This window comes from Cricetulus griseus (assembly GCF_003668045.3).
Source record: "Cricetulus griseus strain 17A/GY chromosome 1 unlocalized genomic scaffold, alternate assembly CriGri-PICRH-1.0 chr1_0, whole genome shotgun sequence".
Taxonomy (NCBI): domain Eukaryota; kingdom Metazoa; phylum Chordata; class Mammalia; order Rodentia; family Cricetidae; genus Cricetulus; species Cricetulus griseus.
The window spans coordinates 128,318,305-128,390,393 of record NW_023276806.1 but is presented as its reverse complement, the minus strand read 5'-3'; the positions used below and the strand labels follow the sequence as shown (position 1 = coordinate 128,390,393).

The 72,089-nt window shown below is 37.2% G+C and overlaps 6 protein-coding genes across 6 annotated transcripts; 1 reads left to right on the top strand and 5 right to left on the bottom strand.

Annotated features, from left to right (window-relative positions):
• Nucleotides 1-10,714: 10,714 nt before the first annotated feature.
• On the bottom strand, nucleotides 10,715-11,662 carry LOC100754058 (olfactory receptor 6C74). The gene has a single exon (XM_027391838.1). The coding sequence runs from the start codon at nucleotides 11,651-11,653 to the stop codon at nucleotides 10,715-10,717; it is 939 nt and encodes a 312-aa protein (XP_027247639.1). The 5' UTR covers nucleotides 11,654-11,662.
• Nucleotides 11,663-22,047: 10,385 nt separating this feature from the next.
• Nucleotides 22,048-22,440, top strand: LOC100753761 (eukaryotic translation initiation factor 1). Its single transcript, XM_027391837.1, is given in 3 exon segments — nucleotides 22,048-22,075; nucleotides 22,078-22,217; nucleotides 22,220-22,440. Coding segments are annotated over 3 exon segments (339 nt in total). The 3' UTR covers nucleotides 22,391-22,440.
• Nucleotides 22,441-23,791: 1,351 nt separating this feature from the next.
• On the bottom strand, nucleotides 23,792-24,793 carry LOC100753459 (olfactory receptor 6C6-like). The gene is given in 1 exon segment (XM_027391836.1): nucleotides 23,792-24,793. A coding segment is annotated over 1 exon segment (1,002 nt).
• A 12,680-nt stretch (nucleotides 24,794-37,473) lies between these two features.
• LOC100756098 (olfactory receptor 6C74) lies at nucleotides 37,474-38,421 on the bottom strand. The gene has a single exon (XM_027391835.1). It carries the CDS (start codon nucleotides 38,410-38,412, stop codon nucleotides 37,474-37,476), a length of 939 nt encoding a protein of 312 aa, XP_027247636.1. The 5' UTR covers nucleotides 38,413-38,421.
• A 12,784-nt stretch (nucleotides 38,422-51,205) lies between these two features.
• Nucleotides 51,206-52,188, bottom strand: LOC100755803 (olfactory receptor 6C74). The gene is given in 2 exon segments (XM_027391890.1): nucleotides 51,206-51,261; nucleotides 51,264-52,188. Coding segments are annotated over 2 exon segments (981 nt in total).
• A 12,087-nt stretch (nucleotides 52,189-64,275) lies between these two features.
• Nucleotides 64,276-65,214, bottom strand: LOC100753162 (olfactory receptor 2AP1-like). Its single transcript, XM_027391834.1, has one exon. It carries the CDS (start codon nucleotides 65,212-65,214, stop codon nucleotides 64,276-64,278), a length of 939 nt encoding a protein of 312 aa, XP_027247635.1.
• Between the last annotated feature and the right edge of the window lie 6,875 nt (nucleotides 65,215-72,089).

Here is a 72,089-nt window from a genome sequence, read left to right as displayed (position 1 = left end):
TTATTAATCAGGATTGTTTTAGCTATGCTATTTTTGTGTTTCTATGATATATATATATATATATATATATATATATATATATATATATAAGACTTAAGTTGCTGGTTTGAATTAAAAAAATACTGGGTCCAGAGTGACGGTTTGGGGAGTATAAAATGTTGGCCACACAATCTGCTGACCCTGAGTGTGAGCAAGGGAACTAATGGTAGATGAGGAAACCTGACTCTAACCATGTACATGGGTCAGGGCATTTGTGCTCCTACACTTACACTCCTGTCAGGCACACACAGTAATAATAATAACAAATTTTTGAAGAGATAAAGGAGTGAACTATAAGGTTACTAAGAAAGTAAATATAATTAAAACTAAGTTGTTTAAAATGTGTTTCCTAACTTCAATAAATTGGAATCAAAGGACATATTAATCATAATATAAAGTGTTTTCTAAGAATAAATAACTTTCCATTTAAAACTACGTATCAGGGATCTCTGGGCCTGGAGACTGTAGGCAGGTCTACTCACTCCCAGAGGACCAAGCAACCCAGAGTCTGCTGGCATCACTGTGCTAGTCCTGCTCCCATACACTGGAAGAGGGAGTGCATCAGACCTGACTGCACCCACCATGCACTCACCACCATCAGAGTATTGGACCTGCTTGCACCCCCCAGAATAGAACCTTGTATTCGTACCCACCAGGAGAGGAAGAGTCCCCACCTGCATCCACTGGAAGAAGGGATGGGAAGATGACAATATGAGAACACATTCAACAACAAAAAAACCAATATGATGCCACCAGAGTCTAGGGACTCTACACTAGCAAGATGAAGCAGAAGTGAACAACCTTAAAAAATTTCATAGAGATGATAGAGACCCTAAGAGGAAATGAGAATATCCTTTAAAGAAATGGAAGAAAAGACAAACCAAAAATTGCAAGAAACAATTCAAACAGTACAAGGTTTGAAAGCTGAAATAGAGACAACAAAAATCCCAAACCACAGTCTTAGGGAATGATGGAATATGAAAAGATGGGTAAATGATCAGGGACTACAGATGCAAGCATAACACACAGAATACAAGATATGGAAGAGAGAATCTTAGATGCTGAAGATACACAAGGATAAATAGATTCACTGACCAAAGAAAATCTTAAGTGAAACAAATCCCTAACACAAAATATCCAGAAAATATGGGACACCGTGAAAAGACCAAACTAAGAATAATAGGTATAGAAGAAGGTGAAGAAACCCAACTCAAAGGTGCAGAAAACATATTCAACAAAATCATAGAAGAAAACTTTCACAACCTAAAAAAGGACATGCCAATGAAAGTACAAGAAGCCTACAGAACACCAAATAGGGTGGGCCACAAAAAAGTCCCCTTGCCAAATAATAATCAAAACTCCAAACAGAGAATACAGAAAGAATATCAAGAGCAACAAAGAAAAAAGGCCAAGTAACATACAAAGGCAAACATATTGGAATTACACCTGAATTCTCCATGGAAACTCTGAAAGCTAGAAGGTCCTGGATAGATATTCTACAAATACTAAGAGACCAAAGATGGCAGCACAGACTACTATACCCAGCAAAGCTTTCAATCACTATAGATGGAGAAAACAAGATAGTCCATGACAAAACCAGAGTTTAACAATACATAGTTTTTTAAACAACACATATTCACTAATCCAGCACTACAGAAAGTACTGGAAGGAAAACTCCAACATAAAGAAGTTAACTACACTAACAAAAACATAGGTAATAGATAATCCCACTTTACCAAAAGACAAAAGAAAAAGTGGAGTAAATCCACACACAATACCACCACCACCACCACCACCACCACCACCAAACCCAAACAAACAAGAATTAAAATTCAGTCCTCCTTAATTTCCCTCAATATTAACGGTCTTAACTTACCTATAAAAACAAACAGGCTAGCAGAATGAATACAAAGACAGAATCCATCCTTCTGCTAGATACAAGAAACACACCTCAACTTTAAAGACAGACATTATCTCATAGTAAAGGGTTGGGATAAGATCTTCCAATCAAATGGACCCAAGAAACAAGCTGGAGTAGCTATCCTAATATCTAACAAATGAGACTTCAAACTAAAATCAATAAAAAGAGATGAAGAAAGTCATTTCAAGTTCATCACAGGAAAAATTCATCAGGAAGAAGTCTCAATTCTGAACATTAATACTCCAAATACAGAGGCACCCACATTCATAAAAGAAACATTACTAAAGTTCAAATCACACATACAACCTCACACACTTGTAGTGGGAGACTTTAACACCCCACTTACCACTAGACAGGACCACCAGACAGAAACTTAACAAAGAAACGAAGGAACTAACAAAAGTTATAACCAGATTGGGTTTAACAGATATCTATAGATCATTCCATACAAACACAACAGAATATACCTTCTTCTCAGCACTACAAGAACCTTTTCTAAAATCAACCACATACTTGGCAACATAGAAAACCTCAACAGGTACAAAAATTGGAATAATCCCCTGTATCTTATCAGACCACCATGCTTTAAAGTTAGAATTCAACAACAATACAAATTGCAGAAACCCTACAAACTCATTGAAATTGAACAACATACAATTCCACCATTCCTGGCTCAAGGAAGAAATAAAGAAATTAAAGACTTCTTAGAATTCAATGAAAATGAATACAACATAACCAAAATTATGGGACACTTTGCAAGCAGCATGAAGGGGAATGTTTATAGCACTAAGTGCCCACAAGAAGAAACTGGAGAATAGTCACACTAGGAAACTAACAGCACAAATGAAATCTCTAGAACAAAAAAAAGCAAGTTCACCACAGAGGAGTAGACTCCAGGAAGCAATCAAACTGAAGGCAGAAATCAATAAAGTAGAAACAAAGAAAACAATACAAAGAATCAATGTAACAAAGAGTTGGTTCTTCAAGAAAATCAACAAAATAGAAAAACGTTTATCCAAACTCACCAAAAGGCAGAGAGGGAATATGGTAATTAACAAAATCAGAAATGAAAAGGGGAACATAGAAATGGACACTGAGGAAATCCAAGGGATCTTAACTTCATAGTTTGAAAACCTGTATTCTACAAAATTTGAAAATTTAAAGGAAATGGACAATTTTCTGGATAGATATAATTTACCAAAATTAAAGCAATAACAGATAAGCAATTTAAACAGACCTATAACCTCTAATGAAATAGAAGCAGTCATCAAAAATCTCCCAACCAAAAAAAGCCAGGACTAGATGGCTTCAGTGTGGAATTCTACCAGAAATTCAAAGAAGAATTAATACCAATACTTCTCAAATTGTTCCACACAACAGAAGCAGAATGTTCATTGCCAAACTCTTTTTACAAGCCTACTATTACCTTGGCACCCATGCCACACAAAGACACAACTAAGAAAGAGAACTACAGACTGATATCCCTCATGAACACTGATGCAAAAATACTCAATAAAATAGTGGCAAATCCAATCCAAGAACACATCAGGAAATTCATCCACCATGATTAAGTAGGCTTCATCTTAGGGATGCAGGGAATCCAACAATGTAATCCACCATATAAACAAACTGCAGAAAGAAATCCACATGATCATCTCACTAGATGCTGAAAAAGCCTTTGACAGCTCCAACACCCCTTCATGATAAAGGTCTCGGAGAGATCAGGGATAACAGGAACATACCTCAACATAATAAAAGCAGTATACAGTAAACCAACAGCCAACATCAATCTAAATGGAGAGAAACTCAACATTATTCGTCTAAAATCAGTGCTGTCCACTGTCTCCATATGTCTTCAATATTGTACTTCAAGTTCTAGCTAGAGAAATAAGACAACAAAACAAGATCAAGGTGATACAAATTGAAAGGGAAGAAGTCAAACTTTCACTATTTGAAGATGATATGATATTTTACATAAGTGACCAGAAAAACACTACCAGGAAAGTCCTACAGCTGATAAACACCTTCAGCAAAGTGGCAGGATATAAGATTAACTAAAAAAAAAGTCAGTATCTCTACTACATACAGACAATAAATGGGCTGAGAAAGAAATCAGAGAAATATTATCCTTTACAATAGCCACATGTAACATAAAATATCTTAGGGTAATGCTAACTAAACAAGTGAAAGAAATGTATAGCAAGAACTTTGAGTCTTTAAAGAAAGAAATTAAAGAATATAACAGAAAATCAAACACCTCCCATGTTCTTGGATAGGTAGGATCAACATAGTAAAAATGGCAATCTTGCCGAAAGCAATCTACAGATTCTATGCAATCCCCATCAAAATACTGGCACATTCTTCACAAACCTTGAAACAACAATAATCAACTTTATATGGAAAAAATAAAAGACCAAGGATAGCCAAAAGAACACTGAATAATAAAGGAACTTCTGGAGGCATCACAGTCCCGGACTTCAAGCTCTATTATAGAGCTATATTCCTGAAAATAGCTTGGTAAACATATACAAGACAACAAAATGAACAATGTAACAGGTATATGTATTTACTTATATACAAATAACCACATTGTGAACAACAGGTAAATCCTTCAGGGACTTTTCATTGTTTATGTATAATATACTTAAAAGTGTAAAAATGGGAGTGAATGTGTAAGTAAAATACAAATGGATATAAATAGAAAAATAGATAAGTATACCAATGAATCTAATTGAAAACCCTGACTTTAACCCACACACCTATGAACAGATGATTTTTTACAAAATACTAAAATGATACAATGGAATAAAGAAAGCATCTTCAACATATGGTGCTGGCATAACTGGATGCTGCTAAGTAGAAGACTGAAGCTAGATCCATATCTAGCATAAAACTTAAGTCCAAATGGATCAAAGACCTCAACATAAATCCAGCCACACTGAATCTCTTAGAAGAGAAAGTGGGAAGTACCCTTGAATGCATTGGTACAGGAGACTGCTCCTGAACATAACATGGTAGCACAGACATTGAGATCAACAATTAACAAATGGAACCTCCTGAAACTGAGAAGCTTCTGTAAGGCGAAGGACACAGTTAACAAGAAAAAATGGCAGCCCACAGAAAGGAAAAATATATTCACCAACCCCACATATGACAGAGGGCTAATCTCCAAAATTTACAAAGAACTCCAGAAGCTAGTCTCTAAAACACCAAACAATCCAATTAAAAAGTAGGGTACAGAACTAAATAAAGAATTATCAATAGATGATTCTAAAATGGCTGATAAACACTTAAGAAAGTGCTCAACACCCTTATACAGCAGGGAAATGCAAACCAAAACAACTCTGAGATACCATCTTACTCCTGTCAGTGTTGGGAGCCAAAGATCTCAGGTCTTGGCATGAGATCCTAGGCCATGCTTGACTGGGCACATAGTTATATATTAACCATTACATACCAGTTCCTTAGAACCTCAGCTCAAGGAAAGAAACAACTTGACCCAGTCCTCCACCCACAGGCTCAGTCACCTAGGCAACCCTTCCTGGACCTCTTACTCATGAACTCTTTACCCTGCCAAACATCCTCTCTTTGTGGTTTCCTAATATTCTGCCTGCACTAACACCTGACTCACAAACAACCCATTCTACCCCTCTCCATATCCTGCTCTGCTGACTATATAAGCTAGCCCGAGAAAAATAAAGTTTGCCAGTTGATCAGAATCCTGTCTTGTGGTCATTCTTTCTGCGTCTCTTGTCCCCATTCCCTATTCCTGACTCTCTTGCCCCAGGTTGATGCCCTGCAGGTCGGGACACCAAATAATCCAATTAAAAAGTAGGATACAGAACTAAATAGACAATTCTCAATAGAGGAATCTAAAATGGCTGAAAAACATAAGAAAGTGTTCAACATCTTTAGCCATCAGAGAAATGCAAATCAAAACAACTCTGAGAGACTATCTTATTCCTGTCAGAATGGCTAAAATAAAAAACACCAATGACAACTTATTTATGCTGGAGAGGATGTGGAGAAAGGGGAACACTCCTCCACTGCTGGTGGGAGTGCCATGTTGTACAGCCACTTTGGAAATCAGTATGGCGATTCCTCAGGAAAATGGGAATCAGTCTACCACAAGATCCAGCAATTCTATTGTTAGGCATATACCTAAAAGATGCACATTCATACAACAAGGTCATCTGTTCAACTTTGTTCATAGCAGCATTATTTGTAATAGCCAGAAACTGAAAGCAACCTAGATGCCCCTCAACTGAAGAATGGATAGAGAAAATGTGGTACATTTACATAATGAAGTACTACTCAGCAGAAAAAAAAATGGAATTTTGAAATTCGCACGCAAATTGATGGAAATAGAAGAAACTATCCTGAGCAAGGTAACTCAGCCACAAAAAGACAGAAATGGTATGTACTCACTCATATATGGATTTTAGACATAGAACAAAAGATTACCAGTCTACAATCCACACCACCAGATGTCATGGCCTGTCATGTCTCAGTCCCAAACCACAGAAGCAATGAGGACCGACCTGAGTGAGGGAGTGTGGATTTGGAAATTCCTAGCAACCCAATGCCAATAAAGACCAGACACAAGCATCTTGTCATCTTTAGAGAGCTCTCGGTTCCATGCTGCAAAAGTGGAGTCTCTCCTTTATTTCAGCATCTTCCTGGCTGCTTTCTAACCATTCTTCCCTGACCCTGAGACCATTTCTCTCCCATCTCCTTAGACCCTATTAGCAGATCTCTCTCAACAGTCTCTACTCCTTTAGACCTAGTCCTCTGCCCTGGTGCAGGCCTATTCAAATGCTTAGTTCTGTAGAGATGCAAAACTAGGAAGCATTCTCCACTGATGCTATGCCATTAAACAGAAAATCAGCTAGCATCTGCAATACAATGCAGACCAGAGCTCCTGTATACTGGAACCAGAGATTTGGACCCTGAGAAATTCTCTAATGGAATTGTTCTTGGCTCCCAACAGCCAGAGAAGCTAGGAAACAAAGAGGACCCTAAAAGAGACATTCATGGTCCCCCAGAGAAGGGGAAAGAGACAAGATCTCCTGAGCAAATTGGAAGCATGGGGATAGGGGAGAGGGAGCTAGGAGAAAGAGAAGGGGAGAAGAGGGTATTAAGGAGCAGGGGGGTTGTGTCAGGGGAAGAATAGAGCTCAGCAAGAAAAGAGATAGCATAATAGATGGAGCCAATATAGGTTTAAAGAGAAATCTGGCACTGGGGAATTGTTCAGAGATCCACAAGGATGAAACCAACTAACAATCTAAGTAATAGTGGAGAGCTACCTTAAATGCCCTCCCCTGATAATGAGATTGATGACTGACTTATATGCCATCCTAGAGTCTTCATCCAGTAGCTGATGGAAGAAGTAGTAGACACCCACCAATAAACACTGAACTGAACTCCTGGAATCCTGTTTCAGAGAGGGAGGAGTGATGAGCAAAGGGGTCAAGACTAGGCTTGTGAAAACCACAGAAACAGGTGACCTGAACAAGGGGGAGCTCATGGACCCAGACTCACAGCTGGGAAACCAGCATAGGACTGATCCAGACCCCCCTGAACGTGGGTGTCTGTGAGGAGGACTCGGCAATCTATGGGGTATCTGGTAGTAGATCAGTATTTATCCCTAGCATACAAATGGACTTTGGGAGACCATGCCACAAAGAAGGATACTGTTACAGCCTAAACACACGTGGGAGGGCCTAGGCCATGCTCCAAATGATATGACAGATTTTTTTTCAGATTCCCCCCATGGAAGACCTCATTGTCCCCGGGGAACCGAAAGGGGATAAGATAGGGGGCTAGTGGGGGAAAGGCGAGGAGGGGATACAGAGGGTACTGTGACTTTCATGTAAAAGAAGTTTGTTTCTATTTTAAATAAAAAATAGATAAAAATAAAACTATCTCAGATAATTATTTGATAGACAAAAATCTATTACTTTTTGCAGATTTGGTTTGGCTTTTAGAAAGTGCTTTATGTATAAGAGGAAACAATTATAACAGGACAGTTCAGAAGCCTGAACTTATACCTTAATAGAAAATATTTTCTGAATTAATACTGCAAAATTATCAGTTTCAGAAAAAAAAACCATGAATATTATGTACAGGTTAAATGACCTTAAGTACAAGATAAAATACAATCACAATATTCAATGCTAAGCCATTTTTAAAATAGTTTTAAAAGCAGTTTCATTATTTCGGTAATAAAGTTTAATGTAAGAACATCAATAAATACATAATTAATGAAAAATATCCAACAGTGTTTCAGGTGCAGAATTCCAAAGGACTTTGCATAAATTGTATCTTTCCTAAATGTCTGAAAATTTCATTTGCCTATGATACCCACAAATGTCTACAAAAATGATAAAACTTAAAAATGAAATTCCTCACAGTGGAATTGAATCTATACTTTATGTTATTAGTTTAAGTCCAGTCAACCTTAGAAGTATTTCACCTAAGAAAATGATCAAATAAATCTTGTTTTATTGTCCTCATATATTTTTTATTGTAGTTCTCATATTTTCATACTAAAAAGAAACTACTGTGAGTTTGCTGACTGATTTATTTAGTCATTCAGCTAAAAATAAGGTCTATATCATTTTTCTTCTATCCCAGTCAAATATTTAAGTTATTAATTTGTATAATTACTAAATTATTTCCAAGTAAGCTTGAACATAATCTAAATAAGGGAAATTAAGATATAATACTTTAACTTTTTTGAAATTAAAATATTTAGTTATATTACTGATCTTTTATTATGTTTTAAAGGATACTAATTTTACTATTTCACTTACCATTAAAGAACATGTTGGCATCATCTTTTCCTGAGTATATGAACAACCATTCTTAAGGGCAAATGTACTCATTAAAAACTATTTTTAATCTGTTGATAGGAATATTAACATAAAAAATCTTTCAGGTTAATTAAAAGCAGACTATTAAGATGTGAATTTTTAAATCAAAGTGGCATTTATTTGCAATCACATCTCTAAGCATCATATCTCATGCTTTGGATAACAAAGATTTCTTTTAAAACATTTTTGAAATACCAGAAAAATCATAAGATAATATATCCAACTAATCCAATCTCTCACAACTTCATAAAAATTATGATAGCTGAATTATCAGCTGGAAGCTAACTAATACCAGTCTCCAGTTATTTAAACAGTACAAAGATCTCTCTAAAGAAAATCTTAGGGGATATTGTCCCCAAGGATAAGAAAGAATAATTTAAAAACATGCAAAGCAACTTAAAAACACTAATACACTTTTCACATTTATTACTGAATTAAAACAAGTTTATTAGGTGGAGGTTGTGACCTACTTGAAAGCATTAGAGTTAGAAAGACCACAAGTTCAATTCAGATTGTTTACATAGTGGAACCTTATCTTAAAAGTAAAAGCTCTACTTAAGGTGCTGAGGCAGGAAGATTGAAAAGACTATCAGGCAGACCTAGTTTATACAGTGATTACTAGACAATCAAGGACTATCATAGCATTATTTCCCTCCAAAAATTACATTTCTTACAATTGTAATGATATAAAGTACCATAATGTTGATTACATTAAAATAATCACTTTGGGGACTGGGGTTGGCACGGAGAGTAAAGTGCTTGCTCTAAAAGCATCACAATGGAAGTTTGGATCCCAAAACCCATAGCTGAATTATCAGCTGGAAGCTAACTAATACCAGTCTCCAGTTATTTAAACAGTACAAAGATCTCTCTAAAGGAAATCTTTAGATTTCTTTTAAAGGCTGGATAGAATGTATCTGTCACCCAGGGAACTGTTACAGAAGAGAGGGTGAAAAGATCCTAAGAACCAGAGCAATAGGGAGTTTGCTGTGAGATTGGGTCTTCTAGAAATATAAGCTGCACCCATGATGAACCAATGGCTGCCTAATCACTGCTTGTATTTAGTAATTATTCACAAATACTTCCCAGCTAATTCAAAGAATATCTTACATCAAACAAAGAGAATTTAGAAGGTTTCAATATACAAACTATATATTTTATTTCATTGCTGTTTCAAGTTAAACAAATACAATCAACATAGTTCATCTTAAAATTGTAAGACATAAATGCAACTTCAACTATAAAGAAAATAAGTGATAATTTTCTGTAGAAAGTTTTAAAACTTCTGAATCCTTTTGTCTATGCCCTGAATATAAAAAATGATGGATAAAACCTGGTATAATTTTCTTTAAATTCTCTAAGTCAAAATACACACTAAAACGGTAACATACAAATTAATATCATTTACCTTTTTTGAAATTGCTCACAAATATGGAATAGTGTAATAACTTTTACACTATATACTGCATCAAATATAATTTTAAATGAAACCACTTTTTAAAATTGTTAGCTGGTATTTAAAACTGAATTTTGGTTGTTTATTTTTTGTTGCTGTTAAGGGATCAGACTTAAATTTTCTGCATGCTGTGAAGGCATTCTGGTATCAAGTCATATTCCAGCTTATAACCTGAATTCTAAAAGACTAAAGAGACATTGAAAATATGTATAATACTCCTACATATCCAAGTAGTTTAAAAGATTTCTGTTGGAAAATATGAAATTAGCTGTTCTATTTCATCAAAGATTTTCACTGAAAAAAATAGCATGAAATGATGGAAGGTGAAGAGATAACAAAAAGCAAAATAAAAAAATATCTTCAAAATGTTGCTGTATGATCTGAATCTCTCTGTCGTTTCCTTCATAAAATGAAACGGAATAGTCACTTCTTTGACAAAGATGCAATCCTGTGTATTGTATTGATGAAGGCTCTTTTCACTTGCTGATTCCTCAAGGTGTAGATAAAAGGATTCAGAAGTGGGGCCACTGAGGTATTGAGCACAGAAATTCCCTTGGAAATAGATACTCTCTGCTTGACCGATGGTTTCACATACATGAAGATGCAGCTGCCATACGAGAGGGATATCACAACTATGTGAGAGGAGCATGTGGAGAAAGCCTTCTTCCTCTGGCTGGTTGAAGGGATTTTTAGAATCGTCAGGGCAATGTAGGTGTAGGATGTTATCACCATTAGCAATGTGAGCAAGAGTGTCACCAGAGCTGAGACAAACCCCATCGTCTCCAGGAGCTGTGTGTCTGTGCAGGAAAGCTGCAGGAGTGGAGTGGTGTCACAGTAGAAATGATCAACGATGTTGGAAGCACAGAAGTCAAGATTCAAGCCTAACAGGAGTGGTGGGAAAATGACAAAAAAGCCAGCAAGCCAACAACTGAGGACTAACTGCACACAGATTTTATTGTTCATGATGGTCATGTAGTGCAGGGGCTTGCAGATGGCCACATATCGGTCATAGGACATGGCTGCCAGCAGGTAAAATTCTGATGCTCCAAATAGGAAAGCAAAGAACACCTGAGTCAAACAATTACCATAAGAAATGGTTTTGTCACCACTTGCCATAGTAGCAAGAAATTTGGGAATGCATGTAGTAGTGTAGGACATCTCTAAGAATGAGAAGTTTCGAAGGAAAAAATACATAGGGGTCTTCAGGTGAGTATCCACCAGGGTGAGTGTGATGATGATCAGATTGCCAGTGATGCTGAGCAGATAGGTAAGAAGCAGGAAGATGAACAATGCAACTTTCCACTGTGGGTCCTCAGTCAAACCTGCTAGGATGAAAACTGTCACCTTTGTGTGGTTCTTCATTGTACTCCTCTGGCTGTTGGCTGGTCTACGTGGATGACAGAGATGGATGGAGGGATGTTATCACTACAGAATTATACTAGTGATGAGTGGTGACGAAGTACCATGGACATTGCAAAGGCAATGTTTCAGACAGCAACACAATATTCATCCATGATCTAAAGAGCTTATGGTTTCACGGTATCTGGACAGAAAACAAAGACACTAATTTATAATTCTACTTGTGAATAACTTATATAATGGTATTATTTGTTAACCTCTCTTATATGAATGTATAAGGGGAATTTAGATTATCTGAAAATGTTTTTTCTTTCCTGCTTATACCTTAAAACTGCAATGATATTTCCTCTCTCTCCCTTAAAGGGGTTTGCTTGAATAAAACCTTAAAAGTTTGCACACAAATACAAAGTCACCTGAAGCACAGGAGTGTGTATTTTTATCTCCCCCTCCCTCTCTGCCCTATCCCCATACACACAAAAGCACAGAACAAACACACAGGCACACACACGACATTTTCAGAGTCTCAGTAAAAGACTATCATCCATTACCTCAACTAATCAAGTTGAAGGATTTCAATCCCATCACTGCTTTCATGACTGTGTTCTTCTATCAGCAGTTTAAGTGAAGCCTAGGAAGTACTTTCCTATACAGATTTTGTTAATATTCCAATTGTTTTAGATTTGTTGTTATCCTATATTCTGTGAACTTCTATTCCAATACCAAGTCAGTGGGAACAGTCTGGGAAAGCCCATGTTAGTAGTAAACTATGGTGGTTGTCTTCTGTGGTGCATTATTGACAATTCAACAAGGAAAAAAAAATAGTGTCAGTGTAGAAAAACACCAGAAATGCAAACATAGAAACATTTTTTTAGAGTCAGTGGTATCAAAACATAGATATGTGGAAATCTAGTGAGATAATGATCTTTAGAGATGGATCATGAGCTTGAAAAAGAACATTATTGAATCTAAATTATTAAGTGAGAGGAACTGTACAGCATAAAAATTTCTCCCTCCTTTTATCCTCCCAATCCCTCTCTCTCCCCCTGTGTCCCCACCCATCCGCTTCTCCTCCTTTTCTGTTCTGGAAGGGCAGGTTTCCCATGGATATAAAAAAATTGGCATATCAAGTTGCAGTAAGACTAAGTACCTCCTCATGTAGTAAGGTTTGGACAAGGCAACCCAGTATGAGGAGCAGGGTCCCAAAAGCCAGTGAAAGAGTCAGAGACAGACACTGCTCCCACTGTTAGGAGTCCCCTAAGAGGACCAAGCTACACAACTGTAACATATGCAGAGGGCCTAGGTCAGTCCGATGCAGGCTCCCTGGTGGTCTATTCAGTCTCTGTGAGCCCCTATGAGCTCAGGTTTGTTGATTCTCTGAGTTTCCTAGGTGTTCTTGAACCCTCTGGCTCCTACTATGCTTTCTCCCCATCTTCAGCAGGGTTCCCCAAATACCACATAATATTTGGCAGTGAATCTGCATCTGTTTCCATCAGTTGCTGGGTGACACCACTCTGATGACAACTGAGCTAGGCACAGTAGATGGCCAGTTCAGTCTACATATCCGATATTACTAGAAGTCTTAGCTGGGGTCATCCTTGTGGTTTCCTGAGAGATTCCCTTGCTGCAGGTTTTTACTTGACCCCAAAACGCCCTTCCCTTTCTAGTTGTCTCTTTCAGTACTCATCCCCTCAGTCCTCTCCACCCCCATGTTCCCATTCCCACCCACCCTAAGTCCATTCAAGGTATCTCTTCTATTCCCTTTTCCAGGGAAATCCAAGCATCCCCCCCCAAGAACCCTCCTTGTTACCCAGTCTATCTGGTCTGTGAATTGTAGCATAGTTACCCTTTATTTTATAGCTAATATCCACTTAAAGAGTGAGTGCATGCTATGTTTCTCTTCCAAAGATTGAAAACCTCAGTGACTTTGAGATCTGTGTGGTCTACAAAGCAGGATGCGAGTTTCAAAAGCATATTATCTCATGAGTCCCTTAACACAAGCTTTAGGGAGCATGTTATTCTTTAAAATAAATAAAATCCCTGGCTGTCCTTCAGGTAAAAGAAGTAGGAATGGAGGACATGCTCAGTGTTGCAGTCCTTTGGAGCATGCATAAGGCTCTGGGTTTAACTGATCACGGGGAGAGTGTGCACGTACATCCAGAAAGGTTATTAATGATATTACTATGCATATTTTGACAGAGAATTAAGTAACAAACTTGTGACTCAGGCCAGGGGAAGCAGATCAATGCCTTGCACAGCCATCATCAGGGAAGCTTCTTCATGCAAGAGATGGGAATAAACACGGAAATTCACATCCAGACATTATGCAGTGAGATACCTTGGAACATCTCCATCAAATCACCCCTGACAGAGCTCACAGAACCTCAAGAAAGAGGAGACAGAAAGAGTGTAAATGCCAGGGTCATGGAGGACACCAGGGGAACAGGGTCCTCTAAGTCAAATGAGGAAACCTCATATTAACTCACAGAGATTCAAGCAGCTGGCACAGGGCTTGGTCTGCATATATATTCAGGCTTCCACTTTAGTGTTTTAATGGAATTCCTGAGTATTTGCACAAGTGGGTCTCTGTCTCTTGTGCCTTCTCTTGGCTCTTTTTTTCTGTTTGTTTGGCTCAATTCCAGTGAGTTAGGTTTTGTTTTTTATATCTTATTATAAAAAATAAAATTCAACTCCTTCCCAAAAGAAACAAAATTGCTTGGTTTTTGCACACCTAGCCTGCTGAAGAATCAAAAGTAGTGATATCTCTAGAATCAAAAGTAGTGATATCTCTTAGGAATCTTCATCATCAAACACATAAACAAGTTAAATCTTCATGATTGTCACCACATTATCTGACAATACTTTCTTAAGCTACCAAAATGATTGTTTTCCATATCCAAAATATGCATTAATGCTAACTAATAACATATTTTAATACAATATACATACTGAAAACACATATTCAAAAACAAATTGAACTATTTTTCCAGTAATATCAAGAGTTGTTTCAAAGAAAACAAATCTAGATTTTATGATAGTTGTAAGGTTAAGAAAATTTACTCCAAGATGAGGCAGTAGTGTTAACAGAAGCATCGTGAGAGGCTCACTCACAACATCCTTTGGAATAAGGAGCAGAGTCTACTGTTGTTGCATACTATGGTGTTCACAAAAACAAGTGACAGGAAATGTTATTTTTGTAGGACATTCCTTTCACATTCAGATAACTGAAAAATATCTCTTATAAACTTCCCAGATTTACAAAAAAAATCTCATTACAGCAATGATAAAAATCCATACAGCTAAGACACAAATGTCAGAAATTAAAGGCTTAAGATCATACTTTCATTGAACTTCAACAATTACATAACCAACTATTCCTCAGCACACTACAACAAAATAAAGTTTACACTAGAAATTGAATCTGAAACTTCACATAATTAAATTAGTAATCATGAGTGTCAAATTAATACAAAAATAAAAGTTTTCAGTTTTAAATTATCAAGTTATTACATGGTCTGCCTTCATCTTCGTTTCCTCTTGAGTAAAAATTTATGAAGCTGAATAAAAACACCTTGATGTTTAAAAAAACCAAATTACAGTAGAAACAGCTAGCATTGTTACATATAAATTTAGCTGATATCACTGACTTTAATCTATTTGAATCCAAAATCAGTTTGTCAAAAATCTTGAAAATATAGACATTTACTTGAAACATAAGAACAATACCTTAAAAGAATGTAGACACAATTTTACTTGGACGAAATGATCTGAGTGTTTGTGTTTAACTGTTCTGTCACAATGCTGATCTGAACATAGGCACTGTTCTGAATGCATCTGACTTTAAGTCAGAATCTACTGTTTGTTTTTCTCACTCTAAAGATTCTCTTGTAAAGGATTTCATTACCTAATTTATTTCAGATTGATTAGTGCCTAGGGTCCCCTTATCTCATTGAAGTTACTTACTAATATATTAAATCATTTCCTACTCGTTACCCACATTGCTGCAAAATGAATTGATCATAGTATTTGGGGATTTTCCTGATGTTGTTGCCTGAATGAAAATGTCAAGAGAGGATAAAAATTCTCATGAGATTTGAGATCTACATCAACATTTCCCAAGGAAATACCACTTTTTATGCTATTCAAATGTTTCCCCAGACCACCAAAAAATGTGTTTAAAAAGATGAACCTTCAAAGACTATTATAACTATGTATGTCTCTAGAGATCCCAATGCATATTACTCTAATAAGTGCTCAGGCATTTACAAAAAGCAAGCAAACAAACAAAAAAACATTATTGTTATGAAACTTCTGAAAAGTTGGACTGCCTTAGGTAGTTTTACTAAAGATATAGTAGTTTATTTTATTTCATTTATGTATTTTACTTTCAGGCCACAATTTCTCCTTCCTTCTCTCCGCCCAATTCCTCCCCTCAACTCCTCTGTTCTCCCCCTTGTCCACTCCTCCTCCTTTTCTATTCAGGAAAGGGAAGGCCTCCCATGTATATCAACAAAACATGGCATATCAAGTTGCAGTAAGACTAAGCACCTCCCTATGTATTAAGGCTTGGCAAGGCCACCCAGTAAGAGGAGTAGGGTCCCAAAAGCCAGTAAAAGAGTCAGAGATGACGGTTAGGGTTAGGGTTGGGGTTAGGGTTAGGGTTGGGGTTAGGGTTAGGGTTGGGGTTAGGGTAAGGGTTAGGGTTAGGGTTAGGGTTAGGGTTAGGGTAAGGGTTAGGGTTAGGGTTGGGGTTAGGGTTAGGGTTAGGGTTAGGGTTAGGGTTAGGGTTAGGGTTAGGGTTAGGGTTAGGGTTAGGGTTAGGGTTAGGGTTAGGGTTAGGGTTAGGGTTAGGGTTAGGGTTAGGGTTAGGGTTAGGGTTAGGGTTAGGGTTAGGGTTAGGGTTAGGGTTAGGGTTAGGGTTAGGGTTAGGGTTAGGGTTAGGGTTAGGGTTAGGGTTAGGGTTAGGGTTAGGGTTAGGGTTAGGGTTAGGGTTAGGGTTAGGGTTAGGGTTAGGGTTAGGGTTAGGGTTAGGGTTAGAGGGTTAGGGTTAGGGTTAGGGTTTAGGGTTAGGGTTAGGGTTAGGGTTAGGGTTAGGGTTAGGGTTAGGGTTAGGGTTAGGGTTAGGGTTAGGGTTAGGGTAAGGGTTAGGGTTAGGGTAAGGGTTAGGGTTAGGGTTAAGGTTAAGGTTAGGGTTAGGGTTAGGGTAAGGGTTAGGGTTAGGGTAAGGGTTAGGGTTAGGGTTAGGGTTAGGGTAAGGGTTAGGGTTAGGGTTAAGGTTAAGGTTAGGAGTCTCCTAAGTGGACCAAGCCACACAACTGTAACATATATGCAGAGGATCTAGGTCAGTCCAATGCAGGCTCCCTGGTGCTCGATTTAGTCTCGGTTAGGGTTAGGGTTAGGGTTAGGGTTAGGGTTAGGGTTAAGGTTAAGGTTAGGAGTCTCCTAAGTGGACCAAGCCACACAACTGTAACAATATGCAGAGGATCTAGGTCAGTCCAATTCAGGCCCCCTGGTGCTCGATTTAGTCTCGGTGAGCCCCTATGAGCTCAGGTTAGTTGGTTCTCTGAGTTTTCCTAGGTGTTCTTGACCCCTCTGGCTCCTACTATGCTTTCTCCCCATCTTCTCCAGAACTTCCAGAGCTCCCCATAGTGTTTGGTTGTGGTTCTGCATCTGTTTCCATCAGTGGCTGGATGAAGCCTTTCTGATGACATCTGAGCTAGGCACAAATCATTAGGCACCAATCTAAAGAATGACATTTTCCCCCTCCAATTGCATTTGATTCTATCCTAGGTCTCTGGGTCATCCAGCCTGTGTTCCTGGTGCTCTGGGTGGTGTCAGGGATGGGCTTACTTTCCTTGCTTGGGATTTAGGCTAAACTAGTCATTGGTTGGCCACTCCCTCACTCTTAGTGTAGTCATCAGGTTACCAGGCAAAGAGTGCCTTCATGTATTGTAACTGACACAATGTGATGAGGTGAAGGAGAAATTCTTATTGTGTTGTGAGATTCTATGGAGTCCCCAGAGAATGGAGCCAGAGAAGGCTTCTCCACAGCTATAGTACTTTAACCTGTCCCACCTAGTCCAATGCCCAGTTTTTCTTGAGTATGATTCCTAGTTCAACTGAGAGGTTAGTTTTGGGAGACCCACCATGGATATTGATGCAGCTGAAGGTTTCTTAGCTTGTTTGCAATTTGACTAGATGGTATAGACACAGAACATCAAGGTGTCCCAGTGTCAGTTTAATATAGTGAGGGTGACTTACTCGGTGGCCAAAGTCTGGCTCTGCCATATGGTTCATGGAATCTTTCTGATCTAAGGGTGGTATCAGAACTCACTGGGGTATGGGCACACAATGTAGGCCAGACAAGTTGAAGTTTCTGGGTTATCAGGGATACAACTAACCAACAATATCTATAAAGTAAGAGGTGCTCAGTATGATATGCAGTGTAGCATTAGGAGACAAGTATACCTTGTGAGATAAGTTTTGAAATCTACATTTAGAACCTTATTTGGATATATTGTCAATAGCAATGCTTTTATGTTGGGTCCCATTTATTGTTCTTGATTTTAATATGCATGTTATTTTAATCTTAGATAAGAGAATAACATCCAAAGGTATGTAGTCCCTGAAATGAAGTAGCAGAATTTTTTTAAATAGACATTCTCTCTGGAGATCTAGACTGGCTATCATCATTTAACGATTTTGGAATTTTTATATCTATTTTACTGGATGATAAAGGACTTTCTGTGGAAGATGAGAAAAAGCCTGTGTGGATCTTAAATCTAGAACTGTTTTATTTTTACAAAATTAAGTGGCATAAATGAAAATACTTCTCCTCATTTTGATATGGTTTTTCTTAAATCCCCCCTAAAAAAAACAAACAATGAACTATGGCCTATTAAATCCACTTTCTAATAAGGTTATCTGAGATCTCTGAAATAACAGGATGGATGTCAGAGACTTAAGTATCTTATTTGTCAAAAACTGTCCTCAACTCTAATTAGTTCTGAGTAGAGCAGGAGATAGAATATACAAAGGGAATAATTCACTGCACTGGTCTCTAGCTATACATGAGTGTGCATATGTGTACAATACATTATGCTAAAATGATTTCACCTCAGTGTTTTATGATATACATAATTAATTCACAAAAATTTACCTACTAAGGATTGGCTAAGAGAAACTATGGAGGAGGAGTGGATGGGGCCTCGGAAATATGTGGTGCCTCTTGTAGTAGACCAGTACTTATCCCTAGAGTAGGATGGACTTTGAGATTCCATTTCATTAGAGGGATACTCCCTCAACCTAGACACATGGGGAGGGCTTAGGCTCGATTCCAAAGGATATGACAGATTCTGAAGACCCCCATGGAAAGCCTCTCTCTCCCTGGGGAGCAGAAATGGTATTGGATAGGTAGGGTGTTAGTGGGGAGCAGGGGAGGAGGGGATGGAGAGGGAACAAGGATTGGCATGTAAAACAATCTTGTTTCTAAATTAAAAAATTAAAAAATACAAAAATCAAAAAAGAACAAAATTTTATGAATCTAATGTTTTTATCATGATTTTGTTACATACATGTGTGAATCTACATGGAAGAGTCTGACTGCAAGGGAGAAATATAAGGGCTCCTGAAAACTATATATTAGGAAAGTGAATTTCTGGGAAAAGGCATGTTGAGGAACATTCTACATAAGTCTGATAAATGAGTTTCACATTACTGGTAATATGAATGTCCACTGCTAGAGACATGAGTAATAAATCTGTTAGTTTTTATTTTGATCTCTAGTAGGTTTTGAAAGACCCCCCAGACTCCTAAGGGCCTCAGGATCCCGAGGAGCCTCCAAGACTCAGAAATCAGACCAAGAGCTGCAAAAGCAAGAGGGTTTATTGAACGAATGCCCATTCAGGTGTCAGCAATATTGGGAAAGCTGCACACACCCCAGCAAGGGTTGCAGGTTCCTTATATAGGAAAAAACCGAAGATCAGCAAACAGGCAAGGGGCACAAAGCGATTGATTACAAAGTATGATCTCATGTTAGAGCGGTCACCCAGGTGTGACCTGCTTTTCTACAAAGGAAAAACCACAGAATGTACCCTGGAAGGTCCTTGATTGTCTGTTGGCCAGCCAGGTGTGACCCAAAGAGCGTTGTCTTGGCGATTGCCCCCGTCTAAACCATAGGATGTGCCCGGGGTTGGGGCCAACTCCCTTGTAATGGGCCAAGGCCTGTGGGAAACTTTTTCTCTCTGTGAACTAAAATCTAATAAAACTTTTTCCCTCAGCAAACTAAAATATTTTAGTTTCAATAGCATTTCTCACAACATACATGTTTTAAGGTCTTTTTCTTGTCCTTTAGCTGCATTGGAGAAGTCGGGGCCTGCTGTGGTAGGATACCTGGGCTCTAATGGAGACATATTGCCCTAGCTATTATTATGATGGTTTTTCAATGCCATCTTGACATCTGGGTTTGGGATGATTATAGGTCTAGGTGTGATTTCTGGATTTGACTTTGTTGGGTGGGTGATATGCTCCTTTGTTTCTGTTTCCTTTCTGGGTTTTTGAAAAGCATGATTGCTGTGTGTTGCCTCTTTTCCTGGCCTGTTCAGCGGGTGTGTTCACAGGGAATGCCTGCTGGTAGTGGAGGCTAGGATAGTGGAATGTGTTAGGAAAGGAAGTTTGGGCCGGGCGTTGGTGGCGCATGCCTTTAATCCCGGCACTCGGAAGCAGAGGCAGGCGGATCTCTGTGAGCTCGAGGCCCCCCTGGTCTCCAGAGTGAGTGCCAGGATAGGCTGCAAAGCTACACAGAGAAACCCTGTCTCAAAAAACCAAAAAATAAAAAAATAAAAAATAAAAAGGAAAGGAAGTTTGGAGGAGAAGATCTTTGTGATCTGTTGGGGATGGGGTCAGAGAGGAAACGGAAATTACACCAGGGTTTCCTGCTAGAGAGGATGAGACTAGGGTAATTGGATCTCAGGAGTGGTAGGAAGGGTGTTGGTACACCTTTAGCCGACTTGTTGTTTTGGTATGGGTGGCCCTTGGGTTAGCAGGGTATCAGCTGGAGTTGTGGGTCTGGGAAAAACAACAAGTATGGGAGGAAGGTTAGAAGTGGAAGATCTATGAGATTCACAGGGCATGGGAACAGGAAGACAGGGAAGGCTGCCTGTGAAGAGCTGGGGCTGAGACTGAAGAATTAGGTCTGAGAAAACAGAAGTCTGCAGGCAGCCTACCTGGTTGGAAGTCCTGTATTGGAACCCATTGCAAGAAATGTAGACAAACTGAGTTCTTATTTCCAGTTCAGGAGGGTCCCCAAAAGAGCAACAGAATGCACAATGTTCCCTATTCAAAATTTACAATCTTATTTGCCAGAGGAAATTTCCTAAGCTTGTCTGCCCTGAGAGTGGAACCTCCAAGATATAGTGGAACTGGTTTTTTTTTTTATTATTTCTATTATGAAGTGTTTCTTAGCTAGCAGGTATTCGATTTATTTTTTCTGTAATAGCACACTGGAAAGACAGAGGCTTTCAGGGACTGAAGTCTGTTCTTCATACTTTTACTCCAATCAAAGTAAGTGATTTATTCTTGTGGGATGGGTGCTTAGGGAATGAAACTGGGAAACTATTGAGATAAGGGAGGAAAGTTGGCTACCACAAGAGCACAGTGGCCACACTGTAGCTACAGAGGATCAGAGCAGATTCAAGGAGAAGCATGGGAAACTGAAGCATGTAAATTGGAGAAGACAAAGGGCAGGCAAACACTGCCAAGGATGCTGTTCTTTTCCTAAGACAGTCCAGAAAGGCGAGACTAATGTAGAATTAACAAAGGTCCCCAGATTGGGATGGGGAAGACACAGTTTGACTAGAATAAGCAGAGAGAAACAATTTATTGTGGTGCCCTCCAGGTGCTCATGGGTGCACACTAGTTCAGTACACAGGTATAAAATTATTATTTTACAGTAGTGTGTTAAAATACATTAAATGTTTGAAAATTGACATAATCTGAATTGATTAAGACATTTTTATCGCCGGGCGTTGGTGGCACACGCAAGCCTTTAATCCCAGCACTCGGGAGGCAGAGGCAGGCAGATCTCTGTGAGCTCGAGGGCCCCCTGGACTCCAGAGTGAGTAACAGGATAGGCTCCAAAGCTACACAGAGAAACCCTGTCTCGAAAAACAAAATACAAACAAACAACAACAAAAAAGACATTTTTATGTCCTGATTTGAGTTTAATGTATAGAAATATCTTCAAGACCCAGTCACTGAGCCGCCGCCGAGGACTCAGCTGCCTCCCCCTCGATCCCCCTAGCTTCTCCTGCCTGCCTCGAGCGCCCCCCTGCCCTGCCCGCCTTCTCCTGCAGCCACTCTCTGCAGGCGGTTTCCACACCGAGGAAAAGGAATCGTATGGTATGTCCGTTATCCAGAACCTCCACTCTTTCGACCCTTTGCTGATGCAAGCAAGGGTGATGACCTGCCTCCTGCTGGCACTGAGGATTATATCCATATAAGAATTCAACAGAGAAACGGCAGGAAGACCCTTACCACTGTCCAAGGGATCGCTGATGATTATATTAAAAAGAAAAACTAGTGAAGGCGTTTAAGAAGAAATTTTCCTGCAATGGTACTATAATTGAGCATCCAGAATATGAAGAAGTAATTCAGCTACAGGGTGACCAGCACAAGAACATATGCCAGTTCCTGATAAAGATTGGACTGGCTAATGACGACCAGCTGAAGGTTCATGGGTTTTAAGTGCTTGTGACTCTCTGAAGCTTAAGCGAGGATTTCCTTGCAATGAGTAGAATTCCTGTCCCTTGTCACAAGTTTAAAAACCTCACAGCTTGCATAATGCAACCATTTGGGGGTCTGCTTTTAACTTGGACTAGTGTAACTCCTTCATGCAATAAACTGAAAAGAGCCATGCTGTCTAGTCTTGAAGTCCCTCATTTAAACAGGTAAAGCAGTAAGCCCTGGCAGTGTCCAGCCTGAAACAAAGCAATAACAATGTTTCAGCCAAGCCTAGAGCCCCAAGTTCATAGGCTATGTCTACCCAGAAGGCCCTTAGCTCTCCCTCTACAGAGTCCCCTGCCCTAGGAGAAAGTCACCGGGTGAACAAGAGATGGGTAACCCACAGCAGTAGAGGGAGTCTGGCAGAGTTCAGAAAGGACCACCTTTCCACGGAGGTCATGGACATCTAGATGGTCACCGGGTTAATCTTTTTAGCTGGATACACCCTAACCAAGGGATGTCAAAACAACTGAAGGGTGAGACCAGCCTAGTATCAATTAAACTTACAGCAAGGGAACAAATACCAAACGATGGATCATGTGGCTAGCTGTAAAGGCTTCAACTCACTGGTAGCAGCTGCCCAGTGCCATGCGAAGGAGCACACTGGTTTTTGCTTTTCTTTTCCCTTTCAGTTTGAATGTAATGTAATGTATTTAAACCCTTATTTAAATAAAACTTGTTTTAGGAAATAGAAAAGAAAGAAATATCTTCAAACTAAGGTATGGATGAAGAATAAATAGAATATCTTTCCTGGGTTACCATCACCTTCAACATCTACAAATCATAAACATAAAATAATTAGTACAAAACACAGAGTTTAACTATTTCAATCAAAATATCAAATTAAGCTAACAAAATATTATATTCTCAACATACCTTTTCTGGGGATTTTTTTACAACAGAATTCCAATTCTTTCAGCATATTTTATGTCACTCATCATAGGACTCAATTGTTTTCTTTATTCATTTCACAGGGTTCACTGTAAGTGATGTTTTCACCTTTATCTTTCAAATTACTAAATTTTCTATCTGCTATGACAATCCCAATTATTTTACATCATAATCATATTCTGTGTCTCTTACAATGTAATCCATGCAGAATAGCTTAACTTGTTAAATCTGGCAAGTTTCAGTTGAATAAACATTCAATATATAAAAGTTTATGAGAATTCTATTCTAAATGTATAATTTAATATTCTGATTTTGAGAAAGAACTTTCATCCCTCTCAGTTAGGAAGATATACTAAAGAAAAATGCTGAAAAACTCAGATAGGCTTAGGAAACAAGTGACTAGAACACTCAATAAGTGAATTGACTTAGACCACAACTAATACACTTGAGAGTAGTTCATGTTTCAACAAGATATCATTTATGTCTAAATCTTGTCTCATGGTTTTTAAAATAACAAAATCTGAGAAACACATGTTTGAAAGAGTCCTTCACCTGCTGGTTCCTTAGGGTATAAATGAATGGGTTTAGCAAAGGGGCCACAGAAGTGTTGAGCACAGCTACACCTTTATTTAAAGTCACCCTCTCCTTGGCTGATGTTTTCATGTACATGAAGATACAACTCCCATAAGTGATGGAGACAACAACCATGTGTGAGGAGCAGGTGGAAAAGGCCTTTTTCCGTTGCTGAGCTGAAGGGAACTTTAGGATGGTTTTGATAATGAGTGTATAAGACAGGATCACCAAGATCAAAGTGATGACAAGTGTCATTACAGCTAAGGCAAAAGCCATCAATTCTATTAAACGTGTGTCTGTGCAAGACAGCTGGAGGACAGATGTGTCACATAGAAAGTGATCTACAGTTTTGGAGGCACAGAAATCCAGTTTGAGTCCCAAGAGCAAAGGGGGAAAAATGACTAAGAACCCAGTCACCCAGGAGCTGATAACCAATAGGTGACACACTTTGCTGTTCATGATGATGGGGTAATGTAGTGGTCTACAGATGGCTACATAGCGATCATAAGACATGGCAGCCAGGAGGTAGAACTCTGTGGCCCCTAGTAGAAAAAAGAAGAATAATTGAGCTGCACAAGCATTGTACAAAATCATTTTCTCTCCTGAGAGAATGCTGGTCAGGAACCTGGGGATGCACACTGTGGTGAATGCAATTTCTAAGAAGGAGAAATTCCTGAGGAAGAAATACATTGGAGTCTTGAGGCGGGAATCCAGCAGGGTGAGGAGGATGATCACTAAGTTCCCCATGAGGCTCAAAAGGTAATTGAAAAACAGAAATAGGAAAATAAGAATTTGTAGCTGAGGGTCATCTGTCAGTCCCAGCAAAATGAACACTATCTCCACAGATTGGTTCTTCATTTCCCTTGTTTCCTAGCAAATGTACAGAAAATACAAAACTAACATCACACCAAGGAAGAATATTTCTTCCTTTCCATGCACAAAATTTTTATTGATAAGTTTAAGAAATCCACAAATATTTTCAGAAATCAATATTCAAGTCACTCTTTGAACATGTCCTCTGCCACATTACCATGATAATCCAGCTCTGCACTTTTTGTGCAGAGCTTTGTATAGGTCATGTCAAATGTTTGTATGCTGCATTTTTATTCATGTGTGGCTCTCTGTTCAAATCTTCATTCTAAATCCATATTCAAAATTTAGTTTTGTTAGCATCTCACGTTAATTGCCAACTCAATACTAATTCATTTAATATTCTAAGGAAATTAATTTATTCACTTTGGCCACAGTAACTACCATTTTAGAAATGCATGTACTAGGATACATTTCTTAGGAAATTTCCTAGAATGCATTATTATAGAAGAGATATTTCATACATTAATGTAAAATAAACATCTTCTATGCTCAGTGGAATGGTGATTAGGCTGAAGTAGTGAATAGCACATGTCTCAAGGCTGTGTCCTCAGCTAAACCCACAATAAGCACTGTTCTGTCTCTCTTGCATGGCTTCTCATTGGAGTCTTCTGGCTTAAATCAAGTCTGAATGGGAAAAAGAGAAAAGAAATCTATCAGGAAGAATAAGAGTGATAATCAGTGTGTGTGTGTTAAATCAGAAAAGTGATGTTTCAGATAAGTATTCTAACTTCTCTTGTCTTCCCATTGTATATGTTTGGACAACACATGATTTAAACTTTGGATGAATATAGCTTTATTTTAAGCATTCTAAAAAGACTTATCCCCATAAGTATAGTTCTAGTTCTTTAATTTATTTGACTGATTAGAAAACCCATAAGACTTGGAATTTTAAATGTTGTGAAATAGAGCCTAATTGACAAGTTGGAGCAATATAAATTTGGCATTTAAAAGCACATATACAAAACCACACGTAACCTAAGTCAATAATCAGAATGCTCAATACACAAGTTACCTGCTTTCTAGACACTTCTGGTTCTGAACCCAGGGTCGTGCACATGCTAAGCAATTCTGAGCAATTATTGGGCTACAGTGCCCCATCTCACAATTTCTTTTGAGGTTTATGATATAGTGTTTCAGATAGTTAATAGAAATACACAGAAAATAATTTTAATATTAAATCCTAAAACATATTTCTAACCCTTCTCTTTTATGGCATGTCCCTAAGGTGCCACTTCATTCACGGTACATTTCATTATTAATTATTTTAATAATGATACATGCATTAGAGATAGTTTATCTCATTACTATTAATAAAACTTTAAAACATACAGGATTTAACAAAGAGCCATAATAAATACAGTGGAAGCAAAGAAATATAAAACTGCCTTTGTGTTATGGTTAGGGAAATGTGAAGAAAAAGAAAAATGCATGTAAGTCAAGCAGTACATGATATATGAAATGATATTAGGAAAAGTTAAAAGATTAAAACTATACCCATAAATGTGTAGATAATAAAATGGAGAAACATCACATAATATATATGTTAAATGTTACTATTACTAATGCCTACCTCTTTGCTCATTTCTTAGATTACAAGAACATGATTACATTTTTAAGTCAGAAAAAGAATCTAGAGAAAAAATGAGATTACACATAAGTTTCAGGCTCACAGTTTGTGGTGGGAATGCTGCTAACATTAATTTTGTATATACAGATATCCTTATCAAAATAATAACGTTGAAATAGCAGGTCAACTAGAAATTATATAAATAAAATTCTTGGTTCCACTAATAATTATGTATGCAAAAATCAATATTTTAAATATTCTATACATGGGGCAAGTGACTTTAACTATAAAAATACATTCAAATTTGTGTTTGTACCAAAAGGTCAAAATAAGAGTGACTGTTTTCAGAAGTCATCTTTGAAAATTCAGTTACCTAAATGTTTTTTTAATGGACTTTTCAGTCTTCTTACTAAAAGCTAAGTTACAACTGTTTCTTCTAATAAGATCTAGTTCTAGTAAGATCTAAGGCTGATCCTTGCTTTAGGTACTCTTTCCAATCCATCTTAAAACCTTACTGCTGTGTAGTCACTTTCAAGCACAGTTGTTAAATGTTCATTAAATTTGTGCAAAAAAGAGAGAGAGATTTAGTAAAACATTCAAGGAAAACCTCTTTCTTCTTTGCTTTTGCTATTACAATAAAATAGTCAAATCAATTTGAAATGGATCTCTAAGATCATATCTTTTATTTTGAAGATATTAATAAAATATTTCCAATCTTTCAACCTCTAATTCATAAGTTATTTTCAAATGCCAAACACATAAAATACAAAGAACTAAATCAAATTGTAAAATGAGATGCCTTCCCATTGATAGTGGCAGTGGTCTTTGGACAATATTCTAGACAGATAGATCTGAATAAATCAAAGAACAGTAATAGTTCAAACATGTTTCCTTTGAAAATAATAGATGTATTTCCCCTTACGTGTCATATCTTTTATGTCATAAAACTACTGGATGAAGAATAAAATGTTGCTGCTTACATAGGTCATCTCAATGACAACACTGAATCAAATGTATGATCATGCAATGGAATTCCATCCCAGCAATCTACTATTTGTCCTCCCTCAACAATCACATTACCATGTGTTCTTATGATGAAAAAAATAACCTGCAGAATAAAATAACACAAGCTTATAAATGCAATTATGTTCATTAGACAAAATGTTACAGAATATTTTAAAAGATCAAAGACATTCATTTTAGATAATGATTGTATTTATTACTATTATTTCACCACTCTGTAAGTCAGGTGTGAATAGTTAAAAACACTAACCCTTTGACTGTCTGCAGCTTTGTCAGCACATTACATGTGGAGACTCAAGCAAGCTTTCTGCACATACCCCAGGCCGTCACCCCTGTGTGCAGAGAGCACCCCTTTCCTCCCCTAGCACCTCATTCTACCTCAGAAACACAAGATTGAACAAAGGTTATTTTATATTTATTATTTTTAATCAATTTTGACGTGAAAATAAACTACATCACCCTCTGTTCCACAGTTCAATGCAGTTCATCTGTGAGATATTAAAAACCTTACTGAATGTGGCATACAGTACTGTATAAAAATTTGCTGTCTTATAAGACCAAGGTGGATTTATTTCCTAGTGTCCTACAGGAAAATCTCACAATAATGAAGAGTCCTCAGGGTGACTGAGATCCAAGAGCATCATTTCCTGAGGGACAGCCAAATTGTATGACACGGAAGTCTTTTTATGAAAACAGACCTTTGTATGTGTGAGCTGGTGTATGCACTTCTGTATTGCCTCCAGAGTATTGTTGGTAGATTGCTAAAATACTTGAGTGCTTATCATGAACCCATGTTTTGAAATCACTGTTACACAATTCTGAGTTTATTTCAATATGATATGAAAGATGAAAATATAAGATGGACAAAGATCAGCTGGTTTTAGACACATTGACCTTAAGAGAAACATGTTACCCTACAAACATATGGTGCCTTCTTGGTTTATTTGCATAACACCATATCCTGTCAAATATATCCTACAATTGTTGAAGGAGATATTTCAAATTTAGTTACAGATGTACTGTGTAGTCCTTCTCTGTGTACATGTATTATATTTCATTTAATCATGTCTACAAGACTACAAAAGTTTTTCTAAATTTAACAATTATGGTAATAAATAAAATTATAGGAACTTGTTTTTATAATGTAATTTTATAATGTTGAATGTCATAATTTTAGACCTTTAGAATATGTTACTTAAGTTGAGATTGCTCATTCAAAATAAACACTAGATTTATTTGTTCATTATCTTAAATTTGTTTTCTATATTTCCAAGAACAATGAATTATTCATATTTCTCAACATGAGAATAAGCAGAATGGGCTTTTATCATTTAAAAATGTATCTATTGCAGTGATAATTGAGGAAAATTTTACCTTTGAACTATTCAAACATTTTTGAGATTATAATGCATTTACATAATTTCCTGCTTCCCTTTCTTCTGTGTAAATCCTTCCATATACCTGTTCTTAATCTTTTCAAATTCATGGCTTCTTTTTCCTTTAATTGTTGTTACATCCATATTATTATAGGCATATACATATATATTTCTAAATACGACCTGCTCAATCTGTATAATGTTACTTAAATGTATGTTTTCAAGGCTGACCATTTGGTAGTGTATAATTAATTGTTGTGCTCTTCCCTGGGGAAGACTATTCCTTCTGCTTTCATCATTCTTTAGTTGCCCATAGTTCTTTATCTAGGGTTGAGACTTCCTGGGCATTCCCCAGTCCACAATATGATGTCTATTAGTGTTGCCCTTGCTCAGCTTATGTTTAGGCAGTCATGTTGGTGAGATACGAATGTAGCTTTTGACTTTACTAGGAGACAGACAGTCTTACAGGAAACTCCCCAATCTCTGTCTCTTAAAATCTTGGCCTAGGCCCTATCCCAAAAATATGACAGACTTTTAAGACCCCTTATGGAAGGCCTTCCTCAAGGAACAAAGGGTATGGGATAGGTAGGGTGTTAGTTGGGGGAGGGGCAGGGGAGGAGAGGATGGAGAGGGACCTGGGATTGACATGTAAAATAATTTTCTTTCTAATGAAAAGAAAAAAATCTTTCTGCCCCTGTCTCTAAGAATGTCCCCTAAGCCTTGAGTGAGGGAGTAGTTCTGTAATGTATCCATTGGGACTGGGCTCTACAACTCTGTATTTTGATTGGTTGTGGTTTTCTGTAAGGTTCTTAGTTTGTTGAAAATAGAAATTTCCTTAATGAAGGATGAGGTCTTCATTTAGTTCTACCGAACTATAATGCCTATGAACCAGAGTTGTATAGAGCACAGCACAATAACCCTAAGGATGCAATAGTGCTGCACAAACCTTGGCAGTAATAAAAAATTCTCAAATTGGACTTAACAGGAAAGAAACCATGTTTGGTATGGGAAAACTGGCCAACTTCTCAGGGCTAGTGAAGTCATGGATCCTAGAGGAGAACTTGTGACCACCACTGAATTCTAAATATTTGTTATTTTATATTTCACTTCCACAATTATGTGTGGGTTGAATATGTTTAGGTAGAAAAAGCCTTATCAAGTGTCTCTAGGTCTATAATTTATTCTATATCCCCACTTTTGACAGTGACTCATGATGTTGATCATAATGATTCTGCATGTGTGATACAAAAAAAAACTATTCATTTTATGTAGTCAAAGGTGTCTTTGTCTTCTCGTTTGGAATGTGAGTAGTTAGAAGTATTTTCCTTATATTTAACTAATGAAGAAATTCACTTGCATTTTCTTTTTAATATATATATATATATATATATATATATAATATACAAGTAATATAGAATGTATATTATATATACAGTGATTTGTCTGTATGTATGTCCACACACCAGAGCAAAGGCCATCGGATCCCATGGGACTATAATTAGAGATGCTTATGAGCCACCATGAGGATGCTGCAAATTGAACTCAAGACCTCTGGAAGAGTAGCCAGTGCCCTTAATTACTGAGCCATCTTCTCTCCACCCCCACATTTTCTTTTAATAATGTTTAGTTCCCCATACACACTTTAGTTTCTCAACTTATAGTCAAATATAAAACAAGTAAAATTAGTACATTTTATCTCATTTTTAAAATTGCTTACTGTCTTTCCAAATAGTTTTAGTTTAAAATCCACTTCCATTCCTACAATTTCCAAAAGTGCTATATGTAGAATTCTGTTTGTTCTAGATGCTACTTATAGAATTTTAGTTTGTTTCCATTGTTTTGGCTATTCCTGCTCCTTCAGCCTACTGTGCTCACTGTGGACACAATGTGATCTCTGACAATTACAGGTCTTCCTTTCAGCCTTTCTTACAATACTTAGAAAATATCTTTCCAAATGTGCTGAAATCTTACAAAAGATCAATTTCAGGAAAGAAGCATGTTTGCAACCAAGCTTGTAAAGAAGAAAATTGCTTTTTGTTTTGCAAATGGTTATTTGTCTCTTTATAATTTAGTGTGTATAAAATACTTATTCAAACATTTAAAGTTGCTTGACAAGAAATTATAATGAACAAAATCAAATGTAATTTATATCAAAGAAGAGAAGGTTAAGATAAAAAATGAGAAGTCAAAGATAAAAATTAATTTCAGAGTTCATATAACCAAAGGTTCACAAAGAAATCATATAACATCTTGTCATTTGAAGTGAAAAATTATTTACACACACAGAAGCCAACAAGAGGGAATAAGTACTCTATTTTAATTTCATAAAATTCTTTATAACTTTCATATGTGTAAACAATGTACCCTGATCATATGCATCCCTCATTCCTCCACAGCCTCCCCAAATCCTCCATCATATCTCCCAACCAATTTCATGTCCTTCTTTTTCAAGTATTTATTTATTTCTTTTGTGTGTGTTTCATTTGTTTCTTTTATTGTAAACAGTTTTTTTCTGAAGTTTTTATACTGATTATGGTTTCCCTCCCTCTATTCCTCCCAGTTTTTCCCAAACTCCCCTCCCATTCACATTGACCCTCCCTCCATTCTGTCTCTCATTAGAAAACAAACAGGCTTCCAAAGAATAATAATAAAATAAATACAAATAAGATAAAAATTAGCACATCAACAGAAGATAAATCTAGCAGAAGGAAAAGATCCCAAGAAAAAGAACAAGAAACAGGTACAATGCAGAGACCCACTAGTTACCATACTCAGGAATCTCATATAAACACTAATTCAGGGCCCACAATATATACACAAAGGACCTGATGGATAAAAAAAGAGAAGAAAGGGAGAGGGAGAAGGGATTGACATGTGAAACAAGCTTTTTCCTAATTTGAACTAATAAAAAAAAAAAACTAAAAAAAAAAGAAAAAAGAAAGCAAAAAAAAGAGAAGAAATACAAATATAAAAATTTAAATGACAAAAAGTAAATGCCCAGACAGGCCTTGTGAGTTAAGGAACCTCCTAAGATGCCCTATAGTTCTGTGTCTGTTGGCCATGAACTGCTGGGCATGCAGCCTGCTATTTCAGAGGAGATTGTTTCCCAGTGAGGCTCTTAGAGAAAAGCAAGTAGTCATTTCCAAGTGATTATCAACTGGAGATTGCTTCTGGGTTCACCTCTTTTCTTTAGCTCTAGTACTCCAACTGGTACAGATCCCTCAGTCTCTATGAGTTCATATGTGCATCATTCATGTGGACTGAGAAGTCCTTGTTTTCTTGGTGTCCCTTAAATTTTTCTCCATGTTTCCCTGAGCCCTGAGTGAGGATATTTGATGCAGACATCCCATTTAGATCTGTCTGTGAAAAAACAAACAGTGGAATGAAATTATGAAAAAAGCTCAGACATGAAAATAGAAATAGAATCAATAGAGAAAACACAAACTGAGGATATTCTGGAAATGAAAAATTTAGAAACTCCTATAAGAGCATCAGAGGCAAGCTTAACCAACAAGATACAAGAGATAGAATACAAAATCTCAGCCATTGTAGACGCAATGACTAACTTTGTGAAATGGATAACTTAGTGAAAGAAAATGTTAAATCTAAAAGAAAAAAATCAGACACAATACATCTAGAAAATATGGGACACCATGAAAGGACTATGAAATAATGTGAATAAATCTATGAATAATATGAATAAAGGAAGGGAGAAAAAACTCAGGTCAAAGGCATAGAAAATATTTTCAGCAAAATCGTAGAAAATTTCCCCAACCAAAAGGAGTTGCTTATTGAGGTATAACGAACATACATACAACAAATAGACTGTGCCAGACAAGAAATTCCACTGACACATAGTCAAAACACTAAATGTACAGAACAAGAAGGAATATCAAGAATTTCCAGGGGAAAAGACCAAGTAACTTATAAGCAGATTTAATAGAATAACATCTGACTTCTCAATGGAGACTCTAAAAGCCAGAAAGGCCTGAAGGGATGCTCTACAGACTCTAAGAGACCACAGATGTAAGCCTAGACTACTATACCCAGCAAAACATTCAATCACAATAGATGGAGAAAGACAATTCACAATAAAGCTTAATTTAAGCAATGTTTATCTACAAATCCAGCAAAACAGACAGCACTAGAAGGAAATATTCAATCTTAACAAGTTAACCACACCCAGTAAAACACAGGAATAAATAATCTCAGGTCAGCAAAATCAAACATGAGAGAAATAAAAGACACACACACACCACAATAAAATAACAGGAATCAACAAACGTTGCACATTGGTATGTCTAAACATCAATGGTCTCAGATTCCCACTGAAAAGAAACAGAATAAGAGACTGGATTTGAAAACAAGATCTGTCCTTCTCCTGCACCCAAAAACCTTCTCCTGCACCTTAACATCAAGAATAGACATCAGCTCATGGTGAAAGGATACAAAAAGATATTCCAAGCAAATGGACCCAAGAAGTAAGTTGGTGTAACCATTTCAATATGTGACAAAAGAGATTTCAAACAAAAACTAATCCTGAGAGATAGGGAAGGACACTACCTACACATCCTGAACCAGCCATCTTCTGTACCCAGCAAAGACTTCTACTGGAAGAATTTGGACCCCTACCCCAACACAGTCACAGAATCTCTAAACCTACAATTTGCTCTGCCTACAAGGTATGTTGGCACAAAAGTAGCACAGGAATTATAGGAGTGACCAAACAATGACTGGTCCTGCTTGAGACCCATACTATTACAGGTTTAGAACACTGCCTGGAGAGCCAGGACCCAGAGGCTGGATAGCCCAGAGACCTAGCATACAAACAAACAAGACTGGCAAGAAAGGAAAAAAAAATATATCAGTGAAATGATTCCTAATGATATTCTGCTGTACTCATAGATCATTGCCAAGCCCAACCATTAAAAAAATGAAACCATGAAATCTGCAGGTAACATGATGGAGCTAGAGGAAAAAGAAATCATCTCGAGTGTGGGAACCCAGAGCCAGAAATACAAATATGGTATGGATTCATTCATATGTAGATATTAACTCTTAAGTCTTCAATAAGCAAGTCACAATCTATGTAAACTCTGAGGATGGGTATAATGTAAGGGACTAAGACAGAGGGGTGGCTCTCTCTGGGAAGGGGAAATACAATAGATTGCTGTGGCTGAAATTGAAGGTTGTGGAACAGTAGAATCAAATTGGGAGGGGAGAGAAGGAGGATAGAGAAAAGAAATAAGAGGAAGGATATCTAATATAAAGGGCCATTTGAGGGGATGTAGAGAGACCCAGTACAGTAGTAGCTTCCTGAAAAATAGGAAGGCAACATAAAATAAATCACCAAATTATAGGGACAATGGAACCCCAACTGTACATCTTTTGTCACCAAATGAAGCTTTCAGTCCTGGGAATGGATTACATTTAACCGAATTGTTGGCCAAAGAGACTCCATGGGAATCCCTGAAAAAAACATGCTATTGCTGTGATGAAACACCAGGACCAAAGAGAAAGTTGGGGGAGGAAGTGATATTATTTGGCTTGTACTTCAGCATTGCTGTTCATCACTAAAGGAAGTCAGAACAGGAACTCAAAACAGGGCAGGATCCTGGAAGCAGAAGCTGATGCAGAAGCCATGGAGGGGAGCTGCATACTTGCTTGCTTCCCATGTCTTGAGTCTTTCATCTTCTTTTAGAACCCATGACCAGTAGTCTAGGAATGGAACCATATACCATGGGCTGGACCCTCCCTCATTGATCACTAAATGAGAAAATTCCCTACAGCTGGATCTCAAAGAGGCATTTCTTCAGCTGAGGCTCCTTCCTCTGATGACTCCAGCATGAGTTAAGTTGACACACAAAAACACTTAGTGTTGTAATTTAAGAAAAACTTCACACGAAAGAAAGATGCCATGCAACAGGGTTAAAGCAGAGGGATTTTTTATTAGGGAAATGGATCGTAAAAAGGAGAAAGGGGTGTGGGGAAACCAGCCTCTGGAGACAGAAGCAGCAGGAGACAGGAGAAAGGAGACAGGGGGAGAGGAGGGAAGAGAGGGGAGAGAGGGAGACAGAAGGAGAGGGGGGACCGACAGAGAGAGGGAGAGAAAGGGAGAGAGAGAGAGAAGGATGGAAGATAGGCAGGCCCTTTAAAAAGGGAAAATCGTGGATATGCACAGGTGGTGCGCTTAGTAGCTTCAGCTGAGGGCATATCCTGTTAGAACCCCAAGGACAGGCCAGTACAGATGCCTGAATACTAACATTCAGTACAGATGCGATTATTGATTGTTCTCCACAGCTGATGATAAGGTCCTACTGCTGAAGAAAACATCTACACAAATCACTGAACATGGAGTGGAGCTGGTGGCCACTAGAGTCTCTTTATCCCTATTGATTAGTGTTCATGGAACTGGAAGGTATTCTGCACAAAATAAAAGGAGAGTCTTTGTTTTGCCCTATTTCAATTTGTTTGTTGTTGCTTCATTTCATTTCATTTTATTATTTTTATATGCCTGTTTGTTTTCTAAAGAGAAACAAAGCATGTGGCTTCAGATGGGAGGGGAGGTAGAGAGAATCTGAGAGCAGCTGAAGGAGGAAAGGTTGTAATCAAGTACAGTGCATGGAAAAATTTATTTTCTGTAAAAGAAAAATTGAGACAAAAACAAAAATAAACAAATGAAATGTGAAGAGAACAACATAGAAAAATTAACAGATTTAGGAAACATTTTATGAAATAAAGTGCATAGCTGATAAAGTATTAGTGCCTGTGATTCTTACTTTTTGAAATTCTGATAGCCAAACAAAAATTAACCTTGGGTTTCCCATGGGTTTTGATCCAAACTAAACATTCCCATTAAGAGAAAGTGTTGATTATTTAGCTATTTTTCTTTCACTAGGTAAAGGCACACACACACACACACACACACACACACACACACACACACACACACACACACCCCTCTTTGCTCACCTGTCTTTTTTGCGTTGTACAATTATGTCTGAAATGAACATGTAAGCAAGTTTGAAAATAATAAATACATAGGTAACATTCACAAATCATCTCTCATCAGTTCAAACTATATAAACTAATCACAAATTATCTCTCATTAGCTCAAACACTACAAGCTAATCAGATTTCCAAAGTATTAATTACCTATTATGTTAAGTAATTTTCAAAATTAACTGTAGGATCATTGTCAAAGGAATGACACACGGTGAGCAATGCCTTGGGGAACTGTCAGAGAGGCTTCAGGGCCTTTTACCTCAGATGCATTTTGTTCCCTGGGATGTGATTTCATGCCTCCTGTGACAAACATTTACATTCAATTTATAAGACATGTTTATTCTTGTTGGATGTCACATCACACCTATAGAATCCAATCTTGTCAGTGCACATTGGGCTTGTCAGTGATTATGGGCTTCTGCCTTGCTTTCATGCTTTCCCAGACATGTGTTTCAATTGCTTTGTCCCGAGAAAGTTCTGGTAAGTGGTTGCTCTGTTAATATTTAGTGTTTAGTGGTGTTTATTTACATGTTTTGTTCTGAACAACTTTTTTCACTATGTTTTTTGTGAACTCAAAATAACCTTCCATATCATTGCATTCTTTGTTTCATTCATGTATAAAAATACACTGAAACTGAAGTAAGATTGTCTATAGCATTAGACTGTAGTCTTTCCCATTTTTCAGACCCTCAGATCCCAGGTCCAACAGACAAGATCTGTACAGGTCAGCTGAAAAGTTAACAATTAACCAGTTAGCCTAACACATTTTCTTTTATATATGGCTAGAATAATTTGTAAATTATAAATGTAAGTTCAGTCTTAATAAATAATTTCCACAAAATGTTTACAACTATGATTATGTATAATATTCAAAGATGAATATATACATCTACAGATGAAAAACTACAATAAACTCTGATATAATTTTCTTTTAATTAAAAATACTATATTTTAAATAATTTATTTTGCCTATGTGACTATGTGTGTATGGGAGATAACAGCAACATCTCTGATGGAGATCCAAGGAAAACTTGTGGGAATTGTTTTGTTCTTCTACTTTATGGGTTCAGGGACCAAACCCATGAAGTCAGTATTGGCTACTAGGGCCTTTTTCTGTGAAATTACCCCGGTGGCTTTAAGTTTATTGAAGTAAAACATGCATAAAATTGGAAGGAAATAAATAAGATTTTATATTACATAATGTTATAAGTAGTGGTATAACTTTCCCATCAAATGTAATGTGAACCAATACTTCATAGTCTTAACTAACTTGAACTTAAAAATTCACTTTTTTTCTAGCTTCTGGAATTGGGGATCAAAACCAGGCCCCTTTGTGCTGAGAATCCCTCTAATATTGAGCCAAATCACTGCCATAACAAGTTTCTATAAGACAGAAGAGACATTGGAAAAATAGGTTCAATATCTCTCAGTTATCACTGAGGACAAAAGATGAGTTTTAGTGAAAATATCTTTGGGTTCAAAATGATGTTAGCTTATATAAGCTGGAATTTTAAGACAATAATAATGTGCTGGCCTAGCAACTCTGAAGTCATGTTTGACTAAATCCCTGCTCCACACACTGATAAAAGTGGCTTCTAAAGAGCAATAATTTTCTTTGAGATATGAAATTGAATAGCAAAACACTGACAGAAAATTGAAGCAGACTAATCTTAGGTACTACTGGTGTTATTGAAATCTTATTTTTTTTTTCATTTCCTTCATATATTGAAACGGAATAGTCACTTCTTTGACAAAGATGCAATCCTGTGTATTGTATTGACGAAGGCTCTTTTCACTTGCTGATTCCTCAAGGTGTAGATAAAAGGATTCAGAAGTGGAGCCACTGAGGTATTGAGCACAGCAATTCCCTTGGAAATAGATACTCTCTGCTTGATCGATGGTTTCACATACATGAAGATGCAGCTGCCATATGAGAGGGATATCACAACTATGTGAGAGGAGCATGTGGAGAAAGCCTTCTTCCTCTGGCTGGTTGAAGGGATTTTTAGAATCGTCAGGGCAATGTAGGTGTAGGATGTTATCACCATTAGCAATGTGAGCAAGAGTGTCACCAGAGCTGAGACAAACCCCATCATCTCCAGGAGCTGTGTGTCTGTGCAGGAAATCTGCATGAGTGGAGTGGTGTCACAGTAGAAATGATCAATGATGTCGGAAGCACAGAAGTCAAGATTCAAGCCTATCACGAGTGGTGGGAAAATGACGAAAAAGCCAGCAAGCCAACAACTGAGGACTAACTGCACACAGATTTTATTGTTCATGATGGTCATGTAGTGTAGAGGTTTGCAGATGGCCACATATCGGTCATAGGACATGGCTGCCAGCAGGTAAAATTCTGATGCTCCAAATAGGAAAGCAAAGAACACCTGAGAGACACAACTGTTGTAATAAATGGTTTTGTCACCAGTTGCCATAGTAGCAAGCAATTTGGGGATGCATGTAGTAGTGTAGGACATCTCTAAGAATGAGAAGTTTCGAAGGAAAAAATACATAGGGGTCTTCAGGTGAGTATCCACCAGGGTGAGTGTGATAATGATCAGATTGCCAGTGATGCTGAGCAGATAGGTAAGAAGCAGGAAGATGAACAACGCAACTTTCCACTGTGGGTCATCGGTCAAACCTGCTAGGATGAAAACTGTCACCTTTGTGTGGTTCTTCATTGTGATCCTCTGGCTGTTAGTTGCTCTAAATAAAAGGGGGGTTCCCACTTAACCACTTTAGAACTATACTGGTGATATGTCATGCTGAATTACCATTGACATTGCAGGGGCCACATTTCAGACAGCAACACCATACTCATCCATGATCTGAAGAAGATCATACCTAGAAAAGAGTAGTTTATAGTTTCTGGACATATCTTAGAATATTAACTTTTAATTTTACTCTAGAACAATCTATATGATGGTATTTTCTGTTCAACTCTTTTAAGAGAATAAATTACAAGGAAATTAAAGACACTGGAAGACAAAAGCCTTTTCTTTCTTGAGTATACAACAGTTAAGATGGCAAGTCATATTTTCTGTACATTTAAAGAAGTTTAATTTATTACAATGTTTTCAAAGAATTGCAGTGACAGTAGTTACTTGAAACATAACAGTTTATACTGTAAAAGAGATGAGGGGAGAGAGAGAGAGACTGTGAGCGAGAGGGAGAGAGAGAGAGGGAGAGGGAGGGAGGGAGGGAGACACACACAGACAGAGAGAGAGAGAGAGAGAGAGAGAGAGAGAGAGAGAGAGAGAGAGAGAGAGAGAGACTTAGGGCTAATATTACACCTTATGCAGGTCATCTAGCTGAAATGTCTGATTTCCTTCTCACAGTTTCAAAACTGAAGATCAATCATTGGAGTGATTTTCTGTATACTTTCTATTACTATGTCCATTGCTTTCATTCTGTTGTCATCTTATGTTCTGTTGACCTTCTATTCCAATATTGTCAGGGTTTGAAGTAAGACGTTGTAATTATTAATTATTTTTAATTTATGTTAGAGACAAAGTCTCACTATGTAGCTCTGGGATTCCTGGAACTCACTATGTGGATCAGGCTGACTTGAAATGCACAGTGATCTGTCTGCCTCTGTGTCTTCATGCAAGGATTAAATATTTTGCACATCACTGGTGGCCTTCATTGTGGTTTCTTATGCTTCAAGTACCAAGAAGAATGAATCTTGACATGTAAATACAGTTTCAGAAAATTGTGTGAGGTGGGAGTACAAAGCTACTTAAAAATCTGAGGTATAGGATTTATTGAGATGGAAAAATGAGCTTTGAAGAGAAATTTTTTCAAGTTTAAATAAATTTAATTAGTAGCTAAAGCAAGTGAAATGGAAAAATCTTAAATTTTTCTCTTTCCAGTGGTTACATTTTTTGAATCATCTTATGAAAAAGTTGCCCACATTAATATATGACCTGCAAAAGTAGAGCATTATTTGGTAAATGAATAAGCACAGGGTATTATCAAATAACATGACTGAAATTACAGTTGGCACTAAGATTTAATATTCATCACAGAAAATATCCATGAAAATGAAGTTTCAAGTCTGAACATCTATGCAACAAATACAAAGGCACCCATATTTGAAAACAAAAACAAAAACCTACTAAAACTCAAAGCACACATAAAACCTCACACAGTTATAGTGGGAGACTTCAACACCCCACTCTTACCACTAGGCAGGAACACCAGAAAATTAACAGGGAAACAAAGGAACCAACAGAAATTATGACCCAATTGGGTTCAACATACGTCTATAGAACATTCCATCCAAACACAAAATAATGTATCTTCTTCTGAGGGCCACATGGAACCTTTTTAAAAATCAACTACATACTCATCAATATTGCAAAACTAAACAGATACAAAAATTTGGAATAACCCCTGTATCTTATCAGACCACCATGCTTTAAAGTTAGAATTCAACAACAACACAAATTGCAGAAAACATACAAACTCATGGAAATTCAATAATGCACAATTGCACCATTCCTGGGTAAAGAAAGAAATAAAAATGAAATAAAAGACTTTCTAGAATTTAATGAGAATGTAGACACAACATACCCAAATTTATGGGACACTTTGAAAGCAGTGCTAAGAGGAAAGTTCATAACATTAAGTGCCCACATGAAGAAAATAGAGAATAGTCACACTAGAGAATTAACAGCACAACTAAAAGCTCTAGAACAAAAAGAAGAAAACTCACCTCAGAGAAATGGACTCTAGGAAATAATCAAATTGAGGGCTGAAATCAATAAAGTAAAAAAAAGAAAACAATAAAAAGAATCAATGAAACAAAGAGTTAGTTGGTTCTTTGAGAAAATCAACATGATAGACAAATCTTTATCCAAACTTACCAAAAAGGCAGAGAGAGAACTTGCAAATTAACAAAATCAGAAATAAAAAGGGGGTCATAACAACAGACACTAAGGAAATCCACATAATCATCAGGACAGACTTGGAAAACATATACTCCACAAAACTCAAAAATAAAAGGAAATGGACAATTTCCTGGATAGATATCATTTACCAAAATTAAATCAAGTACAGACAATCAGTTTAAATAGACCTATAACCCCTAATGAAATAGAAACAGTAACCAAAAGTCTCCCAACCAAAAAAAGATCAGGACCAGACTTTTCAGTGAAGAATTCTACCAGAAATTCAAAGAAGAGTTCCTCAAACTGTTCCAAACAATAGAAGCAGAAGGGTCATTACCAAACTCTTTTCATGAGGCTACAATTACTTTGGTACTCAAACCACACAAAGACACAACTAAGAAAGAGAACTACAGACCAATATCTCTCATGAACATTGATGCAAAAATACTAAATGAAATACTGGCAAGTCGAATCTAAGAACAAATCAGAAAAATCATCCACCATGATCAAGTTGGCAACATCCTAGGGACACAGGGACCGTTAAACATACAAAAATCCATCAATGTAATCCACCATACAAACAAATTAAAAAAGAAAAACCACCTGGTCGTATCACTAGATGCTGAAAAAGCCTATTACAGAATCCAACACCCCTTCATGAGAAAGACCCTAGAGAGATCAGGGATAACAGGAACATACCCCAACATAATAAAAGTAATAAACAGCAAACAAACAGCCAACATCAAATTAAATGGAGAGAAACTCAATGCGATTCCTCTAAAATCAGGAATAAGACAAGGCTGTCCACTCTCTACATACCTCTTCAATGTTGTCCTTGAAGTTCTAGCTAGAGAATAGGACAACAAAAGGTGATCAAGGGGATACAAATTGGAAAGGAAGAAGTCAAACTTTCACTATTTGCAAATGATATGATAGTTTACATAAGTGGCCAGAAAAACTCTACTAGGGAACTCCTACAGCTGATAAATATCTTAAGGAAAGTGGCAGGATACATGATTAACTAAAAAGAAATCAGTAGCCCTACTATATACAGAAGATAAATGTGCTGAGAAAGAATTCAGAGAAACATCACCCTTTACAATAGCCATAAACAACATAAAATACCTTGGGATAACTCTAACCAAAAAAGTGAAAGACCTGTATAACAAGAACTTTGAGTCTTAAAAGAAAGAAATTCAAGAAGATACCAGAAAATAGAGGATCACCTATGTTCTTGGATAGGCAGGATTAACATAGTAAAAATGGTAATCTTGCCAAAAGCAATCTACAGATTCAATGCAATCCCCATTAAAATCCTAGCACAATTTTTCACAGGCCTTGAAAGAAAAATACTCAGCTTCATATGGAAAAACAAAAAACCCGAATAGCTAAAACAACCCTATACAATGCAGGAACTTCCGGAGGCATCATCAACCCTGACTTCAAGCTCTATTATACAGCTATAGTCCTGAAAACAACTTGATTTGCTGATACTAACCTACACACCTATGAACACCTGATCTTTGACAAAGAAGCTAAAACTATACAATGGAAAAAAGAAAGCATCTTCAAAAAATGATGCTGGCATAACTGGATGTTGGCATGTGGAAGATTGCAGATAGATCCATACCTATTGCCATGCCCAAAGCTTAAGCCCAAATGGATCAAAGACTTTAATGTAAATCCACTCACACTGAACCTCTTAGAAGTGAAAGTGGGAGATACCCTTGAATGAATTGGTACAGACCACTTACTGAACATAACACCAGAACCACAGATACTGAGATCAAAATTAATAGATGGGACCTCCTGAAATTGAGAAGCTTCTGTAAGGCAAAGGACACAGTCAACAAGACAAAATGGCAGCCCACAGATTGGTAAAACAGCATCACCAACCACAAATCTTACAGAGGACTGATTTCCAAAATATACAAAGAACTCAGGAAGCTAGTCACCAAAACACCAAAGAATACAATTAAAAAGTGGGGTAAGAACTAGACAGAATTCTCAATAGAGGAGTCTATACTGGCTGAAAGACCCTTAAGAAATTGTTCAACATCCTTAGCCATCAGGGAAATGCAAATCAAAACAACTTTGAGATACCATCTTACTCATGTTAGAATGTCTAAAATAAAAAACACCAATGACAGTTCATGCTGGAGAGGATGTGGAAAAAGGGGAACACTCCTCCACTGCTGGTGGGAGTGCCAACTTGTATAGCCACTTTGGAAATCAGTATGGCCACTCTTCAGGAAAATGAAAATCAGATCCAGAAATTCACTTGTTGGCATATACCCAAAGGATGCACATTCATACAACAAGGACATCTGTTCAACTATGTTTATAGCAGCATTATTTATAATAGCCAGAAGCATCCTAGATGCCCCTCAACTGAAGAATGGATAAACAAAATTTTCTACATTTACACAAGGGAGTACTACTCAGCTGAGGGGAAAAAATAAACAATGGATTCTTCATATTCACAGGCAAATGGATGGAACTAGAAGAAACCATCCTGAGTGAGGTGACCCAGTCACAAAAATACATACATAGTATGTACTCACTCATAGATGGATATTAGACATAGAGCAAAGGATTACCAGACTATAGTCCACACCACCAGAGAAGCTAGGAAACAAGGAGCACCCTAAGAGAAACACATGTTCCCCTGGAGAAGGGGAAAGGGACAAGATCTCCTGAGCAAATTTGGAGCATGGGGGAAGGGGAAAGGGAGTTAGAAGATAGAGAAGGGGAGAAGAGGAGGAAATGAGGGAGCAGGAAGTTTGCGTCAGGGGAAGAATAGAGGAGAGCAAGAAAACAGATACCTTAATAGAGGGAGCTATTATAGGTTTAAAGAGAAATCTGGCGCTGTGGAAATGTCCAGAGATCTACAAGGATGACACCAACTAAGAATCTAAGCAATAGTTGTAGAGGCTACCATAATACACTTCCCCAATAACGAGATTGATAATTCCCTTAAATGCCATCCTAGAGCCTTCATCCAGTAGCTGACGGAAGCAGAAGCAGATACCCACAACTAAACACTGAGCTGCATTCTTGAATCCAGTTGCAGAGAGGCAGGAAGGTGAGCAAAGGGGTCAAGACCAGGCTGGAGAAGCTAACAGAAACAGCTTACCTGAATAAGTGGTTGCTCATGGACCCCAGACTAACAGCTGGGAAACCAGCATAGGACCAAACCAGGCTCCCTGAACGTGGGTGTCAGTTCAGGAGGCCTCTGGTAGTGCATCAGTATTTATCCCTGGTGGACGAATGGAATTTGGGAGGCCACTTCCCATAGAGGGATACTCTCTCAGCCTAGACACAGGGGGAGAGGGCCTAGACCCTGCCCCAAATGATGTGGCAGACTTTGATAATCCCCCATGGAAGGCCTCACCCTCCTGGAGAGCACAAAGGGGATGGGATGGGGGTTAGACAGGGTGGGGGGAGGAGGGAAGGGAGAGTGAACTGGGATTGACATGTAAAATAAGTGTTTCAAATTTAAATTTAAAAATTAATAAAAAAGGAAAAAATTACAGTTGGCATGTTTTCCTCTCACAAAAAAATATTAAAATCTCTAGCTAACATTCCTTTAATGAAAAATTTAAGGAACTAGGGATATAGTTCAGAGTCAGAGTGCTTGACTAGTATAATAAGACCCTGGACTTGATGGGAGACAGAGGGCTGTGTGAGAGCAGAGGAAAGATAAGGAAAGAAGAGAAGAGAGAGTGGGAAATATGAACAAGTAGATGTAGATAGGTGTATATATTGAAATGGCAATATTAAAGAGCAAAATTGGTTAGACTTACATAGATAGTAATGTGAGCATCTAATAAGAAAAGAGTGATAGCTACCTCTTGGGAAAACGTATCTGGAATCTTCATCAAAAGACACATAGTAGCTCACTGTTTCATGAAGGGCATGGCATCCTATAACAGTTCTTTTTGCCTTAAGGACATTACAGTAACTATTAACAACCTCTCACATATATTTCATTCTTAAGAAAGATCACAAGTAATTAAAACAAGACATTCAAGTACAAAGTAAACTTGTTTAAGATAATAGCAAGAAATGGTTACAGAAAACATTGTATTCTATAACAAGTCTTAGAATGAGAAACAGAAATGGAACAAAATATTCCCAAAATAGTGAGAAGAACTGAGGCAAATTGCAGGGTAAACCCATAACCTACTTGGAAGCAATGAAGTGTTCTTCTGTCAGAACTGTACATACCCACACAGTTGACAAACATGGGTAAAGAGGACCATCATCGTTGGACATTCCCACACATCTAGAGTCAGGAAGGCATCCTGACTCTATATACAAGCTTCCTTTGTATACACAGATTCCCTTAAAGACAAAAATTGTAGGAATTCATTTATCTAAACCACAAAAATCAAGTATTATTACTTAAGTTTATTAATTTATTCTACTCAATCACACATACCAATGATTCCACAAAAATGCTCTGAAAATGTAGAATTCACATTCAAGTGAAATCTGTGAGTGAACTTTCAAAGAGTTGTATCACCCATCAGTATCAGGCTAATTTCAAATGACAGATTTTAGTTGTAAATTTTCAATACAGTAAAAAGTATTATCCTATTTTCTTTGAACTAAAATTTAAAGATGACTAAATACATCAATGTTTTAATGGAAAATTATCAAAAATACATTAAACATGCCTAGCAGAAAACAATTTTTAACTTTTGCAAATGTTGCTTTTGTCTTTTAGAGCCCCAATTAAGTGTGTAAAACAATTACAAAAAATATAAACATTTATCTGAAACACACATATTCAAATACCTTAAAGAGGCAAAAATATAGGCACAATTGTACTTAGACCAGACTTTGCATATTTAACAGATAGACCAAGTTTCTGATATGAACACAAACACTGTGCTCCTCTATGAGTGCACCACACTTTAAACCATAAAACATGATGTGATTTTTTTCACCTAGTAAGCCAGTCTTGTAGATGATTTCATTAGCAAATGATTTGCAGATATGTATTTGTGTTCAAGTCCTCTCTTTCCTGGAGTGATGTGGTCCATGCATTGAATCATTTCCTATGCATTGCTCACACTGCCAAATAAAATGAATCAACCCTAATCTTAGGGAATTTTCATATACCCACTTCCTGAATCAAAACTTAAGGAGATGATGAAAACTCTCCTGAGAATTTTGAGATTCATAACACATATCCCAAGGAAATAATACTTTTCTTGTTATCCAAAAGTATTCCCCAGGCAATCAGTATTTTTAAAAACAAAACATACTTTAGGAAACTAAACCATCTCCAGAGATTTGGATATATATATATATATATATATATATATATATATGTATATATATATATTATATATATATAGTGTCTGCTATATTAATTTTACCCGCCAGTCAAGAGAGTCTGTGAAGCTACAGCTTTGTTCCTGTTCCCCCACCACACTCTCACTGCACAGGGCTCTCACCTGAAATGTTCAGGTAAATGAGGGACAAGTTTATTTTTATAGAATTTAATTGAAGTTGGATCCTTTTAACTCCCTTTCTTTGTATATTTTTTGTTTCTTCACCAGAATCTCGAGATTTTGTTGTTCACAGATGATTTAAGAAATACGTTTTTACACACAGTTGTTTCCATTGGCAAGAAACTGGGTACATAAGTCAGGAAGAAATGAGTGAGAAGGATGTTACTAGTTCCTTGCTGAACAGGTTGTGTATTAAAACATGTCAAGCTAAAATAGTCGAGAGATTTAAAGCGTCACAAATGTTAAAACCCTCTACCAAAATACTGACAAACACTCGTTTGTAAGTTCCCTCCGTATGAAATTATGTCTTCTAAAATTTTATTTAAATGAAACCACTTCCCTTAGTACACTTCTGCTTAATCCTTCCTTTTTTATTCAGTCACTATAGATCTAAATCCATCTATACCTTGTATCCCTGACATTTAATTGCTAGTGATCCCACTATATGATTACTCTGTCTATGCTTTGTTTTTTTTACCTCTTGAAGATGGTATTAACTAATTGTGTCCATTAAGGATAAAGCTTCTTGCCAATACCATAGAGATAGTTTTAGGAACATGAAGTCTTAGAATATCATTAACTAAAGAGGACATGGTTTTTGTTTTTTACAGAAAGGCTCCATTTGCATCAATAAGAAAATAATAAGCTGTTATCAGGAGTATCTATATCATTTGACATTACAAAGGTGTATGGTTTGAAATGCTTTCTATATACCCATGTGTTCAAACCTTGGTACCCAGCTTGTGCTTCTATTTGGGGATGTTCTGGAAGCCTAAGTAGATAAGAACCCTCATCAGTTAGGACAGGTCCTTGAAGGTATGTATGCTTGGTAAATTTCTGTGTATTTCTCTACTTCCTGTCCATCATGAAACTCCTCTACCTTAAGATCCTGCCATCATGACATTGTGACCAAGTACACGAAACAGGTGATCGTGGGCTGAAATAAGTGATGATTACTTTAAGTTATTTCTGTTTGATGTTTATTCACAGCAACAAAAATCAGAGTTGATGATTGGCACCAGAGATTTGGGGTTGTTGCTGTTTGATTCTTAGAACAAAGGAGGGATAGAAAGGTAGGAAAAATCTTGAGGACAAGAGAAGGGAGAAAGAAACCTCTTACCATGGAAATTTTGACATGACCCGGCATGTCTCAGCTCCAAGCCACGACATCCATGAGGTTCTGCCTGAGTGGGGGAGTGTGGGCTTGGAACCGCCTAGCAACCCAGCGGTGATAAAGACCAAACACAGGCATCTTGTCATCTTTGGAGAGCTCTCAGTTCCATGCTGTAAAACTAGAGTCTCTTCTTTATTTACCATCTATTCGACTGTTTCTTAACCATGCTTCTATCGCTACGAGGAGACCATTTCTGTTCTTCTGTTCTCCTCTCTGCTAGATGGCTCGTCACTCTCCGACCTCACATGTTACTTACATTCCTCTCACCTCTGCCCAGGTGCAGGCCTATTCAGATGCTTCCTTCTGTAGAGATGCAAACTAGGCTATGCTAAACAATATTGGACTTGCTCGAAATTAGCTATACAATAGTGGGCCGGAACTTTCGGGTGTTCCTGTTTAGTGAAACCGGAGGCTGGACCTCAAAACATTCCATAAGGGAACTATTTTGGTCCCCCACAAAATTTACCGTAGCTTTTGACAGTATATAACCTGGAATTCTAGCATAATTAGTAAGCGTTTCAGGATTTTGTCCCTTCTTAGCCCTGTGCCCGTACTTTGCTATGAATTTCACCTAATTATAAGGAAAAGACCTGAGATAAATCCCATGTGTAACCCTACTGCCTTCTGGTTTTACTTTATCATATTATAAAGTATGCAAGGTATCTTCAGAGCTACTTCACACATCATTCTTAGCAGTCTCTTGAGATGGAAGTTGAATGTTATCAACCAAGTATGTGGCTAATGGTAAGTGACATTTGCTTGCTGTCTAAGAGAAGGTTATAACTACCATTGAGTATCTTCTATTTTCCCCAACATTTCCCTTGAGACTGCATACCTCCCAGCACAAATTTTATACTGTCTTCTGCCAGCTTCTTTCTCTTACCCCTCATGCTTAAGACTACATTTAAATATAAAAACATTTCCACTTCTGCTTTATGATACTAGCTAGTTCTAAAAGTTTTTTCAGCACTGAAGCCACGAATCTGGATTAGGTCTTAAAAGTTCCCTAAACATCTAAGGAAAATATTCCAACTAAAGAAGATGGCTATATAGAACTGTGTCCCTAGTGCCTTGCTCAACCTTGATGCATGACAATACTCTATTAAGAGGATCTGTACTGAGCAAACTGATGATTAGCACTTTCAATACTAGCCAAGATTCATGAAGAGTTTGGTTGATGTAGGGTTAGAAACTTTTCCAGCATGATATGATGGACAAGTTGAAGATAAAAGGCAGAAAGACTGTTTAAGAGTATATTGATATACTTTGACACTGCTTATTTGACACATTATTTCCAGGAAACAAATGTTATGTTCTTCCCTTGGATTTCAAGAAAAGAAGGGCTCACAGATATGGGAAATGTTGATGGCTAAAGGGAGTTTGATATTTTGTATAGTCTCACACAACTTGAGAACTGTAAGTTTAAAGATTACAACAACCTTCAGTGTTAACACAAGTGAATTATTCACAAACTCATAATTGTTTTCCAAGTAAGTGGAAAACTACTTTTACCAATCATTTCACATTATGGCTTAGTCCTGGAGTTTATTTGAGTTATTTTTAAATAACTCAAGTAGCTTAGAAAGTGAGGGGAAAATATAGGTTATGCATTGTAAGAGTAGTGACTATCTCTGACTTTCACTAAATTATTGATAATTGCTTTTGATATAAGAGAAAATAAGGTATCATAGACTCTGCTGTAAGATGCTAAGAGTTAATGTAAAGAATCAGTTTAATAGAAAATTATAGGCTCCAAAGCTACACAGAGAAACCCTGTCTCAAAAAACAAAAAAAAGAAAATTATATATTTAGAAACATTAGTAATTTTACATAGTAAAATTTGGCAACTTATAACATAAGTAAACAGATTCACAGACTAATCTGAACTATTCTGGCATAATTTTCACTTGATGTCAAGAGTTTTGAATGAGTGTTTTTATGATAGTTATAACCTATAAAGTAGAAATCTTCATGCATGAAAAGTTCTGTTGTAATTCAAAGCAAGCTCAGTAGCATTTAGATATTTGGTAGTTATTTGACATGTTGTTGTGCGTGGCCAAACAAAATCTTCGTAAAATACTACAGTTTGATGGAGACATCATGCACAAACATGGCACAAAAACTAATTTGAATATGCTTAATGTCCTAGGAATATTTCTAGATGCATAGATTTAACCTTATCACTTTAGTTTGTACAATTCATATTCATCTGTTTGGACATGGCAAATTGTACTTACTTTGAGATATATTGGGACAAAAATCCATGAAATAATTTTATATCAAAGTTCTACTAGTCCAAAATTTTCTGTATGGTCCCCAGCTAATCTTTCTGTAAATCTAATCTTAGTCACAGGTAAACATTTATAGAGCAAATATTTATTAGAGAAAATATCCATTGTTGTATTTTGAGATTATAATGTAATTATATCATTTTCCCTTCCCTCCAAAACCTCCCATACACTCTGCCCTCTCCGGGGACTCCCTTTCAAATTCATAGTTTCTTTTTTCATTAATTATTGTTAAATGCCTATGTGTATAAGCACATACATGCATACATACATACATACATACATACATACATACATACATACATACATTCCTAAAAACAACCTACTGTGTCTGTATCATGTTATTTGTATATATGTTTTTATGACTCACTGTTTGGCATTGGGTAACCAGTTTATGTGTTCTTGCTGGGGAAGATCATTTCTCCTGCTCTCAGTATTTCTGTAGATCTAAGTGCAGGGTTTAGGCCTCCTGGGCTTTCTTCCATCTACTTAAGGATATCTATCACTATGAAATTATGTTTCTTAATAATGTCAGATGTTATACCCATTAAGTCTCAGCAATATGAGCACATTTGCTTTTTAGGGAAAGTTTTTTTTTTTTCTTTTGGGTCACATTGAAACATGGCACATTTGAAAAGAAGCAGGCCAATACATTCTGCTTTTCACATGATCAATCATTAGAATGATTTCAAAAAAAACATTTGACCACTTAAATTGAGAAGAATGAACTCTGGTAGACCCTACAATGCTCAAAACTTATTTGTGATAGTCTTAAAATCTTTGGAATGTTGTAAAAGGACTGAACACTTGTTTATGCAGTAAGTGTCCCGGGTTCAGAGAGGAACTGCTACATAATTTTTAACAGTGTGCAAGAGGTTTATAAGAATTAAAAAGACAATTATTCAATTAGCTCTTTCATGTATACATTTATTTTCCACTTTTGTCATAATAAGATTATCCACAATCTTTGTGCTTTTATTCAGAAATGAACATGATAACACCCATTTTGCAAAGCTGTGAGGATAAAATTCAGACATTTCAAGTAGCCTAGCAAATCACGAGTATTGTGATAAATTCAAACACTGATTAAGAAAATTTGAATTTACATTCTTTAACATGTCATAAGCTCATATAACATAAAAGCATCTGTATAAAATATACAAGAAACTGAACCCCTGGAACAATGCAGAAGACCATGGAAATTCTGAAGTCGCTTTGTTTCTAAGAAAATTCCAAAACACATAAAAATAAAAAGGCATGTAAATATCTTTTTATATAATTTAAAGAGTACTTTATTTTTCTGTAATCAAAACTACATAAACCACATAAAATCTTACATGTTTAATATAGTGTGTCACCCATGTATAATTGGGAAAAATAAATTTAATATTTTGAGAGCAACATGGCTATTAATTTCTGTACAATGCCAACTCAACATGGTAAACTGGGATACTTCATTCCAAACATGGTAAGAGCTATAATGTAGACATAACTGGGAACACAGAAGCTGTTCAGTTAACTAAAGTGTTGTATGATTTTAAATACACACGGAAGATCTGGTTGATACACTCCACTCCTCGTGTTGACACTACAAATCAACCTGGAACACAGTTAAGCTGACACTTCATTAAGAAAAGCTCCATCTTTTTGTCATAGTCTTAAAAGCATCTTTTACTTGTTTGTTTCTAAGTGTATAAATGAAGGGATTCAACATGGGTGCAAGTGAAGTGCTGAGCAGAGCTATCCCTTTATTTAAAGCAACTCTTTCCTTTGCAGATGGCTTCACATACATGAAGATGCAGCTGCCATAAGAAATGGACACCACAGCCATGTGTGAAGAACATGTAGAAAAGGCTTTCTTTCTCTGTTGAGAAGATGGTATTCTCAGGATCGTCCTGATGATGTGTGAGTAGGAAAGGCTCACTAACACCAGTGTGACTAGGAGTGTCAAAATGGCAGAGAGAAGTGCCATCAATTCTATCACATGCGTGTCTGTGCAGGAGAGCTGAAGTACAGGGAAAACATCACAGAAAAAATGATCTACAGTGTTTGCTGCACAGAAATCAAGCTGAAGCCCCATGATGAGAGGAGGAAAAATTATAAGGAAACCAGACAACCAGGAAGCAAAGACCAGCAAGTTGCAAATTCTGCTGTTCATGATGGTCATGTAATGTAGGGGTTTGCAGATGGCCACGTAGCGGTCATAGGACATGGCAGCCAGTAGAAAAAATTCTGTTGCCCCCAAGAGAATAGTGAAAAATAGTTGTGCTGCACAGTCATTATATGAAATGGTTTTATCCCCCGTGGCCATACTAACAAGGAATTTGGGGATACAGACAGTTGTGAATGAAATTTCTAAGAATGAGAAATTCCGTAAAAAGAAATACATGGGTGTCTTGAGATGAGAATCCAGTAGCGTGAGTGTGATGATGGTTAGGTTCCCAGTAACGCTCAGCATGTATGTGAGAAAGAGAAGCACAAAAATGACCACTTGCAGTTGTAGATCTTCTGTTAATCCAAGAAGGATGAACACTGTCACCGTTGTGTGGTTCTTCATAGCTAAGTTCTGATTGCCCATAAAGGGAAAAAAAATAGAAATGAAGGAAAAAAATATGAACAAGATAAGTGAAAATCCTTTAAGCATACTAGTATTCACACTTAAATAACCCTCAATAAGTGCTATTCTCCAGTAGTAGCCTGTATAATTTTTCACATATATTTTTTTAACCTGGTGTCTCACTAAATAAGTACAAGTTTTTTGTTGTTATTCATTTTACTAAAAGTTCATAAACTTAAGTATTACATATCAATATTTTGTTCAATAGACAAAGTCATTTAGGTATAAAATTAAATATACACAAAATTAACATAATATTTAAATTTGTATTTCTGTATTATACTTGGATCCTTCTCAACATATTTATCTTACATTACATTGTTGGTGATAATGTGGTGATCCATTCCTCATTGTTCAACAAAAAAGGCTGCATTAATTACATTCTTTCTATAAACTTTGTTAATTTTTTGTGTAAGATTTAATCAGCAAACTCTTAAAGGAAACACATGGTGAACTTCATATCTTTAGCTGAGATTAAGCAGAATTTTAATAACCCCATGAAGCTTCTGAAAGCCCTGTGCTTTGTATCTTCATTACCATTTTTCTTCTGCCAGAATTCTGGCTTGTCCTGAACTTGAACTCGCTTAATTTTTTCTGTGACATCATCATATTTTTGTAATATGAATACTATGTTTTACACATTTCCTACTAGTATGGATTTTGATGACAAACCAAAATTGTAAGTAGCTCACTTACCTTGATTGTTCTTTTTTTCTGATACACATATCCTCGTAAGTAGAGAACATATTTTCATTTTCAGTGTTGTATTCATTACATAGCATGTTTTTCTGAATATTCAGGCTGCATAATACAAAATAAAACATTGGATATCTCCAGTAGTTTTGTTAGTGTCATCCATTGCTTTGCCTGCTGCTCCCCACTCATAGTATGCCTCTTCCCTTCTCTGTGTTAGTCACAATCCTCCTCAATGTTCTTTTTCACTTAGAGTACAAAGATTAAAAATTATGGTAACTTTCTGAGTAGTTTTTTTTTACTTCTTTTTTCCAGAAATGCTTGGTTATTCATGTTTATCACCTGAAGAAAAACCTACTCCAAATGCTTCTAAAATTTTTAGATAACAAATTGAATTATAATATTTTTATGTTTTGGAAATACCAGCTCTAGTGTGAAAAATTATAGATCTGGGAATTTATAATGATTACTAGATAATCTCACTTTATTACTTTTTTAACTCTGTACATTTTGGTTTCTTCATTTGGTCATTTTTTAAAAGTATATGCATACCTATATTCTAAACATATAAATATAATCCTTATTATATTTGTACACATGAGTGAGAGATTCTGAACTTCAAAGTCACAATCTATCTTAAAGATCAAATACATAGAAAAACTTCATTCTGTGAAATGAGTTATATATGGTGGTAAAGTTCAGAAATTGTCTACACTCGAGTGGAAAATGACACATCTAGTACAAATTGACTTTTATATAGAAAAGATACAAAATTGAGTGAGAAAGGAAGAGGGGTGGATCTGGGAAGAGCTTGGGAAGTGAAAGTGAATATGATCAAATCTTATCATATGAAATCCTCAAAGAACTATTAAAAATACATCAAAAAGAGCATTTGACTTCTTTTTAGTCCCAATTAGTGTATCCGTCTATCAATATGTGTGTGAGAAAGGAAAGTAGTCAAAAGTCTGAAAACAGCAAGATTTGGCAAGGTTACAAAGTAACCCCTCCCCTCCCTGCCCCTTCTTTGTCTCTCTCTTTATATTTCACTGAATATGACAACTTTGGGAAAACTCCTCATGCCTATCACAGACAAAGAGTAACACATATTTTGACTTAGAAGTTGCACTCCTGTCATACTGTCAATGGCAATGAATACTAATGTCTACCAGCAGCCATGGACAAAACAATCTTTTAGACTAATGTAACATTTCACCAATAAAAGAACTGTGTCTCAGTCCTAACTAGCATTATGATATAAAAGCAAGAATGAACAATTTACTTCTATCAACAACTATATCACACAAGGAACACTCAGCCTTTCATTAAGATCGTTCTACTTCTATGCTGCTTCCAAAGCCACATACTAGTGTAGTCAATAGCAGGTAGAGGTTTAAGGCAACCAGAGAGAATTCAGACTGAAGGAAGACCGGAACTTATCCATGACATACCAGACAAAAGGGATATTAGTTAATGTACAACGATAATGCATGTGCTTCTATTTTTGCGTGATCTTTTCACTTTTATTTTCTTAAAGAAAAATGAGATAATTTTATTTGTGTCTGGAATTTAGCTTAAATGTGAATTTAAATAATAAAGAGCTATTATTATAAACTATTTAGCAGCATTAGTGTGCGTCTTAATTCTATAACAAAGTATTTGCCAGTTGACAGTAAAATAGTAGTAAATATCACCTTGTCCTCTGTGTATTGGTGGCTGGTTAGGAAATTCAACGGTAAGATAAGAGATCCTTTTAGAATATGAAACTGTGTGGAAATTTAAACTTATTTAATTAGTATAACTGCTTGATAAATATGAAATAAAGCTTCTCAAACTCACAATGAGCTTTTTACCCTGCCATATTTTTAACATTTACAACCATCATGAATAATGGAAGCATAGGAATTACAATTATCAGGTGAAAAGCATTCATCTAAAAACAGTTGTATTTATGCTGTGATGAGTATCTATCAGAAACATGGTTGATTAAAAATTAAGTATCAGGTCTCATAGTGCAATTGATGTCTATAGTATAACTTTAAAAAGTATACATGCACATTATAAAAATCAATTCCAGTCTTACATTATGCTATTTTAATAAATATAACTAATTTTCTTTTACTTGGTTTGTAACTACTTAACAAGACTAAAATGAAGCCATATTTTCCAAACCTTAGTGGTTTCTGTGATAATTTTATTTTCAATCATCTTTTTATGTAAATCCCAGAATAGAGGAATTTTCTGAGTGTTTCATATCCAGTGTATTGTACATTGCTTTAGCACATATTCCTGTCTTGACTTCTAATCCAGAATTGCCACAGTATCAGATATACACATTTTCAGTACAAAGGTTTCAGCATGACAGAGTCTCTGTAGTGCAAGTTCACCTTGCCAGTGAACTTGTATTAGTGGCCATACCCTAGTCTCATTGACTCTCACCTTGCATGATTTCTTGTTGAAGAAGAATTTCTTCCACACCATGGAGGCAGAGGCAGGTGAATCTCTGTGAGTTCGAGGCCAGCCTGGTCTCCAGAGCAAGTGCCAGGATAGGGTACAAAGCTACACAGAGAAACCCTGTCTCAAAAAAACAAAAAAAAAAAAGAAAGAAAGAAAAAGTAAAGAAAAGAATTTCTTTTAAAACCTGGGGCATAAACTACTTGATTATTCATAAAATATATTTTATTTAGATGGAAAAGAAGTTAACAGAAATTTTATACTTCCTTCTTTCTAGCCAATATGATGGGCATTAGCTTGTTTGGTAGATTTTAAGATTACAGGAACTGTAATCCTTTTGTACACTGAATCACCTGTCTCAAGAGGCTTCAAAGGTTTAAAAATTAACATGAGAAGAAAGAAATTCCCTGGAGGCTGTTGTTCTAGCATGTTAAATATATTAAAAGTTTTATTGAGGGAAGGAGGCTTATAATCCATAATCATGTTTGAGTACTTTATGTTATAAACATAACTTAAGCCCTCTTACATTTCCCCACAAACATATTTCAAACCAGAAAAATGAAATATAATAATGAATAGTGTGGAAATACAAAAAGGCATTACTGAAACTTTGAGTTATGATACATTGAACCAACAGCTATTGTATCTCGATAGTTAAGCCTTTGAGGTAACCCCAATGACTTAGGGAATCAGATGTGATATCTAGAAAACCAAGGCATGTCAGCACTGACAATGAAAAATGAGAGTGGCTACCCTAATAGTTATCAGAGAGCTTTTATCCAGTAACTGATGGAAGCAGATGCAGTGATCCACAGGCAAGCCCTGGGCCAAGCTCCAGGAGTCCTCCTGAAGAAAGGGAGGAGGGATTGGAGGAGCCAGGAGCAGCTGGGTCATGATGGAGGAACCCACAGGGACAGTTGACCTGAGCTCATGGGAGCACATGGGCTCTGGACCAACAGTTAGGGAGCCACCATGGGACTGACCTAGGCCCTCTGCATGCATATGATAGTAGTATAGCTTTGTCTGTTTGTAAGGCTCCTAGCAGTGAGACCAGGACCTGTCCCTGGCACTTAGCTGGCTTTTGTAAATTTGTTCCCCATGCTGGATTACCTTCCAGCCATGACACAAGGGGAGGATTTTGGTCCTGCCTCAACTTGATGTGCCATGCTTTGTTCAAGCCCATGAGAGGCCTGTCCCTTTCTGAATGGAGACAGAGGAGAGTGGATGGGGAGGGTAGGTAGATGGGAAGCAGGGAGGGAGAGGGAGGGAGAAGGGGAGGGAGGAGAAATTGCAGGAGGGGAAACTGTATTCCCTATGGAAAATAAATGAAAGAAATGTTATTTAAATAAAATCAAACAAAACAAATAAATAAAAAACAGTAGCTAAGGATAAACTGGGATCATCCAGCAGCTGATGGAAGAAGAAGCAGACACTCACAGCTAAACACTGAGCTGAACTGAAATCCAGTGCAGAGAGGGACGAGTGATGAGCAAAGGGGTCCAGACCAGGCTGGTGAAACCCACAGAAATAGCTGACCTGAACAAGGGGGAACTCTTGCTCCCCAGTCTGATAGCTGGGAAACCAGTATGGGATTGATCCAGACCCCAAGAATGTGGGTGTCAGTGAAGAGGCCTCAGAAATCTATGCAGCCTCTTGTAGTAGATCAATACTTACGGCTAGCATAGGAACGAACTTTGGGAGCCCATTTCACATAGAGGGATACTCCCTCAGCCTAGACACACGGGGGAGGGCCTAGGCCCTTCTGCAAAGAATATGACAGACTCTGAAAGACCCCCCCCATGGAAGACCTCACTCTCCCAGGGGAGCAGAAAGGGTATGGAATAGGTCCGATGTTATAGGGGTGGGGACGGGCAGTGGAAGAAGGGAAGGAGAGGGAACTGGGATTGACATGTAAAGCAATCTTGTTTCTTATTTTAATTAAAAAATGGAGAAAAGAGAAAAAATGATGAACTGGGATTTACATGTGAAAGAAGCTTTTTTTTTCTCCTCCTCCTCCTCCTCCTCCTCCTCCTCCTCCTCCTCCTCCTCCTTCCTCCTCCTTCTTCTTCTTCTTCTTTTTTTTTGGTTTTTCAGACAGGGTTTCTCTGTGTAGCTTTGGAGCCTATCCTGGCACTTGCTCTGGAGACCAGGCTGGCCTTGAACTCACAGAGATCCGCCTGCCTCTGCCTCCCGAGTGCTGGGATTAAAGGTGTGTGCCACCAACGCCCGGCTAGGAAGCTTGTTTCTAATTTAAAATTGGTCCAATTACAATTATAAAAATAAAAAAGATGGCACTGTCCATTGAGCAGCAATTCCATAATGTCACCAATGTATGAAATAAATCACAACTCTTCCTTAACTTCACATAAACAACCAGTACCTAAATGGGTTAGGAGTGTAGTTCAGTTGCAGATCTCTTGCACCATGAAGCAGGCTGGATTTGACACCCAGTACTAAAAAAAAAATTTTGGAAAAGAACAAAAATTAATGAAATACATTTATCTACCTCTGGAAGCATTTGACGAAGCAACGAAATGAAGTATGTTTTGTTAATTAAATTTGCTCTTGATAATTTCATGCATGCATATAATATATGTTGATTATTCTCATCTCTATCCTGTCTTCCTCCCTCCCACCCCTGTCTACTCTTCTTCCTCCATATAAATCTGTTTCTTACATGTTTGACATGTTTTGTGGTCAGTATGACTATGGGCTTGGAACCTGGTGGCCTTAGAAGTGAGTATGTAACTAAAGAAAATGGCACTCCTCTGTCACAGTTTATCAATAGATACCGGTTCAGATGTAATGGGTAGGAATTCATGAGCCTCTTCCCCATCTGTGACTGAATGTTGACATTTAAATATCTTACATTAAGTATAACACTCCAAATTTCATATCAGAACATAGCTCTCATTTCACAGCCAAATAAAATGTTCTTCAATTTCTTTTTGGTACATGTCCCTAACTTACAAATAGTGAATATGTACCACTCAGAAGATCATGCATAACATTAAGTAATTATGCATGGGAAAGATGACTAAATATAATAATCCAAAATATCATTTATGTATATTGTTACCATTAGACATGTACATTTTCCAGTTTAAAAAGGCAAAATTTCATGAATTATCAATGAAAATTGGAAGCCCTTTGCTCCATCCCTTATCAAACAATAAATCCTGCTACTGAAGAATTCACCATTAGTAGTCATCATTCCTTTGTGCCCATCACACTTCTTATAGGATATATTAAGTTTACATATCAATTCCTGGCTTTGGATATATGAGATGAGAAATGGATATTATCATCCTTTTGGTCTCCTATAGAGTATTTCTTCCCTGTTCAAATATATTGCTTTGTTGATAGTTACCTACTTATCAATTTGTCATCTTTAAAACGGAATTATTAATTCTTGAGATTTTGTCAATGTACGTGATCACAATCACCCACAAACTCCTCTTAGATCCAGCCCACTTTCTACTCTCTTCCCCAAAATTCATGTTCTCTTTTTATTTAAAGTAATTTTTCAAGTCTAATTTGTTTTGCCCATATTATCTGGGGGGGGGGGCAACCACTGTACTATGGTGGACCGTCGCGTCCACCCTTGACCAGCAAGAACGACGCAACACCAAGGAATCTTCTTCACAGTTTAATCGGGAACTTGATTTACAGTGAATGGCGGCCCCAGGTAGAGGAAGACGGGGCCTGATATAGTCTACATCTACCAATCACCTAACCCTACGTGGTGTGCCAGAATAGGTTGTCTCCAAGCAGAATTAAGAGGATACATGGCCTTTACCAAATTAGGAGTTGTTTACCACAGAGAGCACTCGCCGTTGGGCTGGCGGAAGGTGGAAACTGGCGCCATCTTTTGGGCGCGGTACTTTGCAGCTTAATCAGGATGGTATGAGGGGTTCATGAGTCCCTCTCTGCTCCCCAGAAGAAGGTTAACTGACTTGATCTTTAACTGTGTAAGAAAACACTGTGAGTTCATGAGTGCAGTAGCCCTGTCATGTCCAGAAGACACTGTTTTGAACTATGCTGATTCTTCTTAACTTCTGGCTCTTGTAATCTGTCTCTGTCTCTGTCTCTGTCTCTGTCTCTGTCTCTGTCTCTCTCTCTCTCTCTCTCTCTCTCTCTCTCTCTCTATATATATATATATATATATATATATATATCACAGTTCTCCCTCCCTCCTCCTTCCCCTAACCCACCCCATCCACTCCTCAAAAAGGGTAAGGCTTCCCATGGGGAGTTAACAAAGCCTGGCACATTCAGTTGAGGCAGGACCAACACCCCCACCATCAAGACTGAGCAAGGCATCCCACCATATAGAATGGCCTTCAAATAGCCAACTCATGCATGCACTAGGGATAGATCCTGGTCCCACTGCCAGGGGTTCCACAAATAGACCAGGCTACAAAACTTGCCCACATGCAGAGGGCCTGGTTTGGTCCCTTGCAGGATCCCTGTTGTTTTTCTTTTTCTTTTTAAATTTCATTTTACATTCCAACCACAGTTCTCCCTCCCTCACATCCTCCTTCTCTCTGTCTGCCTCCCTCCAGCCCACCCCCAGTCCACTCCTCCCAACAATTAAGGGCTCCCATGAGGAGTCAACATAATCCAGCACAATAGGTCCCATGTCCTGTGATCAGTGTGTGTGTGTGTGTGTGTGTGTGTGTGTGTGTGTGTGTGTGTGTGTGTATTTTCAGAAATAGGGTCTCATTTTCAAGTTCTGACGGATAATCAAGAGATCAAGAGCAATTGCAATCAGGCAAATACAAATTCAAACTATTTTGAGATTTCATCTTACCTCAGTGAGAATGACTAAGATCCAAAAACTGAATAAGTACTGGCAAGAATGTGGGGTATATGAGAGGATTCCATAAACCTCTCATACATGGGAATGCAAACTGATGTAACCACTATGGAAATCAGTGTGGCAGTTCTTCAGAAGACTAAAAATAAATCTATCATATTATTCAACTACACCACTCCTGGGCTTATACCCAAGGAATCCCATTTCCTAATACAGAGACAAATTTTCATCAATGTTTATAATGCTTTGGTCACAGTAGCTAACACAAAAACAGCCCAGATGTCCAGAAACTGATAAGTGAGTGATGAAATATGTACCTATATGTAATGCAATTTTATTAATCTGTGAAGAAAAATGAAATTCCAGGTAAATGGGTAGAGCCATAAAACATTATATTGAATAAAGTGACCCAGATCCAGAAAGACAAATCTCTAATGCCCTCACTCATATGTCAATCTTAGCTTCAAATGTTTAGATTTGTGTGTTTAGTTTAGAGTTATTGCATAATCCAGAGAACCTGAAAGTAGAAACTGTTGGGAAAGAGGAAGAAAGATCTCAAAGAAGAGGGGATACTAGAACACAGGTGACATGATGTGGAAGGAGGTTTATGTGGGGAGATGTTTGGAAAGATAAGGCAGAGGAGGATTTTTGTGGTAAGAGGGTTAACACCAAGGATGTTTGAAAAAGCTTTCTGAATATATGTATTCATATAAAAGTTGGAGTTAGATTACATAGAGGATTATGTTCATTATAGAGGCCAAAGGCTGCCAAATAAAATAGCCAGTATCAGGATTGGGATACTTCTCATCAAATTATTGATAAAAAGCTGTCCCAGAGACTTCACCAAATAATGTTAGCTGTTACCATTGTTCCTACATATCTTCCAACAAGCACTAGGCTTTTCAACATCATTTTGTAAAACACTATAATTGCTCCATCCCACAGCTTTTGCTCGTTCATCAAAGAACTATTAAATTGTATTTCTGACTTTTTTGATTATGGTTTCATTGATCTACGTGCAAAACCTCAGGTTATCAGTTGCTGAGACTTATGTTTTATGAGTCTTCCAACTTTTCCCATTTAGAATTTTGTGTGCTATCCTAGATATTCTGTCTTTCCATATAAATGTTAGAATGAGCTTGTTGATATTCTGAAAATACCACAATAAGATTAGAGCCCATTTTGAAATTATGTATTAACTTTAGCAGAACTGGAATCATAAAAATATTAAATCTTTCTATATAGGAGCATGGACTAGATCTTTATTTCTTTGCTTTTAAAATAGATTATCTATGCTTTTATAATATTTGTATTAATTTAGTGACTTTTTCTCAACTACTGGATCATCTTCATTATTTCCAACATTGTTTTTAAGGACTTCTTTACTGAACTTCAAATATGCGGTAACATTTAGATATGTGATGGTCCTGGCCTTAAAGCTCACAAAGTTCTCCAAATTCCAAGTGATAACTAGTCGAATTGTGTTTTGAGCATTACACAAGATTTGAAGCTTAATTCTGATGTAAGTACCCAAACAGTCAAATTCTACATCTACAGTTCAAGGATATTGCTGGAGATCTATAGCCTGAATTCATCTTTAGACAGATAAAAAAATAATAAAAATGATTTTATTTTATGCATTTTCATTGTAATTCAGTGTATCTTCAGCATTTTATTCTCTGTGCTGGAGGACCCAGAAATTCTGCACGTACATTACATCTCCCTCCTCCTCTCCCCATTTTTCCTCATATAGAAGTCTTCTTGTTTCACTCAAAAGTAGCTAATAACTACAAGTGATTTCTAATCAATTTGGTGTATCAGTTCATATAAACTGTTGTTTCCAGATACATATGTATTGCAATTCTTATTAATAGATGACTCCAGGGCCAGTCTGTCATTTCTGTTTGATGAGAAAGTGTTGCTGTGTATTTTCCAGCTATATGATAGGGTCGAATTGGGCAGATAACACCCAGTTCGTTTGGAGCATCTAAATTCACCTGGTAAAGAAGTCAAACATTCATTACCATCCAGACCCAATAACAACCTCAAACCAATTTTCAAAACAGGGTAGATGTCCACATAGGATGGCATAGCTTTGCTCAAAATCCTAATGCATACCCTATTATTACTAAAGGAAAGTCTATAAGCAGCATGCCTATGTGCTAGAACTATTACCTGCCTTAAATATCCAATGTGTGTACAAAATTGATATTCAATGTTTATAGGCTTCAATAAAAGTTATTTTTTTAAACATCTCTAGGCCTTAGGTTTCTCATGTGTAGATTTAAAGAATTGGTGTAGAAACATTTATGAACTATTAAGACATCTAGCATCCCTGCTGTAAACCTGTCCTGTTATTTATTAAATATCCTTATAGGGAAAACATGTTCAAAAATGACACCTTTTACTTGTGATAAAACGTCATGAGTTAAAACACCATGAGTCATTTCATTTCATTTCATAGTTTCTTGGATGTTAATAAAAACAATGGCCAGGATAATGTGGTAAACTTTGGGGAGCCTCTTTTGAGGGTGTTACCCTGCCTGGGGAGTGGAGGGGGGATGGCTAGGGGCAGATGGGATGTTGGGGGGGGAGGGAGAGGGAGAAGGGATTGACATGTGAAGGAAGCTTGTTCCTAATTTGAACTAATAAAATAAAAAAAATAAAAAAAAACAATGGCCAGGAAAAACAACTAAAAAAATTGCTGGAAGTCATATTACTAACTTCTTTAATTCCTCCACCTTTTTAATGAATTGTCTCAAGGGGTGTAATCTGTGTATAAATCATAATTTATATCAGTATTAACATATCACACAATTTTCTCTTCTCTAGAACATCCTTAGTGCAACTACCAATCATACTTATGTCCTATTAACTGGTTTTGTGTGGGACTTATTTAAATTTGAATTTGAATATAGAAAATAAAACCAGCAACATGTTACTTAGGCTATTGTTAACACCCCAAATTTATTAGTATATGAATTTAATTATTACAAGTATAGATACATTCATAATCATGTAGTAATGAACAAAACTTATTAAAATAACAAGTCATGTCTCAATCCTAACCTTACTTCAAGTATTTCCTTTTAAAGTGAAATCTTGGGATGGAAAGATGGTTCAATATTTAAGAGAACTGGCTGCTCTTGCAGAGGACTGGGGTTCAGTTTCCAGCACCCACTTGACAGCTCACAAACCATCTCTTATTCCAGTTCCAGGGACTCTGATGTCTTCTTCTGGCCTCAATGTACACCAAGTATGCAAGTGTTGTGCAGAAATATATGTGGGGGTCTCTGTGACCATTAATGCCAGAAGAATAACAGTCCACACTAGACAAAGAGGCAGCTGGTTCAACATGACTCAGTAACCACTGTAGGTTCAATCTTTGAGAGTCTGACCTTGAGTAGTTTACTTTAGTTATATTTAAACAAAGTGAAAATTGGAAAAAAAGTTTCTTTGTGATTATTACCTGAATCCTTTGTGCACAAAAAGCTTAAGGCATGATTATATTTCAACTCTTCGTAAAACACAAGTCGCATCTTTCACATAGATTCTATAGATTAACTGAGGAAACAGGCTCAAGATAAACAAGCTCATGATAAGAAACTGTGGAAGTATAGGGCTATAGACTGATTTAAAAAAAAACAACATGCTCAAGATAAGAGTCTGGGAAAGCCAGCATGGCCTGGCCCCACAGAGTGCTTAAAGATCACCAAGCTATTAACCACATCTATCTCCAGCCTTCTGGGCAGAAAACAGGCTATACATCTATCCTTTGAATAGACAAGCATGTGTGCTTAACATTCTCAGTTTTTCTACTGCTTGTGTGTGAGCACAAGGACCTACATGCCTCCTATACATATGTACAGAAAAGCACCCATGTACATGAATAATAATAATTAAAAATTTTAAGTGAAATATAAATAAAACAATAGCAATGAAGAGTTAGAGGATACAAAGGAACACATCTTGATAGAAGAAAAAGTGATTTAATTTAATGAATTAGTGGAGTAGGAGATACATTTTATATGTAAAATTGTAATGTCCTAAACTTTTATTATCTTAGTACTAAGCCTCAAATAGTTTTACTTTTTTGAGAAATTTATCATCTTGCTTAGCATATCTTTGAAGGCTATTTTCACTTGCTTGTTTCTGAGAGTGTATATGAATGGGTTTAACAGAGGAGCAACAGAGGTATTTAAAACAGCTACTCTCTTATTAAAATTTGCTGCGTCTTTAACAGAAGGATTTATATACATGAAAATACAGCTTCCATAAGAAAGTGAGACAACTATCATGTGAGAGGAACATGTAGAAAAAGCTTTCTTTCTCTGTTGAGCAGAGGGGATCCTCAAAACGGTCCTGATGATGTGTGTGTAGGAGAGAATCACCAGCAACAGGGTGAAAATGAGGGTCACGGTAGCCAGGAGGAACTGGATCACTTCTATGAAGTATGTGTCTGAGCAGGATAAGTGCAGCAATATAGTGTAGTCACAGCAATAGTGATTGATGATATTGGATGCACAGAAAGGCAACTGGAGAGTCATTGCATGTGGCACAACAACAGTTATAAAACCAGAGAACCAGGAACTTAAGACTAGTTGAAGACAAAGTCTCCTGCTCATGACAGTTGTGTAATGCAGGGGTCTGCAAATGGCAGCATAGCGGTCATAGGACATAGCAGCTAAGAGGTAAAATTCGGTTGCTCCCAGAAGGATCGCAAAAAAATACTGTGTGAAGCAACCAGCAAAGGAAATAGTCTTGTCTCCAGTTCCAATATTGACTAGCATTTTGGGAACAAAGACAGAGGTAAAAGATATCTCCAAAAATGCAAAATTTCGGAGGAAAAAATACATAGGTGTCTGAAGGCGGTGATCCAGCAGGGTCAAGAGAATGATGGCTGAGTTTCCTGTGACGCTTAAGATATAAGTTAGGAGCAGGGAAAGAAAAAGCACAGCTTGAAGGTTGACATCATTTGTTAATCCAAGAAGAATGAACTCTGTCACCGATGTGAGGTTTGCCATCTTTAGGCAACTTTAGGCAAATCAAAATAGAGAATAACAATGACAAATGTTGAAATGAAAGTGAATTTGGTTTCAATATAAAATCAGATCCACAACCAAAAACAAATGTCTTAAACTCTGAATTTTTTTCCATATTTTGTTTTGAAAGTTAACTACACTAGAACGATAGAAGACCCTTGATGTATTGACTTTAGAACATTGAGAGTCCTCATACTTAGGGACTGGCTGTTATTTCTTCTAAATTATATCAACACGTGTTTTCTTGGTAGCTTATGCTTCCTTTCTTATTTTCTGTTCTGACTTTTCTCTCTGGAGTGATTAGCAGCTGTCACATTTTCATAGATTTCTAAAGAAATATGCATGTATGTATGTGATATAAAAGTAGAAGGGGATTAGTTGGGAAAATGAAAGTGACTCAGGAAGGCGAAAGGGTGTGAAATATTTAAAATATAAACTTTGCCAGAATGAAAATCCTGCTATGAAGGCCAGAATTTTATGTAATGAAAGCATACTGATGAATTTTTAGAAAAATAATTTTGCTTATTTTAAAATTAGCATTTTAATCAATGTGTTGGTCACAGATAACTATTATCCAAAACATGAACTATCATATGAAAACTGAACTTGTTATATTTAGGAATATATACATATATACTTATATACAAATACATATATGGATGCAATAATAATTGGTGAAAAAAGAGGCCATGAATTTGAAATAGGAAGGGAAAGAGTAAATGGGAGTGTTTGGAGGCAGAAAAGGAAAGGGGAAATGTTTAATTACATCATAATCTCAAAAATAAAATTACAAAACCTGAGCTTGGCTGTTATCATCTCTTGGTTAATTTGCACTTTAAGTTATTTTTACTTTCTTATTTTAAATAACACTGTGTGCATACTTAAACTCAAATATTTGGAGCTTACTCTATTAAAAAACCAGCTCCTATTAAGTTTTTCTTTATTTATTTTGTGTGCATGGGAATGGAGAATGTGTTGCTATGCATGTATTCAGATCAAAGGACAACTTGTGGGTGTTGGTTCTCTCCTTCCAAGGATTAAACTGGTTGTCAGGTTTGTTGGTATTGCTGGTCCAGTTTGATCTCACTTCTTAGTAGTGTTCAGAATTCATGTTAACCCCTCTTTCTGTATTATGACAAGGTTGTGTTGTGGCAGCTACTGTGAGTTCCTGGTTTGTGATGGCTGTGTTTTATAAATAATTTTTGAGTTTACTGAAAGAAAGATTCAAAAGTGAGAGTAATTCAGTTTTTGTTTATCTTTTAAGATGGCCTTGCTATGTAACTCTGGCTACTTTTCAACTGTGGCAATCCTCCTGCCTCTGCTTCCTGAGTGAGAAGGTTACAGATGTGTACCACCAGGCAAATATTTCTGTATTGAAAAGTGATAAAATCTATTAGGTTAAGCAATATCTCATCCTTCTTCAAGAAATATATATTTCAAATATTTACCAACATAAAATATTTTACAATGACTAGTGACATGTATATGGCACTCTATAGTTATATAGTGGTATTTGTATATGGTTATATATAATTACACATGTAACCAAATAATAAAGCTTGAGCCAATACATTATGTTTGCAGGAAATAATTGTTTTCCAGAAAGCCATAAAATAATGTTTTATATATAATTAAAATTCTAAATTTTTCCAAAAGTGTATAGCTATGAATTTACTTATGACAAGAAAAGTAATCTCCATAACAAATGATAACACTCACACATTTGCTTCTGTTTCTTCACATGGTGGAACGCAAAGGCAATCACCTGCTAGGATATGAAAATAGATGGTTCCAGTTACATAAGGAAGAATCTAATAAAATGAACTCCATGGGAAGAATGACATAACATAAAACATAATTTGACTTTTTTATCATTTTTAGCTCTAATTATGTGTCATTTAAATTTTTCTACATATGCCATTACAAGTCATATTTTGTCTACTTGTTGAAATTAATAAAGGTGTATGAAACAAATGTGTGTGCAGCTGTTTTTAAAAATGATCAGTAGCTGGCACAATAAAAAGGCATCAAATCACTGGTTAAGTTCAGTCATTACCAACCTCCTCCTACTCAAGCAGCGATACTTCTATCTTTGGTCCAATTTAGATCCTTTTGTAGCTGAATTGGAGAATATGAAGGCTGAGAACCATTGGGAAATGATCCCTGGGCCTTCAGAAAGAAAACATTAACAAGGAGGCTGTTTACATGAAGGTAAATTAAAAATCACATAAATTTATTCATTCCACTTACTGTATAAATCACCACCCACAAAATTACGTAATATTTTTGTTTATCCAGAACTTTAAATTTTTATTAACTTCCATGTTTATCAATGCATACATGAGCATTGCTAAAGTATAAATTTTCCTTACAGCCATTAATATGGCAAGGCAAAGAATTGTCCGAAGGTTGGAGGAAGCATTTTAAAAGAATTTGAGAAAAAGTAGCCAGCTTATAATGAGCTATTTTGCTTAGACCCAGGAATTGCATTCTTAGGCACATGTTCCTTCCATCAATGTTTCAAATCAATAAATTCTTCTTACTGTTATCTCCTTGTGTTGTTTCATGGTTGTTTACAGAGTTAGGGAGGAAAATACTCTGGTTCATCTTTTAGTACCAGAAATACATAATAGAGGTGATTTGAAAGACAGAGTTGCTCAAAATAATGGCAGCAATAGCACACAGGCCATTTGAGCACCAAATTTATAATGTTAATATCAAATTTGAAACAATATAAATAAATTAATAAATATATTAATAAATAAATAAATATAAATTATCATCCTTACACTGACTGCCTCCAAAGCCACAGAAAAGAAAGAAAGAAAGAAAGAATTTGAGAGGGAACAGAAATCTCACTACCTTAAAATCATCTCTCCCAAGTATTTGGCAATTGTGAAAGGGGATGGGAACTTTACAGTGTGGAGGGAGAGGCAAGCATCAGCTTAACTCAGGGAATAGAATTTAAGCCACTAGTCATAAGGCATAACAATGTCCTGAACACTTTGATACGATGTGCCTAGAACACATTTCTTTTGCAGTTGTGTCAAATACACTTTGTCATTCCATTAGTATATAAAACCACAAGCTCAATCAATACTGAAGGACTGAATAACTGGTAAATATTCTTCAAAAACTTTGGTATGGATCCTGAAGGAGTTGGGGAGGAGTGAGATAAATATGATCAAAATACAGCTTATGTGCATATGAAATTCTCAACAAAGTAATGCAAATTTCATATTTAAATGTCAGCATCATAGGTGAAGATCTTGCTGAAGAATTGAGTCAAAAAGAGGAAGGAAGAAGAAAAACAACTGAAGGTAACATGAATTCCTGGTGCAGGAAGTCATCTTTCAATGGAGAACTAGTGAAACCCATTTGAACATTTATTTTAGTTAAGCATTTCAGTAGAGTTAGTTTCTTGATTTTTTTATGCCATATTATTATAGTTTTCTCATATGCTAACCACATGTAACTTGGGAAGGAGAACAAAGAGTGTATGAAAACTATTGTTTTAGCAATTCCCCTATAAATCAACTAGCTCAGACAAATTTTGTGTTAGTTGCCTTTATAAGCTCAGAAAAGAGAAATAAAAGAATGTTAAAGTCCACATCCTCTCCAGCATAGGTTGTCATTGGTATTTTTGATTTTAGCCATTCTGACAGGCGTGAGATGGTACCTCAGAGTTGTTTTGAGTTGCATTTCTTTGATGGCCAATGATTTTGAGCACTTTCTTAAGTGTCTTTCAGCCATTTCAGATTCCTCTGTTGAGAATTCCCTATTTAGTTCTGCACCCCACTTTTTAATTTCATTGTTTGGTGTTTTGGTGGCTAGCTTCTTGAGCTCCTTATATATTTTGGAAATCAGTCCTCTGTCAGATGTGGGATTGGTGAAGATCTTTTCCCATTCTGTGGGTGGTTGTTTTATCCTACAGACTGTTTCCTTTGCTTTGCAGAAGCTTCTCAGTTTCAAGAGGTCCCATTTATTAATTGGAGACCTCAGTGTCTGTGCTACTGGCGTAATGTTCAGGAAGTGGTCTCCTGTGCCAATTTGTTCAAGGGTAGTTCCCACTTTCTCTTTTAGAAGATTCAGTGTGGCTGGATTTATGCTGAGATCTTTGATCCATTTGCACTTAAGTTTTGTGCATGGTGACAGGTATGGATCTATCTGCAATTTTCTGCATGTCCAAATCCAATTGTACCAGCACCATTTGTTGAAGATGCTATCTTTTTTCCATTGTATAGATTTAGCACCTTTGTCAAAAATAAGGTATCCGTAGGTGCGTGGGTCAATATCAGGGTTTTCAATTCGATTCCATTGGTCTATCAGTCTATTTTTGTGCTAATAGAGGATGTGGAGAAAAAGAATCACTCCTCCATTGCTGGTGGGAGTGCGAACTTGTAAGACCACTATAGAAATCAGTATGGCGGTTGCTCAGAAAAATGGGAAACAGTCTACCTCAGGACCCAGCCATTCCTCTCTTGGGTATATACCCAAATACTGCATGTACATACAACAAGGACATATGTTCAACCATGTTCATAGCAGCATTGTTTGTAATAGCCAGAACCTGGAAGCAACCTAGATGCCCCTCTACTGAAGAATGGATTGAGAAAATGTGGCACATCTATACAATGGAGTACTACTCAGCAGAAAAAAAGCAATGGAATCTTGAAATTCCCAGGCAAATGGATGGAACTAGAGGAAACCATCCTGAGTGAGGTAACCCAGTCACAAAAAGACAAACATAGTATGTACTCACTAATATATGAATTTTAGACATAGAGCAAAGGATTACCAGCCTATAATGCTCTTCACCAAGGAAACTAGGAAACATGAAGGACTCTAAGGGATAAATGGTCCCCAGGAATGGAAGTGGCATGAACTCCCGAACTAATTGGGGGCATGAGGGGGGGAAGGAGCTGCTACAATAACAGCAAGAGAAGAGGAGAAGAAGAGAGGAAATGGAGGGGCAGAAACATTGAGTTGGGGGAAGAATAGAGGAAAGAGAGCAGGATGAGAGATACCATATCAGAGGGAGCCACTATAGGCCCGAGAAGAGATCTGGAACCAGGGAGATCTCCAGAGACCTACAAGGATGACACAATCTGACAATCCAGGCAATGGTGGAGAGGATAACCTAAAAGCCCTCCCCCTAAAATGAGATTGATGACTTCTCTTTATGCCATCCTAGAGCCCTCATCCAGTGGCTGATGGAAGCAGAGACAGACATCCACAGATATACAATGAGCCAAACTCGGGAATTTAGTTGAAGAGAGGGAGGAATGAAGAACCATGGGGTCTGTACCAGGTTGGAGAAACCCACAGGAACAGTTGACCTGAACAAGGGAGAGCACATCGACCCCAGATGCTGTCCGGGAGGCCAGTACAAGACTGATCCAGACCCCTGAACATGGATGTCAATAAGGAGGCCTCTGCACTCCAGGGAGCCTCTGGTGGTGGATTAGTATTTTTCCCTGGTGCAAGAAGGGACTTTGAGAGCCCATCCCACGTGAAGGGTTACACTCTGGCCCTGGACACATGGGGAAGGGCCCAGGACCAGCATAGGAAGACTTGGTGGACTTTGCAGAGCCCCTGTTGAGGGCCCTACCCTGCCTGGGGAGTGGTGGGTGGATGGGGTGGGGGGTAGACTGGGGGTGGGGGAGGAGGGTTGGGGGTGAGGGGAGGGAGAGGGAGAAGGGACTTGAAATAAGCTTGTTCCCTAACTAGAACTAATAAAATAAAAAAAAGAATGTTAAAGTCAGGCTCCATCAATTAAAAATATCTAGAACTCTTCCCTGGGCCTGTGAGCAGGTGGTGTAGATGTCTCTCTTAATTCTGAACACTGTTAAACAGTTACTTACTCTAGCATTTTGGCCACGTATGTGTCTGCTTTAGACTGTAAGAGCCAGAGGGAAGACTGTACTCCTGTGAAGTACTGTCTTCTGGAAATGACATGGGCATTACAATCACAAAGATGCAATAACTGTCACTACCTTACAAGGCCTACACACATGTTCATTTACACACACATACACACATAGGAAGGAACTAGTTACAAAGAATAGTATCAGCAGGATACAAAAGGAGCACAGGATAGTAATGAGAGTATACATGAGATAGTGCATTGTAAACATGTATAAAATTATCCAAAATAAAAACAAGTAAAATTTCCAGGAATGTCTGGCTTTCTGACCCAACATGCACACATTAAAGAAGAAGGTCAAGAAAGACAGTCCAGCCAAGCGGTGGTGGCACACGCCTTTAATCCCAACACTTGGGAGGCAGAGGATGGTGGATCTCTGTGAGCTCCAGGACAGCCTGATCTATAAAATGAGTTCCAGGATAGCCAGGGCTACACAGAGAAATTCTGTGTCACCCTGCCCCACCAAAAAACAAACAAACAAACAAAAGCAAATAAAAGGCAGTCCATTGTTAGAGCATATGATCAAGTGTAGCTTTTGTAGACACTAGCTGTTCCTTACCTGTTAGAATTTTCTGTTGCTACTGTGCTTAACTTTATTTCACATCCTACTATTGGTCACCCAAGCTCATTTTCAACTCAAAGTCACACCATCTGCTGTTGAGTTGCTCTGTACATAGTGATCTACACCCCAACTTACTGCTTAAAGTGGCTGCAACCTAATGAAAGAGTACACTCTATTAATGTGTAGTCAGAGTCTTAGTTAATCACAGCAGCTTAATTAGCCAATCTTGGGTGAAAACTGCAAAATGTGCAAATAGGGCAAACTCTGGACTCAGGAAATAGCCATTTTCTGTGAGCCTTAACTATTTGACTGTAATATCACTTGCTCCTGCTGTGGGTAGGACATTCTACATCATTTTACTGCTTTGTG

Excerpts from the sequence above, each read along its gene's own strand:
- LOC100754058 (XM_027391838.1), bottom strand. The coding sequence starts at position 11,653 with ATGAAGAACCACACAAAGGTGACAGTTTTCATCCTAGCAGGTTTGACT.
- LOC100753162 (XM_027391834.1), bottom strand. The coding sequence starts at position 65,214 with ATGGCAAACCTCACATCGGTGACAGAGTTCATTCTTCTTGGATTAACA.
- LOC100756098 (XM_027391835.1), bottom strand. The coding sequence starts at position 38,412 with ATGAAGAACCACACAAAGGTGACAGTTTTCATCCTAGCAGGTTTGACC.